We start from the raw sequence: 72,089 nt of genomic DNA, 5'->3' as shown, positions 1-72,089 counted from the left end.
TTGACCCTTTATAACATATACAATCTAAAGTCACTGTTTAATATGAATTTATAATCAATTTAAATTTTTAGAGACACTGGCCGTCATTTATCAAACGAGCGTAGAAACAAGTGCAGATCTGAGTGTATATTTTGTGTTACGACAGGGTCCACGTGTGATTTATCAAACGATCGTATCTCTCCAATCACAGCGCTAGAATGATCGGCTGTTGATAAATGTGGCGGCTCAAAACAAGCTTCATTTAAATACCACGCCCTAATATATATAATATATTTATAATATATACCTGATTCAGAAGGCTCGCCTCCAGAGTTTACGACACCGAAGGACGCAATACGGTCAAAAAGAGGATTTTCCCCCCTAAAGTCAACTTTATTATCAAAGTGCACCGTTACAAATAACAACAGGAGCGAAAATAGACATATTACAGAAATATGCAGCGACGGAGGTTGATGAAATAAAAGTACTGATAGTTATAAACTCAAACAAGTTCACTGAATATTCTACATTTGGAGCACAGACATTTCGTAATAATTCTGTCCTAGTCAGAGGAGTGTGTCGCTGATTGGAAATGTTTCTATTCGGGCAGCACCGCTGGTGAAGGAAACGCTGACGCTCCGGTGTCGGAGCTGGATAATAATAATAATTATAATAATGGTAAACAGCAGAAGACAACAATGTTTAATATCTTCGGCTGGTATTCTGGTTAAAGAATTTCACGATCACAGGGTGTATTTATTTTTGGATTATGTTTTAATGATAAATAATGTAGCCTAAACATGTTTTGCTTTGTCACCATTAAAATCAAAACACCACAGAGTTTTATCAGCTCCAGGCATCGATACTATAGTCTAAGATCAATTCTCAGACTCAGACGTGTGGACTTCACACTGACTCAAACCTGCGTACACGAGCTGAGAGCAGACTGAGATCTGATCGTACCCTCCGCTCACGTCCACATTGATAAATGCCGAGCCTTGAGTAGAAATGATCGTACGCCCACTTTATGCTCACTTTCTGACATACGCTAGTTTGATAAATGAGGGCCACTGTGAGCAAAATTCATTACCATAACACATTTTTCAATAATAAAAAACAACAAAAGGTTTTTTTTCTTTGGCAAGCACTTAAATATGCTCAAGGGTAGCTGGTATCACCAAAATGTTTTTTATTAAAAAATACACATATTTTAATGCAAACGACTCTATCATTACCGTAACATTTAACCATTTTTTATCATCAATTTTCATTCAGATTTTGTTCTTTATACACTGTTAAAAACCATTATGTTTGATTAAATTCTGTTAAATGATAAATTTTTAAACAAATGTATATTTATTTTTATAAAGTTTATTAAATATTTATTGTAAATAAGTGTGGGGGAAACCATGACATTTTTATCTGGACGCATTACGGTAATGAATTTGTGAACCAAAAATATAGAAAATATTTTAGCACAAAACAATGTGAAAAAACAGTGCTTCATTATGGCTGTATTGTTCATTAATATAAAAGTGAAATATATTTAGTTTAATAAAGTATGTCCTTATAATCTTCACAGACATAACTTAGACTGGCTTCATGACAATCACCCATTTACTCTCTTGCACACTTGCAACTTAACTTAATGTGTTAATCTTGGACAAATACAATTTTCACTTGACTTTGCATGTTTATTCAGATATGTTGTAAAAGAGTTTTACTCATATTGTAGCTAATACAAATATCATGCTTGGAACTTAAACATAATTGGAAATATAAATCTGTCTAATGACGTTTTCTTCAGATTGACATAACAACGAGCATAATAATAAACTACTATTACTGCTAATCAGTGGTGGAAGTGGAGTAAAATGTACAATATTTGCCTCAAAATGTAGCGATGCACTTGAGTTTATTAACTTAGTCACATTACACCACTGCTTCTATTAATAATAATCATCATAATTAACCCTTTGATGCGCAACATATAAACACCTTCTAATGCACAACATGGGTCAAAAATGACCCACATTCATTTCCCATGTTATTTCATGCTGGCTGTGTTTTTGAATATCTTTTTTTATTATTATAACAGATTATCAGATCATTATATCCATTTTTCCTTTCATACTTTATGAAGAAAAATAGTTTTTGTATTACACACACGGGTCAAAAATGACCTTGCGTGTGATTTAACTCTAAAATAGTTGTTAGAACCACCAGATTACATTGGAAAATCACATATTTTAACATTTGAGACTTATTAAATAATGATTTCCATTGGAAAAACACCATTTTAACAAAATAGGATAGTTAATATTTGTGTCTTCTTTGTCAGGTTTTAAATTGGTGACCCTTTGATGCACAACATATAAACACTTTCTAATGCAAACATGGGTCAAAAATGAGGATGTATGATGATCAAAAACAAGTTATTTGAGGAAAACCTGCAATATTAAATGATGAAATTAATTTATTGCAAAGATATAGAATATAAAAACTTAGTCGGGTCACTTTAGACCCATGTTGTGCATCAAAGGGTTAATAATTAGGTGCGCTTGAAAACCACTTCATAAGTGGAGGAGGCGCACGGCACGCGCTTTTACGCACGGCTCCTTCCACTTTTTTATTAATTTGGGTTCAGATTTCAGGCCTCGGAGCCTTAAGTAGAGAAAAATATCAGCAAGGAAGCAGTGGAGCAACCGGGAAAATGATCAAATCGGGAGAGAGAGATAGCCTCCAGCAGGAAAAAATCGGGAAAAAATGGTACGAAACCCATGAATCTATGGGTGTATTTTGAGTAATATCTAACAAGTGAATTTGACACAGGCCTAATACAGTTTAAAAGTAAAAGCAGCATCTGTTTCCACATGAATAAGTTCAAGCTTCAACACTGTAAACAAATGAAGTCAGGTGTTGATCCACACAGGAGGACACGACGTGTTTCAGTTCAGCTGCACCTTGACGTTCTGACGTCATCCTCATAATAATTCCATGGTCTCCATGGGAAACAGATATTCATATATAAACATATATGGAAATCCCATAAACTTGGTCTGGTCGCCCTTTTATCAAAATCAAATTAGTTTTGTTGTTAGTTTTGTTGCCCTCAAAGCAAAACAACAGTGTTTTCAAAACATATTGCTTATTAAATATGCATTCTATACCCCTGCCGGGAAATTTGAGACATTTTTTGCTTAAAATCATTAATATTCACAGAGAAATCGTCGAGTGAAAGTCTGGCACCCTTAAATTTGTGATTTTCCAAAAATCCTGACCTGTATTTAGCTATTATTAGGGGATGTATCAACCACTAAGACATCAGTAAAATAATAAAAAATAAAAAATATTTATATCTTACCATCAGGGTGGAAACGCAGGTCGAAGACCATGGTTGAGCTCTTGGATGTTGCACAGCAGTTCAGTGGTAAACGAGATTTGTTTTACAACAAATTAGATTCTCTCGAGCGCTTTAAAACGACAAAAGTTTGCCAAAGTTTGTTTTGCAAAAGGTCAATGTGTGTCAAAGTCCGGATGCAAAGGGGAGATCAGAGTGAGCTGCGGCCCTTTATACCCGACCTGGATCGGCCAACGTTCTGTCTCCATGGCACTAATCAGCGCAAACGCGTGTGATTGGACAAGGACGAAAGAGAGAAAATAATTTTAATTTTTAATTAATAATTTTTTAATTTTTAATTTTATTTGTACTTGAATATTTTTTAGCAGGGATTTCTTAGACCATTATTGTAATTTGACATTCTGGGCTATTACTTACATTGTTACCTTTATACAACCTGAATATGCTCATCAATATCAATCAGGTGATATAAAATAAAAATAAAAAATAAAAAATAAATAAAAATAAGAATAAAACGCACAGTTGTGATTCACTGAAGTACAATTGGGGAGATGGTGGGAAAAATGTTTACGTTTCACCACATTATCCACTGAGGTTGTTATTACGATTTTTTTTATTTTTTTAGTTAATTGGTTAATACATTATTTTTATTTTATGTATTGTAAGAGTTCTTTTTTTTAAAGATTTTTTTTGGGGTATTTTTCATTCTTTATTGAAAGTGACAGATAGAAAGGGGGTGACAGAGGGGAGGACATGCGGTAAAGGGAGCACAGGCCGGATTTGAACCTGGCTCCGCCGCAGCAAGGACTCAGCCTCAATGGTAAGCGCTCTACCAGAATGTTCAGTTTTTCCACATTAACCACTGACATTATGTTTTTTAATCTACTTTTATGTCAAGCATAAGGTATGATGCAAATATGTATATATTTTAAATATTTTTTAATAATGTTTAAATGTAACCAGGTTTTAATCAGCCTTCAAAATTACCTGCAAATACACCTCAAGGTCTGGGATCACTACTTTTATACTTTTGGTAATGTCCTGGTTCGAGGGATAAAGATAAGATAGATACCAAATGCACTGATATTTAATGACTAATTTGTCTTAGGCTGTGGATAATGAATGACTTCACACAGAGAATGAAAACACGTACACACAGTAACACTTTTCAAGAAAAAGATTATTATTCAAAATATCTAGCAATGCATATTACACTTCCATTTCTCACCCCAAAATACATATGAAAGGAATAAAAATATATATCTATTCTGGCCAGAAACTAAAATTGTAAAAGTTTTGCTGCAGCAATAGTCCAATAAAGTATTTTTAATTTAGTTGTGCACAATCCAGTACCTATTCGAGCTCATTCAAAATAAAATAAAAATGTATCCTCCAGATCCACAGAAGAGAAAGACCTTAATAAGCGATGGAAATTCAGAGCCAGGCCTGAAGTTCAGAGTCCCATCGCGCCGTCCACCCCACTCGGCCCCGCTGCTGGCAGAAGAAACAACAGCGCTGCCTGTCTCTCTCACTCTCAGTCGGCCACACAGTATGGCTATATCAATAGATACATGTGTTCAGATACCACATCCAAAATATATCACAGTTCAGGATATTTTTCTATTTTTCACGCAGAGCTAAATGCTCGCCTGAGTAGCTGCCACCTAGTGGACATTACCGCAAAATGTTTGCCACTGCTGAAAAGTGTTGAAAATTGAAATGACTCAATTAAAAACAAAGTAACATAACCTGAACTATTGTGTCTGATTAAAACGTTTAAAAAAATAGGAAACTCATACTTTGTGCTATATCTGAAGGTTCGGTTCAAATTGGCTTGGATAATGTGAAAAAATGTCTATTATAATGAAAAATATTGATCACTCAAATACAGTATCCTTGCTTTCAAAGATTTTAACGCCACCACCAAATTTAGGGTGGGTTACATAAACATTAAATTTAAATACCTTAATGGTTCCTAAAGCCATTTCTGTAATGTGTAATGTGTAACATGTCGCTACAGCCGTTAAATGAGAGAAATAGAGAAGGCATATGATGCATATTTGTTGATGTGATGTCAGGTTGTTATAATTGTTTTCTGGTAGCTGAGATACATATAAGGTGTTATATTGCCCTGTAGTTGCATAAATATTCAAGTTTGTTAAAAAAGAGTAATTTAGTGCTGTTCATTTCTGGATATAAAGAGTTAAATAGAGAAATGTGCTACAGTAAAAAAATAAATACATTTAGATTTAAAGATTTTAGATTTTAGATTAAAAGAGCTGTTCAAATGTAACAAGGCTAATTGTACAGAAGTATTGCAAATAGGAGAGTAAATATTTAGTTGTGATTTCTTGTATTATAATTACCCAAAATCTATATATATTGTTCTTACCTGACATGGTGTCCTCCTTAGTCTGTTTGTGGAATATTTTTCATTAAACTGCTGTAATCTACATAATTTTTGTGTGTCCTTCTGCTGTATATGGGTGGTTGACGTGAACTCAAATTCAAAGTGAAAAAAAGAATAATTCAAAAATATATGTCAAATGACATACAATTATATTCCCTTATATGTGAATAATTCAAAACTGAATGTGTCCATTTCTAATTCTTCATATATTTAGCATATTATTAACTTTTGGTGTGGTAGTCCTAAAATGTGTCCACCGGTGCAACAAAATAAAGAATTTCATTATTTAATTCAGAGAATGTTGGACAGATAAGATAGATAAGCCCAAGGCATATTAGTTATGAATATTTTTTTATCAATTTACATTATTTTCAATGATCAATCAATGTAAATTGATAAAAAATATTCAGATCAATGCTTAAACTGCGTTGTACCAAAGGACTACCTTAAGACGACCAGTTCCAACACTGCACGGAAATAGTAATATTATGAAAATATTTGAGACAGAACTGATCTTGTGTGCAGTCCACCTGCTCCAGAGATGTCTTCTGTCCTTCCTGATTCTGGAAGGACCCCTCTCAGTAATGGGGTGGTCAAATTAATGCCTGTTTTATATCTACATAATGGCGTTGCTCCAGGAGGACACCAGTTTTGCGGACAAAATGTAATGTGTCATAATAACTCTACATAGGGACCTTAACACTTATATCCTCTAGATTCATTAAGTAAACACTCTTATGACATGCATTCAAGTATTTTAATGTATTTAGATTCATTTTTCATTAATTATTGTTTTAAGATAAGTAATGCTACCTAAGACAGTTGCACCGGTGGACTATTTGCATAGTTGAAGAATGATACTCATTGTTTGCAGATGGATTAGATGTAGAAGAATGAACTGCATATTAAAACATTAATTTTAATGAAATATTATCAAATTTTAGTAATATTTGTCACTGGGAACACAAAAATTGAGCGTCACGTCAACCACCCATATATATTGGGCCGTCGTGCTGACCTCTCCCCTTTTGTCACCGTTAATGGGAGAGGTAAGCTGCATTTTTCCCTGTGTGTGTTCGTTAGGGATGGGTACCTTTCACATTTGAACCGATACGGTACCGATACCCGGTACCTGGTGTAGGGGTATCTGCTTCAGATACACATTGCCTCCAGCAGGGGTACCAAAATATTTAGAGGTAAAGCTAATTTAGGTCAATTTTGCTATCAGAAATTGACTAAATTAATATTTAATACTTTAAATGAATTAAAGTTGGTTTTGGGGCACCACCTATTCACTTAGGAATAGGAAAAGATAGCAAATCATAGTTAATCAGTCTCATAAAGTTAACAAATTATCAATTTGGAACATTGATTATTAATTATGAATATAATTATAATCGAATTACCTTATTAATATTTAGTAACGGTTGAAGGAATTTTGAGTTCTTCTCATAGCAGAGGTTTAGCAAATCACTCATTCATGTGCAACATTAAAGGGAGAAGCATATTAATCCAAAAACATATTTATTCTAAATAAAGCAAGACAAACAGAATACACAATAACTAATCTAAAAGACTATTTACAGTGGAAATGTAGGTGAGAAAGAATGTAACAAAATGGCTGCCGAAAGGCGGTCATTTAAATAAATCAAAATGGCGGAAGCCCTTTTGTTCTTGAAGAACAATAGACCATGCGGTCTTGAAGGTCTATGTGTTGTGAGAAGCCAAATTAAAGGTATATTTCATGTGGATTAGTGTGTGAGCAAATCAAATGAGTCATAGTTAAATTACATGTACAACTTGAGATATGTAGAGCAACATTAATCATACAACTTCAAGTGATCTAGCTACACAAAATATCCCAACAAATATACTTAAACACACAACAGATCACACCATTGATTAAAGCTTAATACACTTGTTCTTGCTTACTAACTGCCCAGTACTATACCACAGAGTCCAGAGTTGAAAGGGAAAGCAGAAATCCTTTTGAGGAAGAATCTGGTTCCTGGTTTGGTTTTAGTGGTTGTAGCGTTGTTTGCTGTTGGCTCCAGAAGCTTGGTGAGGGTCTCTGTGATTATGTCCAGTATAGATCACAGGCAGGAAACTTAGAAGCGTCGTGGTGGGCCCACTTGGTTTGGGCCTCACCGGCCTTCCCTTAGAGCTGGAGACAGAGGGGGATGGCCTGGTCTTCCTCCTGGAAGATCAGACCAGGACAGCAGGCATGCTGTTCCTCAGGAAGTCGAGAAGAGAAGAGAAGAAAGGGTGGCTGCAGGACACTTTTGTGTCTCAACCTGGAAGTTGTATTTCCTGTTGGTATCAGCCAATGAGACGCCTTTAGGTATCTCCAGATACCTGTGGGGGTGGGGGTCGTTTGTCTTTGTTTGGAGGGGGACAAAGAACGACCTCCATCTTGAAGCATGGAGAGAATTTGTTGACAATTCTCACTGCATTCAGTCTTTAATCCAAATGAAACTTGTGGAATAGCTGTGAGCCCTACACTGGGAATCGGTACCGGTACTCAACGGTACCAATTTTCGGTACTTTTGCGTTTGTTTATGTGGTAATAAATGTTAATTTGTTTAATAATAAAATCAAATTTTTTCAATTCAACATATTTATTTCTCAAAATATAAACTTTAAAAAATATATCAAAACAATATAAAATCCAGGATGAGCAGTAATTTATTGTTGAGTGAACGTGCATTTTGTAACATGAAGGTTGCAGTGTTATCAAAGAATGCAGAGGAGCGCTCTCAGGTTGCAAGTGCACGGAGGAGAAGAGAAAAAAAAAAGGTTGCAAGTGCACGTGTGATTTGTTGTGATGACGTCGTAGCTGTGCGGCGCAGCACCGGTCAGACAGTATTGTGGGCATGGCATGGTTGGAATAAACAAAGTTGAGTCGGGCTGCTCTGTGCACATATCGAGGCAGGAGTCCGAGGGATTTAATTTCAGCGAGGCAGTTTGGAGTAAATAGGCAGGTAATATTACTGAGTTGAAGAGCGGAGTATTAGCGGAGGACCAGAGATGTAGCAGCTAGCTGTTAATGACTGGTCTACAGAAGAATGGAGAGAGCAAACGGAGTAAGGAAGGTCCAATCTCGAGGCAGACGAAGGCCAAGCCCGGGTAGAGACATTGGAGAGATAGCAGCTGGCGGTTAGCAGGCCTAGAGCCAGGCTGTTCGTCTCTGCGCCGGGGTGGACGAGGGCAGCAGCTAGTGGCCGCGGTAAGCAGACAGGACCAGACGAGGAGGTAAATAAAAAAATAAAAAATAGTGCGATCGTCAGCACGCTTGTTAATCAAAGACGTCAAATGAAAACGGGTTGAAATCAATGATCAGTTTAAAGTTAACACCGTTTAGGTACCGAAACATAGTACCGTTTGATTTTACATGAATCGGTACTCGGTAGTACCGACGGAATTCGGTCGGTACCTACAAAAGTACCGAATTCGGTACCCATCCCTAGTGTTCGTTAATCTTAAATCGACCGTTATGCTTAAATGTTCTATAATATACTTTTGTACATTTGCGAAGGAGCTGAAGTTGAGGGCAGGACTGACTGAAGATTGTTTTTGTTTGCTGTATCTGTCAGAATAAACGGAGATCGCCTCCAAAAGGATATCTGGTCTGAGCGTCATCAAATCACACAATGCAGAGTAGCCTCCACCGGTTACACAAAAATATAAATCAGGGCATTTATGTTGAAATATTACTTCATGATAAATAATCGTAATGGTACAATTACTTAAACAGTACTGCAAATGTATACAGACTCATTGACAATGACTAAATTATTATTGTGCATTGTTGATTGATATTGTTTTTATTTTGTTAATACCATAACTTAGTAACCTTATGGCTAAAAGCTTGGGGGGCAAATGATCAAATATAAGTCAAACACTGATTCAGCCAATTATCGGCATCCAAGGAAGAAATGTCAGGTCTGCATTACATCAATGATCAATTTCTGTTGTTTTATTCCCTCTGAAATCCACAGGACTGCTAGTTATATAGATCAAAATAAAACTCCAAAGTTCAGTTTTGCAAAAGGGAAAAACTGACATGGCCATTTTAAGCTCCAGGTTCTCAGCTTCCATGTGATGTACATCTCTTCTATGTGTCTCCAGATACACATGCTTCACACACACAGGTAACTTTATGTGATTTTAGTTACACACACACACAAATGCGTGCATAAGCGCCCACACTCCTCCAGATACACGTTTCACACACACACACACACACACACACACACACACACACACACACACACACACTTTGAGGTTAAAGGGCATAGGTTGCTGTATAAATAAATACTTGACAATGAATGCTTGCTGTAGGTGTGCTCCTTGTATATTATATAGTATCATAACATTACTCGTATTATTTTTTAAATTTTTTATTTAACCAGGGAATATCCCATTGAACCTCTTTTTCAAGGGAGCCCTGGCCAATTGTTTGAAATCTCTGAAGAATCTCATCATAGTGTACACACACCGGCAGTAGCCCCCGTGGCCCTTTCAGAATTTCCCAAGAGGAAATTTTCTAGTATCAATTATTAGCGCTCACAGTAGTTTGTTATCCTACGCTATTAGCCAGCTAATGCTGCCTTCGATGCTAACGGGAGCGAATAAAAGGAGATATTATTAAATGTAAATATTAATTATTATTGTATTAATTATAATATATTAATTATATTGAAGTCCTAAGTAATAGAGAAGTGTTTTGATTTCTTGTGATAATACTTGTAATCAGAAGCTGTCTGTGTGTTTGTATTAAAAAAGCCTCACTGTTAGTTATCTTAAATTATGCAATGTCATGATGACTAAACTCACTATTAGGCCACGTTAACAAAAAACTCGGCCACGATTTAAAGTTGAACAGGGTGTCATTATAATGTATGTGTAATTAAAGATGATCACATTTCAGCATGGTTCATAAATAATGTAGTTGGTTATTGATGGTGTCAGACAGGCTCAGGGTCTGTCAGTGATCTCTGGGACCTGTTAGCTCATTATAGGAGGACTCCTCCAGCCACTAACCCTTTAAAACCAGGAATTATTATTTATAAAAGTTATCAGTATAATAATATAGTTCTCCAGGTTACTATAGCACCACTGTGAACATACATCTGTTATTATTCAGCCTACCGATAATGTAACTAGTCTTTTTGTATATAATGATCTAATTATCAATTTATTAACAACTACAAATATCACAATAAGTAGGATTGAATTGCTCATTAGTTTAACCAGTCTGCAGCTTTTATTGCCATGCCATCTCCCTGGCTCTGTCAATGTTTGTATTTATTATATTTTATGTCCTTTATATTATTTTATTATTCATTGTGTTTATTACATTTGACTTAATATTTCTTTCATATAATGTTTTTATTTTATTTATTTTGAGTTTAAAGATAGCAATGCCTTCAACGGGGATTTTTTAGAGGTGAAGTGTGCCCTCTGCTGGTTAAAATTTATATTGCATCTTCATTATTCCAGAGGCAGTTAGAAGTGATTTCCACCTTTAATGCTTCACAGAGAGAAACTGCAGAGTGATTTCTGCCCCCTTGTGATTAAGTTTGTATTATCAGAGTTCAGTCCCCTTGAGGTTTTAGTGGTTGATTGTGTGTTGTTCATTTATGTTAAAATGGTGGTTTTAAATAATTTCTTCAAGGTGAAAGCAGATTTTTTTTTAGCATTTTTTGTCAGCCTAGTTCAGACACATTTACCACATTTTATTCATGAATGTAATTTATTTATAAATGTATACTTACCTTTTACAGAAACATTATTTTACATTGTATTGTTGAATTGTATTCATACATTTTATACATCATTATAATTTATTTTTAGATTAATATATTTATTTGTACCTTTTTACAGAGACCTTATTTAACATTGTATTACTGAATCTGTTGTTGACACCATTAGCTGGTCAAGTAAACCTGAAGGAAGGATGGACTCAGTGTGTTTCTCTGTTACATGCACCGCAAAACCTGAGTCTTTTTTTTTTTTTTTTGTGATCAATTTTTTTTTATTGAAAAAAATTAAATATATAAACATTCACATCATATACACTTTTTCCCCTCACATAGCAATGTAAACAGAAACAAAGTCTCTTGTACATTCTAAGGAATACAACAATATTAGAAACCCTGTACTACTCTACCACCCCCCACCCCAAGGCGACTCCCGATGAAACATCCCTCCCTGGATCTCTCCCCAAATAAAAATATAATAGAAAGATCAAGGTCGGCCGTGCTGCACCCTTTCTTTAACTAGCTTGTGTGCTGCCTCCCAGGCCTGCAGAGTCCTATGGCTGGCCCCGTGCGTACGGGCAACAGACCACTCCATCAGAACAATTTCAAGGAATGAATTGGCCCACTGCTGCCAAGCCAAGGAATGTGGCGGTTGCCACCTAAGGGCTAGCATCTTCTTGGCTGCTGTGAGACCGGCCCATAGAATATGTTTATGCTGCAGGGACAGATTTAAAGAAGAGTCGTCATTAAGCAGAAATAAGGCTGGGGAGACTGGGATCGTAATTTTAAGAATGTCAGTTAAAGTGAGAGATATTTCCTTCCAGAATCTAACCACGCCCGGGCACTCCCAATAAACATGCAAGAAAGACCCCTGGGCATTCAGGGGGCAAAAATCACAGTTTGGGGACGTGGCGATCTTCATAGAATAACGCCTTCTGGGAGTGAGGTACATCCTATGTACATACTTGTAATGTATTAATTGATGGTTGGGGTTTTTGGATGTACCACTGAGATTTTTCCAGACAGTGTCCCAACAAATCTCACTGTCATTTACTTCATTTAGATCTCTCTTCCAAATACCCTCTACTGGTAACTGTTTGCAGGGTCCAGAAATGAATTTGTAAAGTTTTGAAACCATCCCCCGTGTAGGCCCTACTGAAGCAAGTAACTTATGTAGAGGATGTGTAGGGAGTGCTGTTCCCCATGGGACACCGTATGCCCGCATAGCTGATCTTAACTGCATATAGAAAAAAAAAGATGAACCTGGAAGATCAAATTCAGCTTGTAGATCGTTAAAAGCTCGTAAACCGTGGACACTATACAAATCTTTTAATATATTCACTCCCCTATTCTTCCAGTGTCGAAATGAAAAGGGCATATTACCGGTAAGTAGTGAGAAGTTATTAAAAATTGGTGTGTGATTATGCCATTTATAATCTGTGCCAACATGCTTCATTACGGTGCGGTAAGATGTGAGTAGAAATGAGATAACAGGGCCTAGACGTAATTTGGCTTTTTTCAATGGTATATTAGCATACACCAGGTCTTGCAACCTGTGAGGTAGTGCAATATTCTCCTCAATTGGTCTCCAAGAAACAGAGGGACTAGGATTGAACCATGTCGATAGACGGCGTAGCACAGAAGACCAGAAGTAGATTTTAAAATCAGGCAGAGCCAGCCCCCCTAGTGTCTTCTCTCGCTGGAGAGTTGTGAGTTTTAGGCGCGGTCTCTTTCCTTTCCATATGAATTTAGAAACTAATGACTGAAGTTTATCCCAATATCCCAAAGGGGGAGCAAGAGGGATCATAGAAGAGAAAAAGTTAACACGAGGCAGAATATCCATTTTAACTATTGCTATTCGGGTGAATTTGGAAGATTCGACCAGCGCTCAAAGTCCTTCTCTATCCGACTGTATATACCTTGAAAGTTTTTAATTGCAATGGATGATGTAGAGGGAAAGATTTCAACACCAAGATATCTGAAGCTTTTTACTACTGGTATATGGGAGGGCAGAGGGATTTGAAGTGCAGCTGAATTTAGATGCATCACTGCTGACTTTGTCCAGTTAATTTTGTGTCCGGAGAGTGAGCTGAAAGTATCAAAAGAGGAAAGCAAATGTGGGATCGATGAATCAGCACTGCCTACATAAAGAAGGATGTCATCAGCGTACAAGGATATACGATGCTCCGTATTACAAAAAGTGATGGGTTGTACTAAAGGATGTTGTCTTATTTTCAGCGCCAGTGGCTCGAGGGAAAGAGCAAAAAGTGAAGGTGAAAGGGGGCAGCCCTGGCGAGTGCCCCTTGATATTGGAAACTGGGCAGAGCAGATGTGGCCTGTGCAAACCATTGCGGAAGGATTTGCATATAGAACCCTAATCATATTAACAAAATGCATACCTAGGCCAAATTTGTCCAACGTTGTCCAGAGATATTCCCATTCTAATCTGTCAAACGCTTTTTCAGCGTCCAACGATAGAATTGAGCAAGGGGGATCAATACTACTAGCTTCATGAATGATGTGTAACAGGCGATGCACATTATCAGCTGCAAGGCGAGTTCTAATAAATCCAGTTTGGTCGTTGTGTATAAGTTTTGTAAGATGTATCTCCAACCGGGTTGCAAGTACTTTAGCAAATAATTTAACATCCCCATTCAGGAGGGAGAGAGGTCTGTAATTGCCACATTTAGTTAAATCTTTATTTTTTGGTTTGGGCAGGACTGTAATTATAGCTGTATTAGTGCTAGAATTAAATGCACCCTTATCAATAGCTGTGTTTATCATATCCAATAATGGTTTGCCCAGTATATCCCAGAAAGTAAGGTATAACTCAGGTGGAATTCCATCCAAACCAGGGGATTTGCCCTTTTTCATATTAACAAGAGACTTCCTCAGCTCTTCTAGAGAAATGGGGGTATTGAGTCGCTCTGATTAGTCTTTTTTTTTTTAACTCCTATTTTCTTCTTTTTCATTCCAGATGGGTGGATTGATTTCAATGTACTTCCCAGCATGCATTTCACTCCAAAAGGTAAGATTTGTTTTGGTTATTTTATCTTTCTTCTGTTTTCTTTATTCTTTTCTTTTTCCTTCCAAATGGGAGGATTGGGAGACACACACACACAGACAGACAGAGGGAGAGAGAGAAACACACACACACAATCACATTTTCAAATCATGAAATATTTTTTGTACCCACTTTTACATTTTGAAATGAATCATATCACATTTGTACCAATCAGCAAAGGTTCATTTTTAAACAAGTCATCACATCTGTTACACTTTTTAAACAATATTTGACTTCAACTTGCTGTGTTATTTCACTGAAAACATCTCTTTTCTTTGAACTTGCTGCAGCAATTTTGTGAAACTCACTCTCTCAACTGTCCTGTCAATTAAAGGCAAAAAAGCCCCAAAAATATACTTAAAACAAAAAAAAAAGCATGCCGACACCACCACCCCCGGCGGCTCCACTGACACTGCTTGCTCCCCTCCTATCTCCTCGGTCACCAGCACTGCCTCCAGCATTGCCCCCACCACCAGCAACCTTGACGTATGTGGTCAATGGGTTGCAGAAGATCAAAGAGAGCCTGAAGAAGCTCATGGAGGAGGTTGAGGTCCTGCAGGTGATCACAGAGGAAATGTCTGTCCAACCTCCTCATGCAGCCTCTGCCTCTGCAGCCAGCTGTCCCTGCTCTTCTCCTGCCAGATACAGGGAGGGTCCCGTGGCCAGTCCGTGCCATGCTCCTGCTGCCTGCGGGGAGGGTCCCGTGGCTGACACCAGAGGAGCTACAAACAGTAGGGCTCAGTCTCCTGTGGTCCTTGATGGACTCTGTCCAACTGCCCGGGACAGGACAAGGTGAGTCTTTTAGAGTGTGTAATGATGGCTCTTTAGCCAATGCATATTCTTGCATTCTTGTATCATGTACTTGGTTTTTTTGAGGATCAGTAAAAACCATAGGCTAACAGTTGGCTACCTATAGTTGTATATAGCGCTTTTATTTTCCGACCATTTCCTTAAAACCAATATATGTCTCTTATGTATACTCTTCTGAAGGGAGTGTTGGGTGCTACTAAAATCAGGACTGTGGGAGACATCTTGAATAATAAAAGTGAAAATAAAATATATTGTAGGCAAACATCTCTCTCTATGTATACATAAATAATAAAAAAAACACAAAAAAAAGAAACATGCATATTGCATATGACATAAGTCATTAGAGATTTAGTTAAAATTCATATGTATACGTGTGTGTGTGTGTGTGTGTGTATATATATATATATATATATATATATATATACATGCCTATATACACATCCATATCTGTACAATAAAATAATTCATGTTCATGCAGTAAAAGAAGTCTCCAGAATACCCACTATAAAAGAAATCCCTGAATGTAACACCCCAGAGAGAGAAACCAGACCAATGTCCACCGTGACTCGTAGAACCTGGTAATGCGAGCTGTTAATTTAAGAATGTTTTTTATTATTTTGGGGGTTTATTATTATTTTTTTTTTTTTTTAACAGTGTAAGTGCAAATCTGTGTTGTAATGTAAGTGCTAATAAGAAGGGAAAACAGCTGGCGAATTCATCAAGATGAAGGCTTAAAATGGCTCTAGAAGCAGAATATAAATAAATAAAAAGTGGTTCACCCGTACAAACGTGTGCCAAAACTTGTAATGAACTCTATAAATACATATAAAAAAAACTGTAAAAAGCTCACCCCTTGGGGAACACCAATGTAAAAGTCACTTCTAAAAAATCATGCAAGGTCACACAAGAAATAAATAAAATACACATAATAAATAAAATAAGTGAATAAATACATTAATTTGTGCTGGAGTTGGTGATTCAGGGGTTTTATTTAGGCATGCACTTTACAAAAGGAGAAGGGAATCAACCAAGGCTTCTCTTAAGTTGCCGTTGTGCTACTTCCCAAAGAGTGAGCTGGTGTGGTCCATATAAAAAAAGAATATAAAATATACCGGATTTGGAATTTAAGATATAGAATATATAATATAATAAAATAATAAAAAATACATAAGATATATCTAAGACCCTCAATTTAAAAAAAACAAAAAACCGGAGATCCAAAAGTATAAATAAAATAAAAAAATAAAATTATACATATATATATATATATATATATATATATATATATCGGGTGTCTGGTTCTTGCTCTCTCTCTTGTTTTGTATTTAAGGAGGAGTCAGGTTGAGGAGCAGTCCAATTGGGAGGAGCAGGTGTTAAGTCCTTTTTTAGGGCCTTCCGATCAGGCCCAGAGGATCTATTGTTTTTTAATTTAAAATCCACCATCTCTCCACTTTGCCTTTGCTGTCTGGTCCAGAGGGTTTTGCTCTCCAGGGGCCTCATGTATCAACGCTGCGTACGCACAAAAACATATACATATACAATATACGTATATAATATATGAATATAAAATATACCGGATTTAGAATTTAAGATATAGAATACAAAATATTAAAAAAGATAGAATAAAATACAAATAATAAAATAATAAAAAATGCACAAGATATATCTAAGACCCTAAATTTTTAAAGATAAAATCTAAAATAAAAACCGGAGATCTAAAAGTATAAATTATATATATATATATATATATATATACCTAATTTCTTAGGTAGAGAGACCTCAGAACACATGCACACAGGTAGCTGTCACAGAGGAGAGCAGAGGGAGACTGAAGGAGAGTGTGTGTGGGGGGAGTTAAGCTGGCTGAAGCCATGCCCAGCACACCTGTTTCAGGTTAGCCCATCACCATGAAATCACTGCACCCACACACTCACTGAGTAAAACCACACCCACACATGCACCACAAAATCCACCACCAGTGTCTCACAAAATGCACCAAATCAATTAGGCTGCGTTCAGACTGCAGGCGAATCTGATTCAAATCAGATTCCTACTCAAATCCGATTTTTAGGGCTGACTGTCCACACTGTTTTTAGCAAGTGTCCAAATCAGATATGGCTCTGTTCAGACTGGGCCACATTATTGACTGATCTGACAGGTTGCTGTAGTAACGGCGTCAGAACGTCTCACGCCATTACGACGTCAGTCATATAATTGCGACGGCGACAAGGACAACAACAACAAACATGATGGAGGCTGGTCACCTCAGTATATTGGCCTTATCACTGTCCAGTAGAGGTGCAGAACATCTCAGACACACCAGGGGAGAAACCGGGTGGATGGACGACCCCGTCGGGCCGCATGAGTCGGGCGCGGCTGCCGGTGGACACCTCGTCTCCACGCTGCCCTCGATACGCGTGCCTCGTAGAGTGACGTCACGGACAGTCAAAACCGATCTGAGTGTTTGAAGCGGTTCAGACTGAGACGCATCTGTCCAAATGCGATCTGAAACTACCTCCCGAAGGAGGTTTCGATCCAGTTTGCAAAAATCGGATTTCATGTGATTTGTGACTGTTCAGACTTCAAAAGAGCCATCCAGTTCCAATCTGGATGGGCTAAAAATCAGATTTTGGCTGGCAGTCTGAACGAGGCCTTACTGATAAAGGTCTACCCTGTTACAGCCTCTCGTCGCCCAGCTGTGCCAGTTTCACATTAAGAAAGGTTGCTGATGACAACAGGGCAGATTTCCCAACATATGTGACCGACACCATCTAGAACATTTTTTTTGTGGACGCAAGCTTGAAGTCCCTGCCTTCAGAGGCAGAAGCCATGGCATTGGTGAGAGACCTCACAGCCGTGTGTCAGTTGGGAGGATTTCAGCTGGTGAAATGGATTAGCAAGAGTAATAAGTCAGTGTTGGAATCTGTTGATGTGGAAAAAAGAGCCAACGCTCTATGACCCTCTAACCTTATCTGACACATTTTACCTGATTGCCAATTACAGCTGACTTCACCATACACATACAGGGTTTCTTGGGGTTTTTTCTGCGTAACTCTCAAAAATACACACACAAGATACGATACGAATTTAGTTGTCAGAGCAGCTCAATATACAGACACAGATATAAAAAACTGAATAAATATAAAAATAAGATAAAATAGACATACTCAAGACACAAGATGGCTGCTGGTTGGAAGCTCTGTGCTGATCAGCTCTAACAATCTACTGAATATCATGGAAATAATTTAACATCAGAGAGACGAGTTAAGTTTCTTAACTTCACAAAGAAGTCTTGAGCCAGTTTGCAGGGTTATTTTTTGCTATTTTTGAAATCCTTTGTATTTTTCATGACATGTGCTCTGCAGTAAAAATCACTGGATTACCTGGAACCTCAAAGTCTTTTGTTTCTACTGAACTGAACTTTTTCTAAGAACTTCTATTGATGAAAAGAAACATGGCAACTAATGCTGGGCATACACCAAACGATTTTCCCAGTCCCAGACTAAAAACTGAAAGTCTTTAGTAAATCTAGGAGTCTTACTGGAGTTACAGCGCTCCGTCATCCCGATCGTTAAGTGTAAGGTAGTAATGTGCTCTGTTTCATATCAGTCTTTTCCTAGTCTTTGGTTTGCGATCATCAAAGTGTTTGATATTATCGCAAGTCGCAGTGACGTAACACATTCAATAACCAATAGATGAGCGGTTCCAGACCGGCCAGTAAAACCATTTCGACAGGAAAAAGTTACATCACATGTTAGTAAGCTCAAGCCTAAATACAAATATAGAGATGCAATATCTTTACGGCCACAAGCGGGATTTTGGGGGCGCTGTTTCCTAGTAAAGAGAACAGTAAGGAGACCGAGTTAAAATGTATAAATAAATGTATACAGAAATAAGTAATAAATAATTGATGATTAATGTGTGATTAACGAAATGAAAGTTGATAGAGCTGATAAGTATGATTATTCTTATTAAACAAATTATAATTAAATAGGACATAAATGTATATCATGAATTATTTTCTAAATTTTCCTTTCCTTTATTCTTCCTTATCTATTCTTCTTGTCTATTTTTACTGTAAAATAGTCAACTTTTCATGTCAGAAAAACAGAAACCCTTTTTCAGCTTGATGGGGGGCATTTTGTGGCGTCTTCTCTTCTTTTCTTTTCTTTCCAACACAAACCACTGCACACACAAACATTGCATGGTAGGTAAAAAATGCTAAAAGAATCTAGTTGTAGTCTTGTAAATAGTGACCCTGCAAGATTCACAGTATTTGTAGAATCTCAGTCTGAGACTAGGCTGGGACTAAAAACTCTAAACACTTGTCTTTAGATGTGAGCAGGTGTGAGCTGATAGTCTTGCAGGAGTCTTTCCAAATCTTAATCCAATCTCAAAGTCTTCTTGTGTATAGGTAGCATAAGAAGTTATCAGAAGATATGTTATCAGAAGAGCTGAGCAAGGTAGTAAAACAACAGGTGGGCCTACTGGATTTAATATAAAGGGATAAAGGAAAAAGACAGGAAGATTGAAGATCTGGGAAGAAGAGTAGAAAACCTGGAACAGTATACAAGAATGGAAGATTTGGTGATATCTGGACTGGAGACAAACCACTACTCCTACGCACGGATCACAGCAGGAAACAAGGAGGGGGAGGACGCACCAAGAGGTGAAAAACTTCTACTTGAGCAGCAAGTCATTACATTTTTCAATGATAAAGACATTCCCTATGACAGTAAAAGCAACATGTCACACTATCCCACAAAAACAAGAGGCCAACTACCATAATAAAATTTGTGAACAGAAAACATAAAATGGAGGTGCTAAAGCTTGGAAAGAAACTGAAGGGAACAGGAGTATATGTAAACAAGCATCTCACAAAGAGAAATGCTAAAATTACACATCAGGCAAGACTCCTTAAAAAGGAAAAGCGCATTCAAGACACCTGGACAAGGACCTGCAAGATATTCATAAGACTCAATGGTACACCAGTGCTGTGTTCCGATATCCATACTTCCATGAGGACACTTAAACGCATAACACTATCCACACTTGCTAAGTACGCAGATTTCAGCAGGTGAGTGTTGTTCCAAATCCAATACTCCGTGGTGCACTTACCGGAAATAACCATCGCGACAGCCGCCACGGCTCGCCACCAGCCAAAAACATCCGGCTTTGAACGGTGAAAAAAATATCCTTTGTGTTGTTTAATCTTTGGTTTACTTCTACAATCCTGCAATATGGCTCCATTAACGCAGCAAATGTGGAGAATGTGCCAGCGTCGTCAGCGACGTTAACTACTTCTCCTGACGTTGACAGACAATGCTCCAATAGGTGTGATTTAAACCTATTCTATGTCATGCATGCTTTTTTTTGTCTACCAACCGAGCATGGAGGCCAACCAGGAAGTGCCTTAAGCCTGCAATCTACCGAAAATTCCAGCAAGGGGTGCTAAGTTTAGCTACAAAATAAATTTGAAAACTTCTCACCTGATTTATTACCTCAAAAATAATTTTCTGGACAACATTATGGTCTCAATCACTAGTAAAAAATAATCTTCAAGACAATTTGATGTCAATAGTTCTAATAATAATAACATTTAGAAGAAAATAGAAGATAAAGAATCATATGATTTGGGGCGTGGCTAGCTTTGATTGACAGGTCACTAACAAGGCGAGCCGTCATCAGGAGAGAAGCAGAGCAATGCGTATCCACGGCAACGTGTCAATAAAGTTATATATAACGTTATATAGATAGAAAAGAGGACGTTTACCGATTTGGTCTCATAACTTTGACACTTTGACACTGTATTTTCACTTAATGACAGTTTATTTGAACGTTTTGTTCAGTAAAAATGTCTTGTTCAGCGTTTGGTTGGACTAACAGACACTCCAAGGAGTGCTCAGTTTTCTGAGGTCAGTAACATACATTTTGTTTTTGTTTTTTTGCTAACCAAAACTAACATGCTCCAGTTAATGCTCACATGAATTAGCAGCGGCTTCTCTCAGTCGGGTTGCCGGTGTAGAGAGGCATGTAGTCAGTGTCATCAGATCCCTCTCCTCTTCCACAGTCCACATATGGTCTGCTCCCCGTATCGGAAACAAGATGGCAACGAGTGTAACGCTGAACTCGATGCTTCCAACGGGCAGTCCACAAACCAATGGGTGATGTCACGGTGACTACATCCATTATTTATATACAGTCTATGTTACCAACATAGCCCATACAATAGCAGCATTAGACCTGTCATTTAAGTTATAGTGGGGGATTACTTTTGTGATCAAGCTATTAAAGTCCTAGTTATGATATTATTATGATATCAATGCTCAAGTTTAGTGTACTAGTACTACTAATGCTGTCTCTACTTTCTTTAAAGTTTGTACCATTCATTCTTGAATTAAAAATGCAAATGTTTTACATACCCAGGTTACTGTGTGAAAATACATAACAGAGATCACCTCAAAGGGCCTTTGATTGTCATGCCTAGTACAATGTGCATAATTACCTATCTTTCTTGAGAAACATAATATCAATCTGAAAATATGTAATAGGCGACATATTAGCAGTATTTACTGTACACAATAGTTCCAATAGTAGCCTACTAGAAGTGCAATGCAAAAGACAACACATCAACTTAAAAATGACAGATTTTTATTAAATAATACAAATAATAAATAATGAAATAACAAACTTCAATAATAAACCATATAATAATTCATGAATTAATGTCCACTTTCTCTTACAGCCTCCCAACCCCAGGCGGTATGCTCAGCTGAATGATACAGTGCCGATCCTCAAGCAGTATTTCGATAGCCAGAGTGACCTGCAGGTGGACTTCCGCTTGTCAAGGGGATCCTTTCATGCACTTATGGAAGCCATGGAGGGTGACGCAGACCACGGCTGGGATCCGGAGATTGCCTGCCTGGTCTTCCTGTTTTGGTTGGCCAGTGGCACATCCTACCCTACGGTCTCACGGGTCTTTGATATGCTAAGAACATCGGTCCACTGTGCCACCCACACCACCAGCGCAAAAATTGCCTCCCTGTTTGCGCAAACAGTCTGTCATCCCACAGATGAGGAGTTGGCGACTGTGGGCGCAGGATTTGCGTGCATGGCAGGGTCGGCGGCCTTCAACCGGGTGGTGGGGAGCATTGACGGCTGCCATGTGAGGCTAAAGCCCCCTTCACAAGATACCGACTGCTACCTGAACCGTAAGCTGTCTTATTCGGTTCAGCTTCAGGCGGTGGTTGACCACACGGCTAAATTTATTGATATGTGTGTGGACTACCCTGGGTCAGTTCATGACTCAAGGGTACTTAAAAATAGCTCCCTGTACCTCGAGAAGCAGTACCCTCCACCAGGGTACTGCCTCATTGGTGATGGTGGGTACCCCTGCCTCACCTACCCCATGACCCTGATGACCCCCTACTGTCAGCCTCTCAGGAGCCCGCTGTAGGCAGCCTATAACAGCTGGCTGACAAAGGCCCGAGTGGTGGTCGAGCGGGCCTTCGGGATCTTGAAGCCAGATGTAGGGCCATTTTTTTTATATACTTTGAGAGATTGTTGAATTTAGCATTGCATTTTTCCATAATTTGCCCTATGGTTTTGCCTCATCACTCTGCATTACAACCATGTATATCTTTGCAAAAATTGCATATTTGTTCTAACAAAGATACTTTTGCTGTCTCAGCCATAGCCCTGCAACAAAATTTGGTTTAAGCATCAATTTGGCAAGGGGGGCTCTGTACCGTACCATTATATGGGTATTTTTTTCCAGGTAGAGACTTTGCAACATCTGTTGTGTGTTACATTATGACTATCATTGGTTGGACCGCATCAAGTCAAGTCAATCAAATAAGTGCTTCTATTCTGATAGCTATAAGCAAGAATGAAGACAGAATTACTACAATTATGTTGCAAGCTAGCATGTTGGCAAAATGCTAGTTAAAAGCACTGTGTTGGTTTTTATTCTAGTGGGACTCGATTTTATTTGTGTCTTGTGTGTTTAGCGTAACAATTTTGTATTTGTTTTTAGTCATTTTGTGTCTTTGTAAGCCATTTTGTGTCTTTTTTGGTCATTTTGTGTCTTTTTTTTTGTGGTCATTTTGTGTCTTCTGTGGGGTTTTTTTTGTGGTAATACTGTCTTCTTATTTTGTGTCTTTTTTAGTCATTTAGTTCAACATAAAATGCTAATTTTATTTAAATTTTTTTACTTTCAAAACACTATCGTGCTCAATAAAAAAATGTGTGGGTTACATCCAGTTCTATAATTTTATACTAAATATATTTGAGCTTGTCTCCAGTTTTACTTTGTATATCATCATAAAACTGAAACTGGCCTCATTGAGTTTACAGCCAGAACTTTAGAGGTAAATTTATTTGTTGAAGAAGTCATGCTTTGATGCTTTTGGTGACTCTCGAGCAGGGATGGGCAACTGGAGGCCCAGGGGACGCATACGGCCCGCCCCCTGATATGAAGTGGCCCTCAGTACAACTACATGCATTTGAGCATGAAATCTTAAAAGTGCTGTGTAAAAATACACAAAATTACTTCTTGCAATTAATGTTGGTTTGCTGTTCTTGCACTGAAAAAAAGAAAGAAATTGCAGTAAGTGGTTATTTTTTATTTGCTTCAAACCTTTTGTATTCATATTTATACTGTTATACGTGTATTTGAGCATGAAATATGTTAAGTTACTGCAATGTAAACATATTTAAAATTGCAGTTTCATCATATCTGGTTAAGTGCACGGTCCTATGTGTGGCCCTGTGGTAGTGTCTATGAAATAATGTGACCCCCTCCAGCATTTAAGTTGCCCATCCCTGCTCTAGATGGTTAACTCAGTAAATGGAGTTCACCATTTGACCAGTGGGGGCAGTGTTACGCATTTAATGCCTCTAGTCTGCCTCACTTTGAATCAGAAGAAGAAGTCTACTCGGAGCTCCAGAACGGAGAAGGCGCTGTCGTAGTAACTAGTATCTACTCGTTAAAAAATGTAAATCAGCGCTGTCGTGCAGCTACAACCGTAACAAAGATTTCTCAGCCTGGGTTCCCACGTCAGTGTTATTTTATTAAGAAAAGCCGTTTTTTTCTCTGACCGAGTTGTTCCCAGCTCGCTGTGACAATGTCGGCTGCCATTAACTTCCATTCTCAGATTGCCTCCATCATGGAGGTGCTGGCTAACGCGGCTGTCGCGGAAATTTGTAAAGTTGTGGACGACGGATACGCAGTGGTCCATTTGGAAATGTCCCGGAGCCAGAAGGAGAACGAGTTCCTGCGCAAGAGAATTAAACTTCTGGAGCTCCAGGTGGCCAGGTACAGGGGGAAAGGAGCCGAGGGCTCCATCGGCTGCCGCTTCGCCGGGATCCGACTCCTCAACCGGCAGAACAGGGACTCACTAGCGGGTATGTAGCCCCCACATCAACAACGGTGCCCTTAATATGACCCTATTATTAATAAAGCTAAGTCTGTCTTTAAAAACAAATAAAACAACTAGCTAAGACTGAACTTTAACCATCTGGAGTCTCCAAAAGCTCCAAATCATGACTTCTATATCACATCCAGACTAGGAAACAAAGCAGTGTGGAGCCCTGTAGAACCTAATGTAATAACCCCGATAATGTAATAACTCCTATAATGTAATAAAAATCTGCACTTGAGGCCATTGAAAATGTAATAAAACCTGATAATGTAATAACTTCTCGATAATGTAATAAAGTGCATTTCCCAATAATGTAATACTTTTTACCAATGTAATAAAGTATAACATTAATGGGAGGTTATTACATTATCAGGTTAGCCTTCATTTTGCAAGTACTGATACTGTAATAATTCCCCAATATTATCATAATTTAACAGCAGACCACCCATTACTTGAGTTCAAGTGGTCAAAAGTTAATAAACATTCAACTTTGACCTGTTGGTGGCGCTAGAGCTCTTGAGCTAGAGTTGCCTACACAGTATCACCACTTGAACCCAAGTTATGGATGGTCAGCTTTTAAATTATTACAATATTGGGGAATTATTAGATTATCAGGACTTGTAAAATGAAGGCTAACCTGATAATGTAATAACCTCCCATTCATGTTATACTTTATTACATTATTGGTAAAAAGTGTATTAAATTATTGGGAAATGCACTTAATTATCGGGAAGTTATTACATTATCAGGTTTTATTACATTTTCAATGGACTCAAGTGCAGATTTTTATTACATTATCGGGAATTTATTACATTATCATGTTTTACAAGCCCTATTGTAAATTTACCTCTAAAGTTCTGGCTGTAAACTCCATGAGGCCAGTTTCAGTTTGGTGATGATATACCAAGTAAAACTGGAGACAAGCTCAAATATATTTAGTATAAAATGATAGAACTTGATGTAACCCTCTTATATGTTATATTTGCAACCTTTCTTCACATTTGCAACATTTAGAATTCTTTGAGCATGATAGTGATTTGAAAGTAAAAAAAAAAGATTTAAAATCACTTTATGTTGGACTAAAGGACTAAAAAAGACATAAAATGACTTTAAAAAAAGACACAAAATGACAAAAAAAAGACACAAAATGACAAAAAAAAGACACAAAATGACAAAAAAAAGACATAAAATGACAAAAAAAAGACAAAAAAATACCCAAAAAAAAGACACAAAATTACAAAAAAATTAAAAAAAATACACAAATAACTAAAAAGACACAACAACAGACACAAAATTACAAAAAAGTAGTGATGGGATTATGATACCTCAAGGAGTGTATTATATGAAATAAATATGAAATAAAAGACAAAATGCATTTTTATTGAGGAACAAAAGTTTTTGAAGTGACTTTGCTTCAAGGCGATTTCTCCTCTTAGACACCAGTTCCCCTGCCTTGGAAACAACTCTTTCACAGACAATGCTGCACTGCCAAGACTGATGAACAGAGTTCATGGCTTTCTTTGTCCACATAGTGGCAAGTAGCAGCAAGATATGCCTCCATATTAACCCATTAAGGCCTAAAACGCCTGGAAAAATTGCCTGGAAAACCTATGGGCGATTTTGAAAGAACCCCCTAAAACCTGAAGTTTTTCTGGAAATTTTTCAGCCTCTGTAACAGATAGAAATGAAATTCAAGTTTTTAAAAAAATCAACAAACTCAGCAAATGTTACATTTGACTGAAAAAAAATCCTATGCATAATACTAATACATGCCCATTAGCAAGATGCAAACATGATATGACCATTGGAAGAAATAGACATAGTTCTCATTAGCCTACTGTAATAAAAAATTAAAATAATAATCATAATAATAATAAATAATAATAATACATTTTATCTATATTGCACTTTTCAGGGTACTCAATGACGTATAAAGTAATATAAGACATAAACAGTCATGATTTCTTATATCATCAACACAATCAATTAGTATTATTATTGTTATTATCTCCAGATGGCCACAAATCTGTCTGTTCTTCGGTGAAAATATGTTGTCTAAAAACATATTCCTCATCCATAAATCCCGGTCGATTGGTTCCGAGGGTTCAAAGTCCAGATCAGCAATAAAATCATCGGCGCTGTTTTCATCAAGATTGCTTCCTTCACTTACTTCTGAGCTCCTCCGCTATAGTCGTTTTCCACCATGATTTCAAAGTTCTGGAAAAGTCCCATGTTGCATTGTGACACTACATGTATTCTGATGCATTTCATTGGCCAAGAGACCGAAAATAGGTGGAAAAAAACTACAAATACTACAAAACGATGTATCCGCTTTCCCGGCTTTAATGGTAGAATAACGCAACAGCGCTCCCGGTTTTAATGGTAGAAATGCGGTAATGCTTTCCTGGCTTAAATGGGTTAATGGACGTCCACATTCCATGTCTTCTATGTCAATGTGTATAAACCACCCATAATTTAGGCCTTCTTCACTAGAGCAATAGCTATGTGTGTACATGCATGAATCAACTGAGAGGGTACCTCAATGTTGTTTTTTTAAAGCTAATATTCGCTGGGATCACTTTTCTGCTGGAAGCTTGCATCATCTCTTACTTTTCTTTCTAGATTCTGGATTTCCAAGTCCAATTTCCCAAGTGTTTATATTAATAAAAGGGAACATGCCAACTGCCTGCTGATAAAACAGCAACTCAAACTGTCTTTGTTATAGCAAGCAAGGCATATTTTTTAATTTGCACAGTCGCACACGTCTTAAAAATGAGCAGGGGGTGTTCATTTTACTTCGAAATTTACTATAAAGATGAATTCCAACCACTTATCCACATGTTAAAATGTATGTGGCTATATTTAATCTTCATGGCAAATTTTGTGAGTAAAATATTAACTTTCACTTCTCACTTTTAAGACAAAGTGTACAACTGTTGATTTGTGCAAATGACAAATAAGTACTTGCATGGTAGAATGATGGTTTCAGTTAAGGGCAGTGGTTAGTAAACATAATTTTAGACCACTTCTGCACTTGTGTTCCACTGTTTTCTGTCACGCTTTATGATAAAATCCAATATCGAGATACAAAATAATGTTATCCAAATTGAAAAAAAACAAGCACATACAAATCCAGTTTCTCGGAAAATGTGATGTCAAGATTTAATTCACACTATATATAAAAATAATTATTAAATATTGATATTTATTTATTTAATTACAACAAAAAATGCAATATTGTGATATATCGTTATCAAGATGTGAAAAACCTATATTGGCATTAGGGTTGTCACGATACTAAAATTTTGAACTTGATACCGATACTCAGGAAAATATTCGATACTCGATACCATTTTCGATACCACAAGGATAAAAACAAAGACCCCAAAATTTAACAGAAATATTTTTATTAACGGGAAAAATGCAACATGTAAAAATGAACAGAACCACAGGTTAAATATTTATAATAAAAAACAGTTGTGCAAAAAGAAATTGCAACTATGATAACAAGCTTCAGGTCTGAGGTAGTGCAAAAAACAAATAAATACAATAAACAATAACAACTAGAACATAGAACAATATTTTGAGGTTGCATGCTGTGCACAATATGAGGCAAGCTTGATAAAAAATAACTTAAGTGTTCCTTCCTTGGCTAAACCTGATCCATACATATGTACTCTGCCACAGCTTTGTTTATTTTCATAGCTTCTGGGGGCTTGGCATCATATTTTCGTTGTTGGTCAAACACAGACGGTAGAGTCGGCTGTGTGTGTTGCTGTTCGGTTGCAGGTCGACTTTTCTCTGCTTCATTCTGGGACTTCAAGAGAGAAAATAACACTTTTCAGTCACCAACATTTATGTAAACGTATTAACTCTATGCTTATGTACACTGACACTGTGTCAATAAACGTAATATGGGCATACTACGTGCCTTATTTATTTATTTACTTATTTACGTTGTTTATAATCATTAACGTGATGTCAGCCTTTAATTGCTAGCTGCAGCTAACGGTTCATAGATTAGATTAGATTCAACTTTATTGTCATTGAACAGAGTACTAGTACCAGGACAACGAAATGCAGTTTAGCGTCTAACCAGAAGTGCAGAGTAGTAAAGTGCAAGGTATTTACATATGAACAGAGTGTATAAATAAAGTGCAGGAATGAATTGAATATGCTATAGGATATACACAGTGAATGAATATGTTGTAGAAATGTATACAGTAAAGAATGTACAGTAAAGCAGCAGTGCAGGTAGATGAATGGATGGTAATAAATAGTCATTAATGTGGGCAGATTACAGAACAGGAGGGTGTTCAACAGGGTGACAACTGAGGGGAAAAACTGTTCCTGAACCTGCTGGTTCTGGAGCGCAGGGAGCTGTAGCGCCTCCTGGAGGGGTCACATAATAACACGGTCAACATTAATGCAGGCCACCGGCCACGATAACATCAGTTGATACTTTTGAAAATGAGTATCGTATCCGGATAAAACGTTTTAGTATCGATACTTTTTTGAGTATCGATACTTTTGACACCCCTAATTGGTATATAAGATTTTGGCCATATCACCTAGTCTTAACGTGTAATGTAAATGTTAGGGCCGGGACTCGATTAAAAAAAAATGATCTAATTAATTAGAGGCTTTGTAATTAATGAATCAAAATTAATGGCATTTTAATCGCATGTAAATATTTGACCTGAGAACAGTGAGAAGTAATTTTTTTCACATGGATTTTTAGTATACCATTGAATTATGACTGAATACATAAGCTAAAGCAACAAAAATATTGTTTATTTTCAAAATTTTTGTTAAGTCCAACAGACCAGTGCAATTTTTGCTATTAAGTGTAGCAATAGCATATTTAGAAATATAGTACATTTCAGAAATTCAGGTAGCCTATAGGTAGGTAGACCTTCTGTAAACTATAATACTTTGGTTTTAGCGTCATAGCTTGCACACAACCATGTATTGCACCCTGAAAATAATGCATGTATTATAGGTTGGACATAAAGTGGCTGTAGTTTTTCGTTTGTTTTGTTGTGGCACAGTTCCTTTTAATTGATTATCTTTGCAGAAAATGTTAGAGTGGACTGTTACACCTCAATAGATGATCTTTGAAAAAAATGTCTAAAGAAAACGCTAGAGTGCGCTCTCTTGTGAACCGTAGAAGATAGTAGTTTTTTTTGTAACAAAATGTCCCATCATCCACGGGGCCAACCAAAGCGCTCTCATCAGCTTCTTCCTTCATGTTCACTGTGGTTTGTTGTTGTCTGAACTCATGAACGCTAGTTGGTGCTCCAGTATAATCGGTCCGCCTGAAACTCATCCAGTGAGAAACGTTCCGTGGTGCAAAAATAAGTGCGATTAAAATGCGTAAATTTTTTAACGCGTTAATTTTTGTGTAATTAGTTAATATTAATTAACGCATTAAAGTCCCGGCCCTAGTAAATGTGTCACTTTTGGTGAATTAATTCTGCAGCTCATGTCCCCAATAACCTGTGCTAACTTTGTTGTTTTCAACACTGTGTAGATGAATACTGTTCACAGGGTCAGCGTAATAATGTTTAATGTTTTGTTTACAGTGGGTGTTATATTGACTGTGTAGTTGTAGTAAATTACAGACCAGTTGTTCTCCTTCTAATGTTCTACCAGGTCCCTCTTCGCAAGGCAAAACCAGGTTTCTGAACCGTGACCAAGGGACTCAGCACTCTGTGCAGAGGGTCGAGCCTGTCAACCGTGACCAGGATCCTGATCAGGAGGTCGTCAACACAACCAAAACTGAGGTAGCTATACCACAGTGCAACAGTAGTAACATTTTATCTTCATTTAAGCCTGTTTCTTTTCTTTTTTTAATGCAGTTTCTACTAAAATAGTAGAAAGAGGACAATCATGAAAGCAAGAGAGATTCTTAAGTGTATACAGATTTAACAGGACTACTATATATACAGTCAGGCTTTCATAGGGGGTCCTAATTCTTTCGCATGTTTGTTTTCTTTTAACATATTTGGACATATGGATATTTAATATCAATTTAATGTTTATATAATAAACAATTAATATTGGAGAAAATACTTTTGAAAACTTTCTGAAAAATGCAATTTCTGGTGAGGAATAAATTAGGGCACCCCCACATTTATGCTGCGTTCGATTGCACTCGGAACTCGGAAAGATCCGACCTCCGAGTCGGAAAAGTGCAACAGAACGGCCCTTGAAGTCGGGATTCCGACTCGGGAATTCGGATAGGATCCAAGCAGCCCGAGTAGGTCCCACACACCGTGGGAGGTAAACAGTCACTTTATCTTCAACATTTAGTCTGTTATGTGTCGTTTCATTTCGCATTTGTGTCACTAAAAGTGTAGGATTACTTTGTAGTGGTATTTACACTCCCACCCTAATAATTAAAGAGTTTGTGTGAGCGTAGTAGGGATGAAAAAGCACAGTAAAAGTGTCAAAAATATTATAGTTTTATCCATATTTAAACTACATTAGTCTATAAAGTGTAATACTGCACTTCTTTTTATTATATCCAGGAAATTGATAAGATTTAATTATATTTTTGTCTCTTAAGTATTTGCAGACCACAATTCCCCCCTATATTTAGACCCAGAGAGGACACAACCATTTAACTGTATGTTGTACCAGGCAGGCTCTTTCTCTCTCTCTTAGGTAGCTGATGTACTTCCCCACAATCATTTTTAAATGCTCGAAAGACATCCAAACAAAAATCAATTTGCTGTGGCCGGCCATGTTGAGCAATGTAACGCAGCCGGCCACAGGTTGAGCAATGAAACGCATTTACCCAACTCAGATCTTTTCGAGTTCCTAGTGCAATCGAATGCAGCATTATTCCCACATGAAATGGCTAAAATCACACACAGGTGTATCACATCAGGTGCACGTGATTAGAACACCGTTACTCTGAGGTTTAAAAAGGGAAAGCCTCCATCAAAATGCAGACATTTAGATCTGTGTGCTCTGACTGTTGAAGTGAGAGTGAACACCATGTTGAGATCAAAGAGCTGACTGAGGCCTTAAGAAAGGAGATTGTAACAGTTTATGAGTCTGGTAAGGGATTTAAAAAGATCTCATAAGAATTTGAAATCAGCCATTCCACTGTCCAGAGGACATCACAGGACCTACAGTCGGCTCTTGCCTCTGTTGATGCGTGCCTCTACAATCTAGACTGCACGGAGGGCACGGTGGCGCAGTTGGTAGCGCTCTCGCCTCACAGCTAGAAGGTCCTGGGTTCGCGGGGCTGGTCGGTGTCGGCAAAAGGGCCTTTCTGTGTGGAGTTTACATGTTCTCCCCTTGTCCCCCGAGGTTCGCCTTACAGGGGCCTCCCACAAAAACATGCAAAAGCTGGTCGCTATAGTACCTCCCTCTGGTTGGTCGAGGCGCCTGATGGGAGGAGAGGGACCGGTGGGAATAACGCGCTCCTCCTACGTCCTACCTGGGAAACTCCCCTTGTCAGGTGACAAGAAGCGGTCTGCTAACTGCATCGGAGGAAGCCAGTCCAGTTCAGGGCTCTCCCCAGACTGACGGGAGGTCATAAAAATGTCTGCATATGCAGGTGCAAATTTCTTGCCTTTAATCTGTAGGTAATATTGGTCATTTAATTCATAATAATTTCTGGTCAGATTGATTTCAAGTAATTGTAGTAATTATTTATCAGTCTCTTTTTGTCTCAGGATTTGGAGAAGGCCTCCCTGATAGCCTGATCCCTTGCTGAATGTCTATGTTTGTGTATAGACCGTCCACATCAATTGTAAAAAAAAAAATAGGGATGCTGTGGGAATATTCAAATTTTAGATTTTTTCAATAAAATCATATGTATCCTTGATGTAGCTTTGGTGTGTTTTGGCCAGGGGGCCAGGGGGTTGATAAAATAGTCATCTATAAGATTCACTGCTACAATCGGAGACAATAGGGCGTCCAGGGAATTTTGAAGGGTTTGCTCCAATCAGCCGGATTTTTGTGAATTTTGGGTAATAAATGGAACCGTCTTGGTCTGGGTTGGGAATCGCCAATTAAATAATTTCTTTGTTTTGCATTGATTTTTGTCGTCTTTTGAAAAATTTGGGTAATTTGGATAAATGTTTCGGAGTAAATTGTTTTTTGTAGTTTGGTGTAATATTTGGGGTTGTTAAATTGTCTCTGGCCCTCCCACAGGGACTGTTCGAGGTCAATAATGACAACAACACTGCCTTTGTCTGCTGGTTTAATGAGTATTTCTTTATTTTCAATTAATTGTTTTAATGCCAAATTTTCTTTACTAGTGAGATTGGGTTTTATTCTTATGATTTCAAAGAGATTATCAAAATAATTTAGATCCAATTTAATTCAATTTAAAACATGATTAGGTAAATTGTTTTCAGGGGTGTCCAATTAGTCAGGGGTGAAAGGTTGTTTAGGTGTAGGTTGTAGAGGTGTTGTCACCATAATAAGCCCATAATTTGAGCAGCCTGTGGTATTTTTGCAGATCCAGTCGAGATTGGGGCTTAATATTTTTGTTGCTGCCTGCAGTTCGGGACGAGGTAGCACCCAGGATCATGATATAGGTAACTGGGTCATTAATAAATGGGTTACAAAATCGTGGGATAAAAAAAGAAAGAGACTGCACAAATTTGCTCTCTCACAGAAACATGAAGGCCAGACTGAAGTTTGCCAGAGTAAATGTAAACTTTGGAGTCTAAAATTTTTTGGACACCAGAATTATTTGGACACCAGAACAGAGGACATGTTTGGCGCAAATCACATACAGCATTCCAGGGAAAGAAGCTCATACCAACTGTGGAGCATGGAGGGGGAAGTGTCATGGTTTGGGGATGCTTTGCTGCAGCAGGACCTGGCCAATTCATCATTATAGAAACCACCATGAATTCTACAGTGAATCAGAGGATGCATGAGGAGACCATCTGTAAAAAAAAAAATGAAAGCTGAAGTGGAACTGGGTCCTGTAACATGGCAATGACCCAAAACATACCAGTAAAGCCAACAAGGACTGGCTGAAAACTAAGAAATGGAGAGTCCTGAAATGGCTGAGTCAGATGCTGTGGAGTGACTTGAAATGGGCTGTACATGCAAGAACCCCTTCAAACATCCCCCAGCTAAAGAATTCTTCGTTGAGGAGTGGAGCAAACTTTCTTCAGACCAACGCCAGAGACTGTTAGATGGCTATAAGAAACATCTCAATGAAGTTATTTCAGCCAAAGGGGCTAACACTAACTATTAATGGGTAGGGTGTCCTAACTTTTTCCTCAGTTTCCTCACTTTTCCAGAGATAAATAAAAACAAGGTCATACATTGATATGTGATATGTGTACTGACCGGGATTCGAACCGGCGACTTGACCTCAGTCAAGGACTGAAGTGCCCTTGAGCAAGGCACCTAACCCCCTGCACAGCTCCCCGGGTGCAGTAATGTGCTGACCATGGCTCCTTGCATGGTGTGTTCACTTGTGTGTAAAAAAGGATGGGTTAAATGCAGAGGTTGAATTTCCCCATTGTGGGATTAATAAAGTAATTAATCTTAATCATTACCCAGTGTAGAGATGAAAATAGTATGAAGATTTTTATCACGGTTATTGTGACAAAAATTACTCTCCATTATTATTGCAGTTTTGTTAAAATGTGCTTAAATATGCAACAAAGAGAAAGATTGTTTTGTTTTTTTTAGCCTGAAGATAAATATGAAAAGGCACTGTGAAGTCTTGGCTTGGTGCATCTGTACAGTGCACTGACTCAAAGAGAGATCAATACACCAATTTTTATCCTGAAAACCACCAATATAATCTGCAGCACTGTGTATTTGTTTTTGCATAACCATTAAAATAATTACAAGCCACAACCTTATGTTAACATATAAAAACCATATCTTTCCTTATAAGCATAGGTTTTCCTTATCATCATTGCACTTAGGTGTAAGGCCTGTTTGCTTTTATCTGGGGTTTTTTATTTTCTTTTTTTAAACCTTTTTGAAATAAATCCATCCATCCATCCAACCAACCAACCAACCAACCAACCAACCATTTAATCACTATAGTGCAGAGTATGATTAAACATGTGTGTGTGTTCATAATTGAAATGCTTTTAAAATCCAAAGACAAATGACAACAGCAAAGGACTGAACAGTTAATGATAATATTTCATGCCAAGACAAAAATGTATAAAAAATACATTGGTCAGTTATAAAATGGAGCTTTGTGAACCAAGGGATGTGATGTGACAGTAAGTTTCTATTAATCAAACTACATGTAGTGCATGCTACTAGGGTTAGTGCATCAATTAATTACAAAGCATCTTGTTTTGTTAGACTGTCAATCAATTTGAAAATGAATTCATCATGCAACATATTGTCAATAATTGCAGTTGTTTGCTTTCTGTTTTTTTTTGTCTGAAGATAAGGTTGCAATAATGGATATTTGTCTGTAAATATCTTTTACTATAACTCTTTAAATAGTAGTTTCATATGAGACCATATATATCACTGTCTTTAAACTTAGCAAGCTATAGCCCAGGACCTTTATTTCATGTTAACTTTTACTTATACTTTTTATTACTTATTTAGCATGACAGCACAATGGAAAACTATAATTCCATTACTACATGTTCTTTAACCCTTAATAGGGCACTCGTTGAAATACTTGCAAATTCCAAATTTCAACCCTAGAGAATATTGGAGGATATTACATACAGCCAGAATGTATAAAAATAAATTTTTTAAAACAGACCCGGGGGAGGGGGGTAATATTTTGAGAAAAAAGTTGACAAGATTAAAGTGGCAAATCTGAGATAAAAAATGTGCAGATTTATGAGATTTAAAGTGGTGACTCTGCGGGAAAAAAAGTTGTTTTTTTCGCACAGATTTGTCACTTTTAATCTATTTAATCTGCAACTTTTTTCTTGTAGATTTGCCACTTTAAATTGGTAAATTTGCAACTTTTTTCTCGAAATATTACCCCCCCTCCTCCCCCGGTTTTGTATCTTTATTTTTATTCATACTTAATATGCCCTAATACGCCGTCATAGTCAAGTTCTCCTCGTACAAGTCGTTGAAGAATAACTCTGTTTGTACGACTGTTTCTTGCAGATTTTTTTTCTAAATTTTTCATCTTTACATTGGAGGTCCAGGTCAATAAAGTTAACATTATTATATTATCATCATACTGATTGGTCAGATGTCATGGTGTCACCGTCTGTGACGTAGCCTGATCTTTGCTGATTAGCTGGAAGAAATCCATGTGGTTCTACGACCAAACGGAGAGACATGGGGACCCATTTAGATATCCACTGAAGTTACCAAATATAGTTCTTCACCTGATAGAGGGTTAATGGAGAGATATGAATCTCTGTCAGGAGACATTGGTTTCCCTCCCTTGATTATGTGCCTATATCTTGTTTTGTCCTAACCTCGGTTATTCTTTATCTGCTTGATATTTATTATTGTTTGATGATGGGATTTTTGTTGACAAGAATGATTTGTTCTCATTAGGGCCGGGACTCGATTAAAAAAAAAATCGAATTAATTAGAGGCTTTGTAATTAATTAATCGAAATTAATCGCATTTTAATCGCATATAAATATTTGACCTGAGGACAGTGAGAAGTATTTTTTTCATATGGATTTTTAGTATAAAGTTGAATACCAGATTAGCGTCCATGCTAGCTGCTATATGTTTAGCATTGAGGTGATACTTGAGGCTGGATGTGCTGCTGTGATATGTGAATTCCTTGTTGCATAGCAACACAACCATGCTCTTATCGACGCTTCCATCCGTTAGTTTTTAGTAACAAAATGTCCCATCATCCACGGGGCCAACCAAAGCGCTCTCATCAGCTTCTTCCTTCATGTTCACTGTGGTTTGTTGTTGTCTGAACTCATGAACACTAGTTGGTGCTCCAGTATAATTGGTCCACCTGAAACAAAAATAAGTGCAATTAAAATGCATCAATTTTTTTAACGCATTAATTTTTGTGTAATTAATTCATCTTAATTAACGCGTTAAAGTCCCGGCCCTAGTTCTCATATGAGTTAGCTGTTTTTAATCTGTTTTTTCCTCTCAGCCAGCAGAGCCTGAGGAGCTGCTTATCGTCAAGGTGGAGGGAAGGGTGGAGACGGAGCCCATGAACCAGGAGCCGGCAGCAGACGCCTCCACCAACAGAAGAGGAGAGGACTATAGCAACACGTCTGTCCCCACTGCCCTTACGGACGTCAGACCCTGCAGCGAAATGGAGGTCAGTGGAACTGACACCCTCACCTTTGTTGTCGGCAAGACAGCTGAAATTGACAGCAGCAGTAGTGACACTACGCATAGATCCCAGCTGGAGCTAACAGGAAGTGATGTCAGAACAGGGGACAGTGAGCAGCTGAACTCAGACACTGGCATTACGCCAAGTGGGGACGCTGTGCCCGCTTCTTGTGATGAAGTAATGGACAGCAGGAAAGATAATGAGGCTGAGGTGATAGTCATTGATGGAGAGACGTCAGACAAAGAGGGAGAGGAGTGTGGGTGGTCAGATGTAGACCAGATAAAGAGAGAAGTGGACAGAGGGAGAGACGGACATGAAGAAAGCACATCACCCATGATCCAGTGTGCTGGGCTGGGACAAGCAGGACACGGGCCAGCGCAGGTGAAGTCATGGACCGTTGTCCCACATGATGAAACTCCAAGAACACCGAGTGGTGGAGCTACCACCACTGTTAACTCCTCTGTGGCTCTGCGCTACCCTGCAAGCCAACACAACCACAGCCACCACAAGCCCTTCAGCAGCTTCCACCTGGATTTCTACCACGCCTTCACCACGGAGCGGCCGTACGGCTGCACCAGCTGCACAAAGCGCTTCTTCCATGAGTCCGACCTGCAGAAGCACATGGCCAGACACACCAGGGAGAAGCCCTTCACCTGCGAGCTCTGCGGAAAAAGCTTTGTGTGCCAGAGCCAGTTGGACATACATCGCAATGTCCACACTGGAGAAAGGCCGTTCAGTTGCTCCATCTGCAACCGACGCTTCTCCCACCCCAGCAACCTCAAGCGGCACCAGAAGATCCAGCATTGAAAACCAGGACCGCACTTCTCTCAGCACTGTTGCCCCAAAGTTTTACAGTTAGGGTTAAAGTTTCTTAGCAAAAGACCTTTTACATAATGCCAACGGTTTTACATACAGTATTTTCTTGTCACTTATTTTTGAATGTTAATGAGTTCTGTAACAAGGGGTGTGTCTCCTTGTTCATATTCAGATTTCAATTTTCCATCCAAATAATAAAGATTTGAATGAAAATCATTTCATCACGTTTTGCTTTCTAATAAGAATTCATATTAACCAAGAATGATCGCTGCTGTGATGATACTTTCTACTACAAAATTATTATTTTTTTAAATTTTGAATCCACTGTGTCAGGGGTCGGCAACCTGAGGCTCTGGCGCCACACTCCCGGTTCTTCTGGCCGTCTGCAGTGGCTCCACGTGGCTGCAATTTATCTTCTTCAATTATAAAAATGTTAAGCTTATATACGGCAATAAAGCATTTCTTTTTAACATACAGTCATGGAAAACCTGATTAGACCACCCTTGTTTTCTTTAGTTTCTTGTTCATTTTAATGCCTGGTACAACTAAAGGTACATTTGTTTGGACAAATATAATGATAACAACAAAGATATATGATAGGAGTTTAATTCAAGAGCAGATATCTAGACATTTTACATGTTCTTTTAATAATAACCAAAATCATTATCAAGAAAAACCATGGAAAATGGCTAGATATCAGCTCTTCATTATTCAATGGTCTAATCATTTTTTCCATGCTTACGAAAATCTTAAAAAGCCTTAACCTATACATTTTGCCAACTTCAAGTCTACTTTTGAGTTTCCCTAGCTTGACTAGCTTTCGATTACAAACACCAACATCTTATTAATAAATGCTAATTTTGACCAATTAGTCATGTTAGTAGACTAATTTAGACTTAGTAGGCTATTTTATTTTCATTCAAAATAAGGTTTGCGGCTCAATTCCGACAATTTTTCTCCTACTTGGCCAACAATGGCCGACCCCTGACCTATGTGGCATGCTCTCACCGTGTTCTGCAGTGAACTGGTTTAAATAGTGGAAGTGAAGTTTCCACAGAAGTAGAAAATCATTGAGCGGTGTGATTTTACACTTTAGATCTTCTGCCACTGAGATTTATCAGATCATCAGATATATAATCAGAGCCATGACATCACCAAAGAACAGGTTATTTACACATACATTTTATTCCATGTACGGTGTAAAAACATAAACCAGCTTACTTTCTTAAACAAACTGCTAAACCAAAAGTTTTATGGGTGCAAAGCATAATGAGAAATGTAGTTTTTCTTAATTTAAACAAACCCAATGGCTCTTATTTGAAATAATGATGATTTAACGTGGCGGGCCTTGTGGGTTATTAATGTTGGCTAAATGCCTGCCTCCTCTTTCCAGGACCAGAGATGTCTGAAAGACACAGGCGCTCAGCACAAGGAGGACGACATACATGAAGTGGAAGGTATCTGTCTGTTTTTCTGACATATCGTTTACTTTTGGTTGAAATGCATTCAATCATTTCAACCTACACAAAGCAACTTCAAACACTAGCTCTCCAAACCGTAATAAACCATATTTACCTCCTCAGCTCTTATTTGATGCTTTATACTTTTTTCTTTATTGACCACCTTGATTTTTATGACTTCCCGTCTGTATACATAGTGTATGATTAATCCAGGTTTTTAGTCTATTTTTATTGCTACATGGCAAACAAGGTACCAGTAGGTGCAGTAGATTCTCAGAAAACCAACAAGACCCAGCATTCGTGATATGCAGCTCTTAAGGCTGTGCAATTGGGCAATTAGTTGAAAGGGGTGAAATATACTAAAAACCTGGATTAAACTGGTTAGTCACATTGGACTGCTATTATTTTGAACACTACTGTACTAAAAACAACTCCTCACAGATATATAGCTTCTGTTAAAAAAAAAAAGCATCAGTCATTTCCTAAAACGGCTTGTCTTTGTAGTTTCTGTCAAACATACAGGAGGAAATAGTGTATTTGTAGGAGACTTGCCAGCGAGGGATTAATCCACATGTAGTGCTCTAGTGAGTATTTAGGGCGGCAGGATGGTGTATTTGGGATTGAGTCAAAATAAATTCTAGTGTGTGTACTCAAAGTATGTACATTCACTTAATTACAATTTGACATACTTGTACTTTAAGTAATTCCATTTTATGTTGGTTTATACTTTTACTCGACTATATGTTTGAGGCAAATACTTTTTACTTCACTACATTTTTCTTCTGGCACCAGTTACTTCGCCAAACAACAACTGGTCAACTGATACAAAGTAGCCTAACATTAACTAATTAACTAGCTAAAATCTACTAAAAAATGGAAACATTTAAAGTTTCTTTAAACCTTCTGGGTGGTCTACTGATGGAGGAGTGGATTGAGTGGTGCTTCCCTAGAGCAGGGGTAGGCAACCTGCGGCTCTGGGGCCACATGTGGCTCTTCAGGCTGTCTGCAGTGGCTCCCTGTGGCTGTGACAAAAAATGCATACAAAATGAAACGTTCATTTCTTTACATTTTCATTTTTCATTGGTCCAAAGCAATCTGTATTCTTTATCGTAAAAATGTGTAGCTTATATATGGTATTTACATTTTTTTTAAACGTATGTGTCAGCTGTGGATCATAGCTTGCAAAAGTCTACGGTCCAGTGTAACCTTTTCATTTTGCCAACTTCAAGTCTAGTTTTCAATTTCCCTAGCTAGGATAGCTTTCTATTCAAATCTCAAGTCAAGTCAAGTATAGTTTATTTGTCCTAACTTGGGCAATTTGGTTGCAGTCTAGGTGTATAAAAGACATAAAAAAACAATACATTCCGACACACATACATACAACAGATCACGGCCTCAATATATATATATCTAAAAATAAATCAAAACAAAAAATAGTGCAACAGAAGGCAATTTCAGGTGAAGTGTCAACCACATTGGTCCCCAACATCAACAACAACATCATCATCTCCTGAGGTATTTCTCCGGTGTCCAGCCTCATTTGCATTTGGGTCTTTCTCAATCTGAGAAAAACATAATAATAAATGCTCATTATGATCTATTAGTAATGTTGGTAGGCTAATTTAGACTCAGTTTTACTCTGTTTTATCTTTCCTGTAAGGCTGAAAATAAGGTTTGCGGCTACATTCTGAATTTTTTTGGAAATTTGGCCAACAATGACTCTTTTGTTAGTAAAGGTTGCCGACCTCTGCTCTAGAGCTATTGGCAACCAAAACTCAGGGACTGGAGAAAGTGGAGCAACATCCTTGCCACGCTGAGCAACACCAGAATGCAAGCACAATAAAGGCAGTTTTCATAGTCATCCAACTGACTTCAGGCGTGATAGCACCATACAAATTAATTAATTCATATCATTCACCGCTTATCTGAGTTCAGGTCATGGGGGGTTGGAGCCAATCCAACATTCCCACATCACATTGGGCGAGAGGCGGGTACACCCTGGATAGGTTACCATACTATCAGGGAATAGAGACAGACAACCATTCATGCTCTCATTCACCCCTATGCGCAATTAAGAGTCTCCAATTAAACCTAAGCTGCATGTTTTTGAACTGAAGGAGGAAGCCGGAGGACCCAGAGAGAGCCCACTTGGGGAGAACATGCAAACTCCACTGGATTCAAACCTGCAACACTTTTTTTTTTTTAAATCACTTCTTATTTTTATTTTTTATTTTATTTTTATTTCCCACATAAAGCACTCACATGACTACGGAGCCCCCCAGGGGACACGGGGGGGGGGGGGGGGGTGAAAAAAGATGGGTGAAAAAAAAAAAAATGATGGGTGAAAAAAAAAAAGGACGGACTTTTGCGAGATCCTGAGATACTTTTGCGAGATCCCGAGATAGTTTTGCGAGATCCCGAGATACTTTTGCGAGATCCTGAGATACTTTTGCGAGATCCCGAGATACTGACGAAAGAAGAGGAGCAATGGAGGAGCGATATTCGCCTATTTTCCGGCGTTCTAACTGGAATAGCATCACGAAAACCGCACCAATTTCCCCCAGGATGGTTTTATTTTGTACAGAAAACTAAGACTGACATTTCACAGGCTTGATCAACTCCCCAAAATCAGCGAGTCTGGCGAAAGATTAAAGTAACCGGGCCGAATATACGTCCTAGTGCCCAACGGCAGCCAGAGTGCTTAGGGACCGTCGCAAAAGTGCAACGTCTTTCTTTTCTATTTTTAATAACTCACTGGAAATTCATCTAATAAACACCAAACGACTTCTGATGTGTTCATGAACTCACTGTGGACTTCCCACACCCTTTATTTTCAATACACACCTTTTCAATTCCTTTTATTCAGTGTGTACAATATTTAAGCCTTTTATTTTGTAATAGCTCTCTTGTTTTTATCGATATCAACACCAAACCATTTCTGATGTGTTCATGAATTCATTGTGGATTTCCCACAACCTTTATTGGTGTGTGTCACCAATCATAAGACATCTGTAAGACAATGAATAAAAATGTAATTTACGTATTTAATTACTGTGCAGCCCAATTTATATATGACTATGTTCAACAAAAGACAAAGACTGCTCTTAGTATTTTAACTCCTCACTATTGCTTGCTATAATTGTTCTCGATTTTCTGTTCATCATCGCATCACGAGCTGATGGTCAAGTACAGATGCATACTTGTGGCTGTAGTAATCATATTTTTGTTTATTCACTTTGCTTTAACAGCTTGCAATTAATGCTAAACTACCTGAAAGGTTGTATGTGTCATGCTTGAATGACAATTTGCATGCTTGACCTGAATTAACAGCAGAAATTTTGAAGAAAAAGAACAGTGAAGTCAAAATAAAAAATGAGAAGTGTAAAGAAATGAATGATGTCTAAGAATCTTGTAAGGGTTTTAAAGGAAAGCAAGAAGCTGTGGAAACGTCATAATGAGTTCATGAACACATCAGAAGTGTTTTGAAGTCGATATGTAGAAAAACAAGTGAGTTATTAAAAAATAAAAGCCTTAAGTATGAATAGAATATACACGCTTATTGCTCCTTATATCTAAACAACTTGTAAAGGTTTTGCTTGAAACTAAAGGGTTGTGACTGATTCAAACAGCTATCAAATAAGAAAGGCCTTATATATGAAAGAACTATACACACATATTACTTGTGCCTTTAAAAAAAAGGGGGTTTATTGAAAATAAAGGGTTGTGGGAAATCCACAATGAGTTCATGAACACATCAGAAGTGGTTTAGTGTTGATATCTATAAAATCAAGTGAGCTATTACAAAATAAAAGCCTAAGATATGAAATAATTATATATACTGATTACTTATGCCTTTTTAAAAAATTAAAAAGAGTTTTTAATGACAAAGGGTTGTGGGAAATCCACAATGAATTCATGAACACATCAGAAGTGGTTTGGTGTTGATATCTATAAAAACAAGAGAGCTATTACAAAATAAAAGGCTTAAATATTGTACACACTGAATAAAAGGAATTGAAAAGGTGTGTATTCAAAATAAAGGGTGTGGGAAGTCCACAGTGAGTTCATGAACACATCCGAAGTCGTTTGGTGTTTATTAGATGAATTTCCAGTGAGTTATTAAAAATAGAAAAGAAAGACGTTGCACTTTTGCGACGGTCCCTAAGCACTCTGGCTGCCGTTGGGCACTAGGACGTATATTCGGCCCGGTTACTTTAATCTTTCGCCAGACTCGCTGATTTTGGGGAGTTGATCAAGCCTGTGAAATGTCAGTCTTAGTTTTCTGTACAAAATAAAACCATCCTGGGGGAAATTGGTGCGGTTTTCGTGACGCTATTCCAGTTAGAACGCCGGAAAATAGGCGAATATCGCTCCTCCATTGCTCCTCTTCTTTCGTCAGTATCTCGGGATCTCGCAAAAGTATCTCAGGATCTCGCAAAAGTATCTCGGGATCTCGCAAAAGTATCTCGGGATCTCGCAAAACTATCTCGGGATCTCGCAAAACTATCTCGGGATCTCGCAAAACTATCTCGGGATCTCGCAAAACTATCTCGGGATCTCGCAAAACTATCTCGGGATCTCGCAAAAGTCCGTCCTTTTTTTTTTCACCCATTTTTTTTTTTCACCCATCATTTTTTTTTTTCACCCATCATTTTTTTTTTTTTTTTCACCCATCTTTTTTTCCCCCCCGTGTCCCCTTGGGGGCTCCGTACATGACAAACCATAGAAAAGGGGAAAAAATAAACAAATAGCACAGCACGCAGACAAGGAATACACCAAAAAATAAATAAATAAATACAATTTAATTAAAATGTAATTAAAAATAGTAAGTTACCACTGTATTACCTATACATCTTTCATTTACTGTCAATCATTCAGTCATTTGTACAGATATATAAGGCCATACAGTTTACATGTTGAAAAAGAAATAGGGAAAAAAGAAGAAAAAAGACCAGGGGAGTGAAGACTAACCAGCCACTAACTCTAAAGGGTCGCCAAGTTTTGTGGAAACTCTCTTCCGAGCTGAAAAAATCTGCAAACTCTTAGGCGAAAATGCTAAACACTACAGTACTGTGTAGCCCAACAAACTAATTGATATAACTGAATAGCTCATTAATGAAATCAATCTGTAATTACAAAAACAATTAGGGTAAGTTACGTTGCATAATCGTCTTGTTAACGCAGCCAGGAGGGACTTTTTCTTTTTTAGAAATAATACTTACTTGAATATTTTGATAAAAATGGTTAAAATGGGGATGTGTCTGTAACTGTTGTATAGCCATATTTGGTAATTGGTTTTATGAAAGCAATAGCTCCCTTCGGGCTCATAAGTGTAGAAGGAAATGGTTTCAGTTTTAGTTTTTATCTAACATATTATCCATTTATCCTACTTTAATTACCTGCTTTTATAATTTTGCCTTGAGTTAAACATTAACTAATTATATAGTATGTTGCCTGATTTAACTAAGTATCTGCCATCTACCTGTATGTCAAAAGAAACTAATTCACATTAACCTGACAGATCTCAGTGAATAAACCTGTGTTGTATTGTGAATTGAGGCCAGGCCAGGATAAAAGAGGACTGATTTCTTACTGTACCTTCAGCCGTTAGTTCCACTTGGATGAAAATCAGCCCGCAAAGAGACAGCCGATATCTAAAACCTTATGTGGCGCACTGCTCGTATAAAAAAAGAAAAAAATACTGCCACTTTTTTTCTAATTCTGTTTTCTTTGCTGTGGCCTCATCAGGTGTTACACCAGAGAAACACAGTCCCTCCCAAACCCTGTTAGGGTGGCAGGAGATCGGTGAAACTGAAGATGAGGAGCGGCCATCTTGCTCCACATACACATCAGAAACTGTAGCAGGAAACTCATCATTTAGCCAAATAAGGACAAATCTCGCCTCTAGTTTCCCCATTGTTTCAAAAAGGCCTCAGTGCAACATGGACAAGGCAAGTCCTCCAACTAAAGAAGGCGTCATTGTGATCGGCTCATTTCCCAGTGCAGCGGAGGACAGCTGTGGCGGGCCGCTGTCGTCTGGGCGAGGTGGAGATGACGGAGATGAGGGAGTGAAACCTCTCATAGGTCAGGACGACACCAGTGTGAGGTCACAGTATCAGCCACTGCTGTGTATTGAGATCGATGAGCCTTCCAGTGAAGCGATGTTTAAAGGTGATGCAGCCCACAATCTTTATAACTTTAATACTCCAGTTGCCGGGGCGGCAGAGGACTCCCAGCAACAGGAAACCCAGCATCCTTGGTCTGGAATGCAGCCGACAGTAAATGACCACTTCTCCAGTCAGAACCACCTTCATCAAGCATCCACCATTCAAAACCAGGAGTCTGAGTCAGCACATTGCCAGCAGCCATGCCTCCCCTATGCCTGTGCCTTCTGTTCGCGGCGCTATGCCCACCAGTGCCAGCTGCGCATCCATGAGCGCGTCCACACGGGGGAGAAGCCATACCAGTGCACCCAGTGCGGGAAGAGCTTCGGCCAGGTCTGCAGCCTCAAGCGCCACCAGATGGTCCACACGGGGGAAAGACCGTTCCCCTGCCCCCACTGTGGGAAGCAGTTCTCCACCTCCACCAACCTGAAGGTCCACCAGACTGTCCACACTGGGGAGAAGAGATTCCACTGCTCCAAGTGTGGCAAGAACTTCTCTTTCCTCAGTAACCTCATAAGGCACCAGGCTCTGCACACTGCTAAGTAGAGCAAATAACACTTGAATGAGTCTGATTTTTTTTTTTTTTTTTTTGTCATTTACTTTTTATTGGTTTTTGATTTTACATGTAAATGAACAAACAAACAATCAACATGAAGACCTATAGACAAATACAGAAAATATCAAGGGAAAAGTAAAAGCATACAAAAGGGGATTGGAAAACACCTGCAGTCGTGAAAGTGGGGGAAAAAAACAAAGAGAAAGGTACAAAGAAATGAAAGTTTTCTGATAGTCCAATCTGAGATTACCTGAAATTCGGATTTATGGTAGAGACATATGTAATCCGTTTTTGACAATTTTCAATAAATACCTCTTTTTATGTTCTTAGATTGAAAGTAATTATTTCCATTACAAATACTCACACTTATCAATCTACTACACAATAACAATCCATTCATCTGCACTAGGTGCCTCCCTCTTCAGCCATTTCTACGTTATTAATTTTCTTACAGGCCACCAGTAATATTCTCAGTAAATATTTATCTTTATTCCTCCACTCCAGTTCCTCTAGATCCACCAAATATAACAAATTGAAACAAAACGTTTTTTTTGTCTCTAGAATTTGATGTACGCTTAACCAAAATGGGGTCCGAAAAAAGGGCAACACCAGAACATATGATAGTGATTCTCCTCTTTGCTTCCACAACATCTACAACATTCTGTCTGATTGAAATATGATCTCTTTTGATATAGCGAATGAGATTTTTCCTTGAATATTCTCTCCAAAGTGGAGAATTTGTTGTTTTCCATTGTTGTTTGAAAATTGCCTTCCAGTTCTCCTGTGAGATTATGATGTTGCCTTCAGTTTCCCATCTTGATTTTACATTAGATACGTTTTCTTTGTTAAGAGATTGAAGACTTGTGCATAATTTTTTTTAAATTATCTTCTTAAAAAGTTCATCTTTATAAGCTTTTACAAATACCTGTAGAACATTGTTTTCAGGTTCATAATTTTTTATAATTCTGTGCCTGATATAGTCTCTTATTTGTAGATATCTGAAGAGGTCCTGGCTGATGAGTGTGCTTTTTAAACCCACTGTATGTACGTGAGGGATGGAGCAGCTGTGGCTCAGGTGGTAGAACAATCATCCAGGTTGAAGGTGGTTCAATCCCTGGCCATGGTACTCTACGAAGTATCCTTGGGCAAGATACTAAACCCAAATTGCTCAGGAAGTGTGCAGGTGCATGTTTAGTTATTGATGAGCAGCCTTGTAACCTTGGCCTTAGCCATGGTGTCTGTACCAATGGATGAATGATAATCTGTAGTGTAAAACAGTGATTCACAACCTTTTTCTTGAGGGACCCACAATTTTACCATTGTAAACTTTGGCAACCTCCTTTTTTTGGGCTAGCTCACTGAGTTTTCACTGCACAGTGATGTGACACATATCTTTGTAATCTGCATAGTTTCTGTTTTCATGGGACACCAAGTTTGTATGGACTTTCTGCTTTAAGAGGTTAAATTTACACTTATATCAGGGATGGGCAACTGGAGACCCAGGGGCCGCATTCGGCCCGCACCCTCACTTGAAGTGGCCCTCAGTACAACTACAAGCATTTGAGCATGAAATCTTAAAAGTGCAGTAAGTGGTTATTTTTGATTTGCTTCAAACCTTTTGTATTCCTATTTATACTGTTATACATGCATTTGAGCATTAAATATGTTAAGTTACTGCACTGCAAACATTTAAAATTGCAGTTTCATCTTATCTGGTTAAGTGCATGGTCCTATATGTGGCCCTGTGGTAGTGTCCATGAAAAATTGTGACCCCCTCCAGCATTTAAGTTGCCCATCCCTGACTTATATGCTAAATTACTTACTTTTGAAAATTGCAGATATTCAAGAGCATTAAGCATTGCCATGAGTTTGTAGATTGGCTTTTTTTTTCTTCAAATTTATAGGTATAAATTTAACCCATTAGAAGATTTATTACACCCCTTAAAATCAAGAGGGCTTCGCGACCCCCCGTGGACCTTTGGCGCCCCCCTGGGGGGGTCGGGCCCCCCCGGTTGGGAATCACTGGTGTGAAAGCACTTTGAGTGGTCGCTATGACTAGAAAAGTGCTATACAAGTGCATTCCATTTACCATTTACAAATGAACATGTATGCTCATCCAGTTGCTTCCAGTCAAAAATGCCCCAGTTGAAACCCATTAAAATCAAGTTTTTTGATCCCACGACCATTACAGCATACAGTAGTGTTTTCTTTTACATCGGGCTTTTGATCTGGCTTCAAAATTGTAGTGTTTACTATTATACACTAGATTTATCAACTTCCTCCAGTTTTCTCATCGGGCAAATCCATGTTATTTTCCTGGTTTCTACTAGGGTTACTGCTGCTGTATGATGGAGAACTGCAGTGTCTGATGCATCAAAGATACTGAATCCTCCGTCTCCTAAGTGGCTGTGATCGCCTGTCCCACTAGCATTAAGTATACAAAAAGTTATTTATTATTCTGTTTGTTACATTAAGAAAAGCTCTCAAAAACCCATGGCATTATACAGTGGTCTTCATTATAATAGCAGCCCAATGTGACTAACCAGATGAATCCACGTTTTTAGTATATTTGTATTGCTACATGGCAAACAAGGTTTTGCTCTCCATTTTAAAGCATTGGAGATCATTTTAGCTGAAAAGCCTATAATTGTTTGCACCTCTTTATACATTTTCCCCTCTCCAATCAACTTTTTAATCAAAGTACGCTGTTCTTCTGAACAATGTCTTGAATGACCCATTTTCCTCAGGCTTTCAAAGAGAAATGCATGTTCAACAAGTGCTGCTTCATCCTTAAATAGAGGCCACCTGATTCACACCTGTTTTTTCACTAAATTGATGACCTCACTGATTGAATGCCACACTGCTATATTTTTGAACACACCCCTTTCAACTAATTGCCCAATTACACAGCCTTGAGAGCGTGCATATCACCAATGCTGGGTCTTGTTAATCTACTGCACCTACTGGTACCTTGTTTGCCATGTAGCAATAAAAAATATACTAAAAACCTGGATTAATCTGGTTAGTCACATTGGACTGATATTATATATTGAACACTACTGTATTAACACACTGGCATTAAAAGAGTTAAAATTCTGAAAATGAATGAATATTTGGTGGTTATGATCAGGACTTGTCATGTCATATCAGGCACGTCTTTTTATCCTTTGTCTGACAGTTACTGACCCATAAAAATAGTAGCTCACCCCATTGGTTTCTTTTCATTTAGACAAAAAATAATGAAATGTTTTTGATGACTTTATTTATTTTTTAATAAAAAATAATTTAAAAGGTAACCATTCAGGACATTTTATATGAAGGTTTTTAATATTCCTCCCTCTGGAGGAACAACCTTGCAATACACCCGTAAGTAAATAGAAATAACATTTTCATTCATAAGAACCGTTTTTTGATATAACGCCTGTCATTATGAAATTTTGAGAAACCTACCGTTAGTGCTGGTATTATGTCCCAACTGGTTTTACACTAACTGGTTCCCATACTGTGGCAGCTAGGTTCTGCCTCTGAGAGCAGATTTCTCACATATTCATTCAAACTGATTATTCCAGAATACAGCTGCACACACGAGTACGGCAACCAGTTAGTGTGAAAACCAGTTGGGACATAATCATACCTGTCAAGTATCTCGTTTTGGCCGGGAAAGTCCCGTATTTTACCTTTCTTTCCCGTCGTCGTCCTGTATTAGTATTTTCCCGTAAATCTCTGGAGTAAAAAAAAACCCAAAACATTCCCAGAGCTCTGTCACTAGCCTATCGATAACTGCCCCCTGCAGTAGCTACTACAGGTACTGTAAGTGGCAACTGTTGCAAGGTTCGTGTGTGACAGCAGATGAGTGACAAGCATACACTTTAGAAATAATGGAGGTGGTGCGTCTCCGGTTTCACACCTGATAGAGCGCATACCATAGAGCAGGGATGGGCAACTGGAGGCCCGGGGGGCGCATACGGCCCTCACCATCACTTGAAGTGGCCCTCAGTACAACTACATGCATTTGAGCATGAAATCTTAAAAGTTCAGTGTAAAAATGCACAAAATTACTTCTTGCAATTAATGTTTGTCTGCTGTTTTTGCACTGAAAAAATAAATAAATCACAGTATGTGGTTATTTTTTATTTGCTTCAAACCTTTTGTATTCATATTCATTCTGTTATACATGCATTGGAGCATGAAATATGTTAAGTTACTGCACTGTAAACATATTTAAAATTGCAGTTTCATCATATCTGGTTAAGTGCACGGTCCTATATGTGGCCCTGTGGTAGTGTCCATGAAAAATTGTGGCCCCCTCCAGCATTTTAGTTGCCCATCCCTGCCATAGAGGCTCAGTCCTCGTGAGCGGCCCAGGTTCGAATCCGGCTCGGAGCACTTACACTCTGAACATCTCTCTATCAATAAAGCTTTAAAATGCCCAAAAATATCTTTTAAATAAATAAAGGCCGAAGTCACCATGACGTCACCCATAGGGTTCTGACTAACTGATTAATCCAGGTGTGTCTGATTATTGTTGTCGTGACAACTGAGGTCAGACACACCTGGATGAATCAGTTTGTCAAATAATGGCAGACAGGAAACAAAGGAGGTGGCTGAAGTTCAGGAAGTAGTGCAGCTGTGCATAAAGCCAATTGTAGTTTGTACGTGGTTGACAAGTGGTGATTTTAGTTTTCTTCTACACCTGTCTTAAAATGTAAGGGGTACTGGAGCTTGGTTGGGGTGGTGGGACTGCTTTCCCTTATTTTCAAATCCAAAACTTGACAGGTATGGACATAATAGCGAGTTCCGAACTGTGTGAACTTCCACATTCAGCTGCCATCCCTCATGGAGGTGTTAGCTAACACAGCGGTGGCTGAGATCTGTCAGCTAGTGAAAGACGGCTTTGTCACCCTGAGGCTAGAAATCTCCTGAAGCCAGAGGGAGAAGCTGGCCCTGAAGAGCAAACTGCAGCAGTTAGAGATCCATTCAGGAGAGCAGTCCAACAGAGAGCCCACCCCCATGCCACTGGTGGTGACGTGTAGCAGGAAAGGTCATCCTGAATCCCAAACCAACCCACACTGTAAAAAATGTCTGTAGATTTTACGGTGAAAAACTGCTAAACCATGACAGTAAAAGACGTAAAATGATAAATGGGTTAATTCAGTTTCAGTAACAATGAAACACCCTAAATTTATATATCAGCCGAAAGAGTGTTTTTTACAGGTTTTAAAAAAAAAAAAATGTAAATACATTACTCCACTGTAAAATACACTGGCATCGTGTTTGTAGCAAAAATATACTGTAATATATATATACAAGCCATAATTTTTTTTGTAAAAATACTTTTTTTCACTGTTAAATGTACTAAACACCAAATCTCTAACAAAAATATACTGTAATATTTAATGGTAAAATCTTTAATTTATGCAGCATTTATAAAGTATTTTCTTGTCAATTATATGGCAGAACAGCGTTTCTTTTGATGGAAAAACTTTTGATTTTTTACAGTAAAAAATGGAATAAAATGGCAATCTTAAGCGTGAAATCAACAGTGCTAATATAATTTTACCGTAATATTAGAAAAACTTGCACCGTATTTATTACGGTAAAGTTCTGGCAACCACAGCTGCCGTTTTTTCCCTGTAAAAACAACAGGGTTTTTTTTATAATGCAGCTCTGTGTCCTATATGGTAAATACTAAACACTAGGTTCTCCTTATAAGAACATATGTTGATGTTAAGAGAATGTTTTGCTGTTATTGGCATATCTATGTTAAAACAAGAAAGCTTTCATGTTAAACCAGTGTTGTGTACGAACTGGTTCTCAGACTAACTGTTTGTGTATCAACAGCAGCAGCTGTGTTCTGCCTCTGCTCACGTATTCATAAACATATTCCTGGCAATTTCCAAGTCACGTCTCCTATCTACTGTGGAGAATATTGTCGTATAAGTGAACACTACATCACAAACATCACTGTTTATGCTTTTGCACCTCTGTTTTATTGGGGCATGCTACACATGTGACCTCTGTATTGAAGTTTGGCTGATAGACATTGATTGATTGGTATTATGAATGGTAACCAGTATTCTGCCCTACAAAGCCTAACTGCAGTAACTACATTTTTAACTACATATATATACAGTACAGGCCAAAAGTTTGGACACACCCATCTCATTCAATGCGTTTTTCTTTATTTTCATGACTATTTACATTGTAGATTCTCACTGAAGGCATCAAAACTATGAATAAACACATATGGAATTATGTACTTAACAAAAAAAGTGTGAAATAACTGAAAACGTGTCTTGTATTTTAGATTCCTCAAAGTAGCCACCCTTTGCTTACTAGAATATAAGACATGTTTTCAGTTATTTCACACTTTTTTGTTAAGTATAATTCCACATGTGTTCATTAATAGTTTTGATGAATTTACAATGTCAATAGTCATGAAAATAAAGGAAAAACATTGAATGAGAAGGTGTGTCCAAACTTTTGGCCTGTACTGTACTAATTTAAACATAAAAAATAATAGAAATTCTAGATAGCGATTAAGTAAAAAAGTGATATAAAATTATATTAAGACTCAAATAAAACATTATGATATTAAGTCTAAATTACACAAATCTCTGAATAGAGTTGTTAAACACTTTTAAATACAAAATCAATTTGAAAATGTTTATTCACTGAAAACTAAATATAAAAGCTGAAAGAAGACAATAATAGTTACTGCATTCTTTTTCTGCATTACTATTACAACCTTTTACAGCAAAACCAGAGTGCAGTAACTGCATTTTTGGGGTCAAAGGTCAAATAAATCGTCATGATTTTTTAGCATAAGTATTACATCATCAATACGTGTAGACATAAGTGTCATATCACCTGTAACTAGTTTGGCTGGCCAGTTAAAAAAAACATTAAAAAAACTTTAAAGCAGTTTTTCTCAGTTTTACCCTAAAGTTACTGCAGTTACTTTGTAGGGCAATATAGTCATGAGTTATGTTTATTCCTGGATATGATTTGTTCATCTGCAAAGCTGTTAAAGTGCAGTGAATTTTCACATGCATGCTATGGCAAAGGTACAGTTTCAAAAAAGAAGTTCTATATGCAGTTGGAACCGCAATATCTGCCACTTATTTATTAGGATGCCTGCTTTAATAGAGAACTTCTGAAGGAAATACAAGTATTGTAATTATTTATGTTCATGTGGTTTTCCATTTGCTTCCATCTGGGATGCCTGTTGTTTGTAAAGACTGTACACTGTAAAAAATGTCTGTAGATTTTACGTTGAAAAACTGCTAAACCACGACAGTAAAAGACCGTAAAATGATAAATGGGTTAATTCAGTTTCAGTAACAATGAAACACCGTAAATGTATATATCAGCCAAAACAGTATTTTTTCAGTTTAGTTTTTTTTAAAAATACATTACTCCACTGTAAAATACACTGTAATATGTATTTAATGCAATATATATATATACAAGCCACCACTGGCTTAAATGTACTAAACATATCTCTAACAAATATACTGTAAAATCTTTAATTTATGCGTTTTCATTCATAAGTATTCAAGTATTTTCTTGTGAATTATATGGCAAAACAGCGTTTCTTTTGATGGAAAAAACTTTTTTTTTAAATGGAAAAATGGAATAAAATGCCAATCTTGAACGTGAAATCAACAGTTCCAATGTCTTTTTACCGTAATATTAAAAAAACTTCTACCTAAAGTTCTGGCAACCACAGCTGCCGGTTTTTTACCATAAAAACAACACACTTTTTTTTTACAGTGTATTGTGTGTATTAGCGAAGTGAATGTTTATTGGGGGTGTTTAACTGTTTTGTCCCTCATCAGCATTTTCTGTCCACTTTGGTGGACTGTAACAATGCATAAACAGATGTTTGATATGAAAGGACAATACTATGAAGCAAGTGAAACATAGTTATTGTAAATGGTATAGTTTATTAATTATTAAACATACACAATACACAGGGCCAAGGCAGCGGGCTCTATTGGTTTCACAATGTGTGTAAAAGGATACATTATCATTAAGAAAAGGCAAACTATTAGCAAGAGACATGTAAACCAATGTGGATACACAAAGAAATGATCTTGATCATAAATGTATCCATTCTTTTATTTGTAATGCAATGGATTCCATGGTTCACAGTCGTAGGAAGTAACACTGGCATGTTTTTTAGTGAACTTGTGTCAATCTTCTGTACATTTGATCAAGGCAGCTGCAGTCCATGTGTGTGAGTTTAGGAGGGACTATTGCTGGGTGGAAGTGATGGTTTTCTAATAGTTTTTGACTGGATGATTTAGGTTTCTTTGGCAAAACTTCATATCTCCGATAATGCACTGCAAAAACCACCTGACACAAAACAAGAAATAAATAACTAGAATTGAGCAAATAAATGCTAGAAACAAGTAAAATTATCTGCCAGTGCAGTAAGTACATTTTTCTTTGTAAGAATTTTTTAAATAAGTAAAAATATCTCAGCACTGGAAAAAACAATAATATGTTGAAATAAATACAAATATACTTATTTTGAACAATTGTGGCTTGAATAGCCCGACTGTAATAACATTAAAATAAGCCAGAAATACTTGAAACGAGCATGTTTTAGTGGATAGAAAATGCTTTTGAAATAACATTAAAACTACACGTAACTAAAACTCTCAACTGGAGCCAATATTTTAGGGAAAAACTCACCATATTCAACAGTTGAATAGCTTGAAAAGCATGAAAAAGCTCACAATGTCAGTCCTAAAAAGAAGTCTTTAAACAATAAGATAATTAAATAAGCACATAAAGCTCTGCTCAGCAGGTAAATTATAGTCAAAACAATATAATTAAGATACTATTGCTAGATATAAGAAGAAAATACTTGGTAAGCTTCATGTTTTTGCAGTGTATGTGAATTTGAATTTGAACATTTGAATTATCCTGGATGAAGTTCGTCAAGGTTTCTAAGAAACCTGTGGATCAGTACACCTTGGTTGCGATCAGGGCATTAGAGGAAATGGAAGTTAATTGGAATTTGTCTTCTGGAGCTTGTCTTAACAAGACAAATTCTGGAGGAAAGTATGTTGCAATGCCTTTTCCGCAGCCTGTACCATTGATGTGTTGTTTGTTGTATACACAGTAAAAAATGTCTGTCGATTTTACGGTGAAAAACTGCTAAACCATAACAGTAAAAGACCGTAAAATGATAAATTAGTTAATTCAGTTTCAGTAACAATGAAACACTGTAAATGTATATATCAGCCAAAACAGTATTTTTTTTAAAATACATTACTCCACTGTAAAATACACTGTAATATGTTTTTAATCTAATATATACAAGCCACCACTGTAATTTTTGCATTTATCTTTTGTAAAGAATACTTTTTCTCACTGTTAAATGTACTAAACACCATATCTCATACAAAAATATACTGTAATATTTAATGGTAAAATCTTTAATTTATGCATTTTCATTTATAAAGTATTTTCTTGTCAGTTAAATGGCAGAACAGCGTTTCTTTTGATGGAAAAACGTTTTATTTATACAGTAAAAAATGGATATAATGGCAATCTTAAACGTGAAATCAACAGTGCCAATATCTTTTTACCGTAATATTACATAAAGTTGCACCGTATTTATTACGGTGAAGTTCTGGCAACCACAGCTGCCGTTTTTTACCGCAAAAACAACAGGTTTATTTTTTTTATTTTTTTTACAGTGTATATGTATAGAGCTCTGTCTGATTCACAGTGTTTGGGACCCATGTTTCCTGTAACAGAATGAGTTGTACAGACATGAGTTCATACACTGTAAAAAAAGATAAACAATAGCTACCCAATAAAATTGAGGCAACAGATTGCACGCAATATTATTAATTAAATCTAACTACGTTATAAGTTGAGTTAATAATAACTTAACAGGAAGTGCCTGTCATTTAAAAACGGACTAATTTTATTGTGTTGGATTCATTCAAAATTCTCTTGATTTAGAATCACATACACATAAAGATTATATTTAATGTGATCAAAATAAGTAAATTCCATCTCAAACATTTTTATATTTAAGTTACTTAAACAACTGCCTCAAAATCAAGGACACATTTATATTTAATAAATTTTATCAAATATGTTAAGTAAAATGAAATGACTACAGAATAATTTATTAAAGTGTAATGAGCTTTTGTTTTTATGGTCAGTGTGGGCTGACAGTGAGTGGATGTTCATTCCTGAGTGTTGATGGTGAAGTGTGTTGTGATTTGCTGATATCAATTTCTTACAGTCTAGCCAGTTCAGTAATTGTATCTGGCCGTGGTGTAATTGTGTGTGTTGGAAGAGTCTCTAGTATGAAAAGTTGTGATAAGAATTGTAAGTGTAAGAGCGTAACAGAAATCATTGCAAGCTGAAGCCAACAGTCTATGTCCAGGACCAGTTGATTTGCCTTTTTAACTGTGTGATTTTTGTGAGCAGTTGGAGCTCATGCAAGTGCTTGTGGAAAATGTTTTGCCGTGGCAGTTGTGGCACTTTCTTTTCTCAATTTAAATTAAAAGTCTAGTTAATAGGGTTGTCACAATACTAAAATGTTCAACTCGATACCGATACCATTTTCGATACCACAAGGATAAAAACAAAGACCCTAAAATGATTAACAAGAAAAATGCAACATGTAAAAATGAACAGAACCACAGGTTAAATATTTATAATAAAAAACAGTTGTGCAAAAATAAACTGCAGCTATGATAATAAGCTTCAGGTCTGAGGTAATGCAACAAATAAATAAATACAATAAACAATAACAATTAGAACAATATTTTGAGGTTGTATGCTGTGCACAATTTTAGGCAAGCTTGATAAGTCGACTTTTCTCTGCTTCATTCTGGGACTTCAAGAGAGAAAATAACACTTTTCAGTCACCAACATTTATGTAAACTTATTAACTCTATGCTTATGTAACCGACACTGTGTCAATAAACGTAATATGGGCATACTACGTGCCTAATTTATTTTTGTATTTACGTTGTTTATAATCATTAACGTGACGTCACTACGTTTTAGTATCGATACTTTTGACAACCCTACTAGTTAACCAATTGCTGTGGCCTTCATTTCTGGATATTGTATGTCAATGTTGTGACTTTTTCCTTCATCTTTGCCATTATTAAAACAGACTATAACATATTTAACTTTTTTGAAACTTGAAATGCCAATTTTGAGTTGTAATGGTGTCTTTACCTTTTCTGAAGCATCTTGCTTGGGAATAAACTTGGTTTGTTTTGTGTGCTCGTTACTGTGGCATGTAATTCTATCAATTCACCTGGAAGTTAGTTTAATTTAGCACTATTGACTGTACGGACTATTTTATTGGTTCGGATTCTCTTTTTTAAATCAGCATATTGTTGATCCTCACCCTGCCTGTGTTTTGTTTTTAAATATATATTTTTTTCTAGAGTGGATCAATTGCATGTGCCGATTTGGATTTCTCATTTCTGAACACAATACATGGAACACCTCCAGTGGTTAGATTGTTTTGGTATTGGTAAATGGACCTGCACTTATATAGACTATTTATGACTGCGCCCATTCACACACACATTCATTCATACTTCATACGGAGCCACCTGCCACCATTGGGAATTCATTCACACATCGATGAACGCATCAGGAGCAATTTGGGGTTCAGTATCTTGCCCAATGATACTTCGCCATCTAGGCTTCCATGGTCGGGGATCGAACCACCAACCTTCCGATCAGTGGGCAACCCCTCTACCAACTGAGCCACAGCCACCCATTTTGAAAGATGTCTTTGCAAAGTCTAAAATGGAGCTGGTAAAACATGTCTGATTTTGTCAATATTGATAGGTTGTAAGTATTGTAGTTGTTTCTTTCTTGTATTTCTAATATCAGAAATATGAAGTTGGCGTAGATATGATCAGCAACAAATCGAGACAATTTATTCGACAGATGTTTAAAAAAAACATGCAAAAGCCAAACTTTCTCCTAAGAAATATCTTCACCAAAAGTAGATGAATATGATCAGGCAGTTGGGTCCTATGATGTCTCATTGAACAAGTTGACAGATTGCCTTATTTTACTTGGTCTGCCATGAAAACCAAGTTTTCCCAACAGTTGTTGAAGTGTGTTTAGAACCGTACACTTACTAGTCATAACCTTACTTTTTACGTAACATTTATAGGAGCAATAATTGGCCTAATAACTTTTCTGTGTATAATTTCAATAAATATAGTTATTTATTGCAGATGTCTCCTGGTATCCCTTTATTCTGAAAAAACGAATTATTTGATATTTTATTTGATATCTTTAAGTTCTTTAAATATGCTATATATTTGAAAATTGCTTGAATTTGACCACTGAAAAAATGTATGAACCTTGTTGGAACAAGTAGGCATACGGCATCTGGAGGTAGAGGAGATCAGGAGCGTGATTTATTTCACACAGCATTGGCGTGCTAACATGGTGTTCCACTAAGGATCTCAAATATGAGTCACCAGCGACGAAGACAATCTGAAATAGAAGATAACATAGTGTTTAACCATGCCTAATTAAATGGATGAACATATGAAATGTTTGGCCAAATTTGTGCCAATATTGGGCCTGAATATTACAGCCACTTGGCCACAGCAAAACTATAAAGCCTATGAACTGAGCGAGCCACTTATGCTCGAGTTCAGATAATCGGTTAAGGTTAATGAATGAAAGAATTTATTTTCACCTCATCAAAGTTTACTTTAACATTTTGGTAGCTTAAAAACACTCTCAGGAGTCAGCTCTTCATTTAGAAGAAAGATTGTGCCTTGGCTACCAAGCTAGCAAGCGCTAATGTTCCATTGCACTGGTTTAAAAAAAACAAAACAAGATGGCAACGGCCATCAGCCAAGATGGCGACATCCAAAATACTGAATTCAAGGATCCAAAACCAGAGTCCACTGCCAGGTGACATTGCGGTGACATGCATGTGACATATATTATACATCATAAAACAAATAAATATGCAAGTCCTTTTAAAGTAAAGCTCTGTAGGACTTTAAAGAAAATGTAAGATGTGTACTACCAAAAAGTCTATATTAGAACAGTGCACCCCCTTTCCTCTAAGAGTAACCCAAATAATTAATAATTCATATCTTTATTAATTTATCTTTATCCAAATAGTCTTTATTTGTTAAATTGTGCATCTATATTTTTTCTTCACCTAAAGGCTGATTCAACAGCCTCTCCACACTGTCAGGAATATTTTCTGAACTCTCAAATTATATTTGAATGAATTCATGTATTTTATTTTTCTAAATAAGACAATTTCAATATAATATAGATAATATAATAAACAGATTTTTTTTAAAGACTCTGCTTTTTTTTCTGCTGGTTGTAAACACCTTTGAGATTTCCTGTAATGTAAAGTGCATTACAAATAAAATGTATTATTATTATTATTATTTACATACATGTAGTGGGCTGAAGCTGTGGATAACAGATGTTAGCTGAATGAACTGATGCTGTACATCACAAGGTGATGTAATATAACTTTTTCTCTCTCTCTGTCCATTCTTTAGTTGGATCTCAGACTCTCTCTCTTGCTGCTAAGGATTACTACCCTCTGAATGCTGACACAGAAATCCACAGAATCAGTGTGTCAGGTCGATATGAAACACTGGACTTTGTCAGACTGGAAGTTTGGCAGCAGGAAGAGGCCAGTACTCACTATCAGTACTCTCATCCAGCAGATCAGAGCCACAAAGATGGAGATCCAAACAGAGCCAGGCCAATGATAGACTTGACCAAAGAAGCGGACAAATACGTTGTGGGTCCTAGTTACTCTCTGCCTGAAGGGTCCAGTATTAGTATTACTCCTGATGTAGACACTGCACTGATAAAGACACTGGATCCAGAGCTGTTACCTAAAAACACTGGAGTGAAGGGTTTGTGTGGTGCTGCAGCAGAGTTGGAGGAGGCAGTGTTACCGGCCGTCAAACTAGAGGCTGAACCTTCCCTATCTGAAGTTTGTAGGACACACAAGCCATTAGGTTCAGTCACTATGAATGAGTGTCTAAGTAACAGCAGATCAGCTAACACTAGCCTTCATCACACAGAGAAAGAACCAGCAGAGCTTGATACCAGCAGCTTGGACTCCTCCTCATTTGATGACCTGTTCTCCTCCCCAGAGGTGGCCAGGTCTCTGACAGCTCACAAACACTCCACAAATGGAGTCGCAGGCAGTAACGTCTCCTCTGAGGTCAGGAGCAGAAGTTTTGTCAGAAGCTCACAGCGTGCATTCAGTTGCCAGTCGTGTGGCTGCATCTGCTCCACCTCCAGAGACTTGATGGTGCACCAGCGCTCCCACGCTGGGGAGAAGATCTACCACTGCCACCTCTGTAAGAAGCCCTTTGTCCACCTGCACCAGCTGAAAACACACAAGCGAGTGCACACTGGAGAGAAACCGTTCAGCTGCACTCAGTGTGGGAAGCGGTTCTCTCAGTCCAGCCACATCAAGAGACACATGAGCGTCCACACAGGAGAGAAGCGCTACAGCTGTGGATTGTGTGGAAAGCGCTTCTCACAGGCCTGCAGCCTCAAGGCGCACCAGACTGTTCACACCGGAGAGAGACCTTACAGCTGCACCAATTGTGGCAAGAGCTTCTCTGTGCATGGAAACCTGATTCGCCATCAGAACATCCACATCGGCAAATGAACACACAAAACCTGAAGAGAATGAGAAATTAACTGTGTCTAAGTGTAATGTTCATATGTCTGCCAGAATGTATTGTTTAAATATTGACAATTAAACAGAAAAAACTGCCTTCAGAATTTTTCCAACTATCGGAACATATGTTACACAGAAAAGAGATAACATGCTTCATGCTGAATAGCAATCAAACAAAGCCATAACACTGAAAAGAAAAAGAGAAATATATACATTTAACATGCATAAATGAAACAAAAGTAAAAGGTAGTCTTACACAGATCTCTTCAAATAACTCCTGAAGCGAATTAATCACATGTTTACATTTACATTATTATAACGGCTGTCTATATTCAGCCAGATGCTAACATTTGCATGGTCCTGGTTCATCTAAATAAACAGCAGCAAGACCATCCTGAAGGTGTTCACATCATAGCTGGAGACTTCAATCGATTTATAATATGCAATATAATATATTTAATACCCCCCAAAAATCTGATAATTAAAGTATTGTATTATTTAGCCCTCTGGAGTCTCCAAAAGCATCAAATCATGACTTCTTGATGACATGCAGACTAGAAAACAAAGCAGCGTGGAGTCCTACTGTAGATTTACCTCTAAAGTTCTGGCTGTAAACTCCATGAGGCCAGTTTCAGTTTGATGATGATATACCAAGTTAAACTGGAGACAAGCTCAAATATATTTAGTATAAAATGATAGAACTGGATGGAACCCTCTTATATGTTACATTTGCAACCTTTGTTCACATTTGCAACATGCAGCATGATAGTGTTTTGGAAGTTTAAAAAAAAAAACTGATTCAAAATCACATTTTATGTTTGTTTTTCTTTGTTTCTTTTTGGTTCAAAATGTTGATCCAGTAAGTCAGGATGAAAAAATAATTATCAGGTCGTATAGGTGAGGTTGTACTGAAAAAAAAATAGACCAACATGGCATTTAAACATTTTTAAGTGGTGTATACAGGCAGGATAAAAGGGTCTTCAAAGGGGATTCAAAAATGGACAAAATAGCCCAAGACTTAGTTTAGTTTAGTTTGGGGATAGAATTTTAAATGTGTCGGCTATTACTGTATTTTATTTAAGATAGGGAGAAACAATATTTTGTTTCTTCTGTGTGTAAAATACTAAGTAAAGTTAATCTTGAATCTTGAGTACACAGAAACACTGGAAGTGACACAATGCAAGTTTATCATCTACAGATGCACTTCATAGTAAAAGTATAAAACATTAACCCACCAGCACTAAACTTGCATTCTGTCGATTGCGATAACATTTTTTCTTCTTCTTGTTCACATTTACTCAGACTGGCACAACAATGGTATACAGTCAGACCACTTAGACCCATAATACTATCAAGAAAAAAACACATGACAGGAAAACAGAAAGAGAAGAGAAATGTGTACAGCAAATGAACACTGTATGCTAGGCAGATCAGCAAATAACTGGTTATAATAATGTATGGTAGACAAGCTTTTCTTGTTGTTTACATGTCCAGAGACTGCATTAATGTGATACAATCAAATAGAAAAACTTTAAACAAGGGGATGATTTAGCAGATCACAGCTGCTTGTGAACATGGATGTGCCTTTTTTTTCTTGCAAAGAACTTTTAATATTTCTTGAAACAGTTTCTTCTTCTCAACATTTAACAAAACAGTAGAGAAAGATTACACACAGCCCAGTGCAGAACAGTGACGGTACAATCATGCACACCCTATAATATAAAACACACAGTGCAGTGACCTTTAGAGAGGCAGACCTTAGTAATCACATCAGTGACATTTTAATTGGAGACTCAATGCAAAACCACAAAGAGCAGATGAGCAGTGAGCAGTGAGCTGGATAGAATTATTTTACTTTATTGTGTCTGGTCCTAGCAGCTCCACAACCTGAAAGGCTTTATCTTATTTGTTTCCAGCATAAGCATTATGATTTCTTCTTTTCTTTCCCTCTGACCTTTTTCATTTAATGTTTAAACCTTCTCAGTCCTTATTAACTATTTAATTGTGTTTTCATTCAATTCCACTACTTATTTTTTTTTTTTTTTTTTTTCTTCTTTTCTTTCCCTCTGACCTTTTTCACTCAATGTTTAAACATTTTCAGTCCTTATTAACTATTTAATTGTGTTTTCATTCAATTCCACTACTTCTGTATTTATTTATTTCAAAATTTTATTGAGAAGTTCCAATTACAGTCAGAACATTCATCTTGGGTAGAATGAAACAAAGTCTGGCATCACAAATTGAGAAAATAAATAAATATGAGACAAAGTGAATGAAGTGCATAAGTCAGTACAGGTGTAAATTAAACAGAATAATTAAATAGTTAAAAAGGAAGGAGGAAAAAAAGAAAAAGGCACGACATATTACATTTCTCCAAATATTTCTTGAATTATGTTAACAGTATGTATACATTTGTTATTATCAATTCTTTTGATACATTCAAGGTAGTTAAAACCGGAAAGAAATGTCGACCTTTGGAAAATTTGGCTTTATGTATGTGGAATTTCACCATTAGAATAATCAAATTAATTAAGTGTTGAATTTTCCTATCTTTATTGCTATACTTTAAAAGTATGTCTATGGCTTTCAAATTAATTTGCAGGTTGGAATGTGAGTTTTTTTTCCAAAGAATTTGGGGAAAATGACATTCAACAAAAAGGTGCCTGATTGTTTCCACTTCAGCATTACAAAATACACAATTAACATCAATATTGACACATTTTGACAGACATTCATTAGTGTGGTAAATGTTATGTATCATTTTATATTAAACTTCTTTAATTTTATTGGAGATAGCAAATTTGTGTGGAAGGATCCGTGTTGCTTTCCAGTTAATGTCAGAATAAGAGGAGGACCATACAAATTTTTCCTCTAAGCGTAATTTTCCTTTTCCTGAAAAAGTGATTCCTTATATGTTTGTTATTACAGTGGTGACTTATAATATTTACACCACTAACAAAGAGGGTAAAGTCAGCTTTCTCTGTTACCTTTTTTTTTTTGTCTTTAATGACAATTAAAGAACATTACAATCATGAGGTTAGACAATAAGGGATTACAAGAAACAAATAAATGCCATGAAACAAAGAACTGATCAGGAGAAATAGCAGTAAAAAACAAATAGGATAAAAAATAATTTAAAAAAAAGAAAAAGAGGTACATACATTGGTAAGGCAGAGAGTACGAAGTACATAAAGCCTGTGCATTCACTGATAATGATTTAAAAAAATCATATAGTTATTAGAAATTACGGGCTATCATAATTTTGAAGAAATAGTTCATTTTTTTGTCTTTTACAATTCTGAGAGACTTAAGAAGATAGTTGAATTCAAGTAGAAACACCTTAAACTTTGGCTTAGCTTTGAGAGATCTGTGTTTGTGTATAAAGAACTTACAAGAGAGAATTAAGAAATTGGTTACAAATTCAACAGATTTGTTATAAAGAGTAAAATAACAAAGAACATCTTTTTTGGTGAATAAGTATGAGACACTAAGAAAGTTAGATAAATTATTTCCCAAATCCATCCAAAAATCCTGCACAACATTACATTCACAAAATGCATGAGCAATAGATTCCTCCACATCACAGAAGACACATTTACTATCCATATCCATAAACTTAGATAGCATTGCATTGCAAGGGTAGATTTTGTATAAAATGTTAAAGTGTATTTCTTTAATCTTATTAGAGATGCAAAATGTATAAGGCAGTAACCAACATCATCAATTAACTCATCCCAGTAGAATTTCCCTCTTGGAGAACATTTCTTTTCAGCATGGATAGTATTCCTTATGAATTTATTATTACATTTTTTTTTTATCCAGGAGAGGACGACCATCAATAATTAGTTTGGATTCAATTCTTGCACTTGTGCTGTGTGAAAGATGATATTTCATCAACTGTATGGTACCAAAAGGAAATACCTGACATATGAGACTAAATTCTTTAAATCTAATAGGAAATTCAAAAGTACTAATAAAGTCATTATAAGAGAGAAGGTTGCCATGTTTATTAAATAAGTCAATAATGAAAGATATGTCTTTTGCATGCCAGGAAGGAAGAAAGAAAGATTTGTTTTTATTATAATGTCTTTGTTATTCCATAGCAGGGTTTTATGAGGGGGAAAACTTATGAACATAAAAAATATTCCATGCTAAGAGAGCTTGTCTGTGAAAGTTAGATATTTTAAGAGGAAGTCTAGAAGGAGAATACTTACAACAAACCACCACATTTTTAAAGATGTTGCAGGGAATGAAATACAATAAAAACGGAATCTTCACCATTAAGCAAGTATCTTCTCAAACAATTAATTTTGAAGGTGTTATTGATGTCAAGGATGTTAATGACTTCAAGAGCCCCTTCAGACCTATTATTTGAAAGAACAGATTCATTATAAATTATAAAGAACTAACAAGAGAGGATTAAGAAATTGGTAACAAATTCAACAGATTTGTTACAATGAGTAAAATAACAAAGAACATATTTTTTGGTGAATAGGTATGAGACATGATGGATGTGGCTTTTTTATTTTTATTTTTTATATTTTTTTTACATGCAACAGCTCAGTTGTTCATTTCTCTTAACAGATGAACTAAATCATACATGTTCAAAAGGGAGTAGGAAGAAGTGTACACTTATAAATTCCTACCCCTTCTCCTCTGTCTATTATATTATTATTAATACTATTACTGATATGATTATAATTTATCGACTATTTTTATATATATCTTTTATATTTAAATATCTTTACATATACATCATTTCTCATTTCTTCATATTCATGTACACATACATACATGCATACATTTTTTAAAATTAATTCACAATAACAATTTACAATATATACAGTATTTGCCAGGGGGTTAAGAAAGAATAACACAAACAAAAAAGATAAACAGCAATTCCAAAATAAACACAGGGTAAGAAAAAGACAAAATGAATAAATAGATAAATAAATAAATAAAAAACCATTATGCATGATTCCTCAATCAGTAAAGTCCAAAACAAAGCCTTCTTGCTCTTAAGTCCTTTAATAGAAGTGTGATGGATGTGGCTTTTTTTTATTTTTATTTTTTTTATTTCACATTAATTTATTGAACATATACAGCAGTAGTGCAGTAACAGAAGTAGCAGGGTAAACATTACATTAATAATATTTTAGAAACATCTAAATAATACAAAATAAATATATAAATAGAAAATGAAAATAATAACAATAGTAGTAAAATAATAATAATAAAAAAATATATATATAAAAAATAAAGATTGTCAGGGGTCACAAGCAAAGAAAAATTTAATTGAATCAAAAATACTGAAGTGGGAGCATAATCTCACAGTTTTGATAGCTTTCTTGTTTTTAGCATTATATATTGACTTGAAGTACATCTCCAGTTCTTTCATAAAAACACAAAATAAAGGTTTCACTTTGGCAAATTTACATTTATGGATGTAAAACTTTGCAAGGATTATAATTAGATTCATTAAATAATATTGTTTTTCAACTGAAATGTTACTCATTTTAAAACCAAAAAGTACATCTTGCAAGAGGAGCTTGAAGTCACACAGGTGATATTATCTTAAATAAATCTGCAAATATCTTCCACAGTTTACGGGTATGTTTACATTTCCAAAACAGATGGATAATAGTCTCAGCATGGGTGTCACAAAAGGGACAATTTAGATCTAGATCAACATATTTGAATTTGATAAAAAAAAAGATCTCACCGGGTAACAACGATGAATAATTTTAAATGACACTTCTTTCACCTTATTAACCACAAAGAATTTTTGAGGTAGGGACCAGATTGTTTCCCAACATAAGTTATCAACCTGACTATTCCAGTAGGATATTTCAGGTGAAACGGAAACAATATTACAATGAAAAAGAGCACGGATCTTACGGTTATTCTTACAGCTAGATGGGTTGAAGCAGACTTTACCAACTGGTGAGTCAGTTACATCAGTAGAAGGAACATCAAGCACAGAAACAGACATGTTACTTAGACTATGGCATACTGTTTAGGAGTAATAGGTATCATATACTGTTGAAGAAACTCTTGATACGAAAATAAAACACCATTGCTGTTGAAAAGTTGTTTAACTCAAATAATACTATTGTTGAACCATTCCCCAACGAAAATAAATCTGTCCTTATAGAGTATATCTTTGTTATTCCATATAGAGTAACGGTGTGGTGAAAAAATGTGTTTGTATATCATAGACCATGCAAGCAATGCTTGTCTGTGAAAGTTGGAAAGGTAAACAGAAATGTTTTCTATGTTATAGTTACACACTAAAAGGAATTTTAAACCACCAACATAATTGGGGATAAAATTCCATATTGAGTCTGTTTTTTCAGGAATTGCTTAATCCAGTTGACTTTAAAGGTGTTGTTCAAAGAATCAAAATCCAAAAAATGTAGTCCCCCGTTCTCATATGTGTTTATGACAACAGATTTTTTTATGTAATGTGTTTTATTCTTCCATAAAAATTTGAACAACATCTGATCTATGCATTTGATGGTTTTCTTGTCAATATGTAATGAGAGGGCAGCATAAGTAAGTCTAGATATTCCTTCTGCTTTTGTTATTAATGTTCTACCTCTTAATGATAGATCTCTTAGGAGCCATAGATTAAATCTTTTTGGGGGGTTTTTCTATAACAGGGGCAAAATTTAAGGCATTTCTAGCTGTCTGATCTATGGATGTGGCTTTGAAGTGATGCTGAACAACAAACTGACGTCATCAGGAGGCGACTCTCGCACCTCAAAGAGCCACAACATAAGGCAGACTAGTAAGTGAAACACCACTCAGTTATCCGTGTGTTAACGCCTGCACCGCAGCAGCAGCAGCAGCTGCCGCCGCCGCCGCCTGCTACGCGCATCTGTCCGTGTGCAGCAGACACAGCAGCAGACCTGGCGATGATGGCGGACTGTGTTGGCTTTCAAGCGCAAATCGCCTCGATTATAGAGATTTTGGCCAATTCGGCAGTGGCGGAGATCTGCAAACTGGTAGACGACGGGTACGCGGCGCTGCGCTCCCAGATGGACCAGGAGCGGGAGAAGAGCGAGAAGGAGAACGATGCCCTGCGACAGAAACTGCGAGAAATAGACGTGAAGATGCGGAGCTACGAGAGGAAGATGAGGAGACGGAGTCAGCGGGAGGAGATGCACGCCGTTCATTTTAGGCCACCTGAAGGTAAATAGAGGAGGAAGTGAAGAGGAAGGCAGGGCTACAGCTGGCCTGCTGCCTTCAACCGTCTGAGGGAGGAATGACAGACATGTCCTCATACAGTAATATGTCCTCATACAGTAATATGATGCATTCAGTCTTTGATCAATATGACACCACGCAGTAAGTTGCAGTGGCTGTCAGTCTGTTTCTAACTTCTTCTTCTCTGCTGGCATGACTGATCACACACAATGCCAGCTGCACTACTGTGGACCTCAGCAACATGCAGCCATACATTATATCACATGTCAATGCGTCATATGGCATGCTGGACACACTGACATTTATAGGCTACTGCAGTTCTATGCACATGGGTTCTGTGTAATTTGTTTAAATCTGGAGATATCCACATGAGAAACACACTGGTGGGCTCCTCCCCTTCTTCTTCCACCTGATCAATGGCTGTATCCCAAAGTCGAGGATCCTTCCTTGGTGGGATCCTTCCTTCAGAGTCGGGTCCTCCACAGACGAGGCCAGAGTCCTTCCTATCTCTTGTATAACGCACAAATAGAACAGCCTTCAGAGTGTGCAGGAGTGTGTCATTGTGTAATTGGACGTCCTGCTTAAATTCAGCACTGCAGTTTAAAACCAGTAAAGAAATGTATAACTTTCTGAATGGCATAGCTAAATATACTTTGCACATAGTACAACATCATCTGACACATAGAAATTAATTAACAATAACTTTAGCGACTGAGACGGCATTAATTAACTTAACCGGCAATGTATCAAGATGACGTTTATTATCTTTAGCTAAATATTCTGGCTTTTGTTTATGGATATGTTTTGCTTGACTTTGAACACACGTTTTGTAAGTTATGTGATAACATTCAGTGAAAACTGAAAATACTTATATATTTAAATTCATATTGCGCCGCCGGCGTCGCTGTTTCTACGCTCGCCATTTTTAAATCTCCCTTTAGACTGGTGTGCGCAAGGCATTATGGGTAGTCGCATGCATGGAGGATACACACATGCATCCTTGGAATTTTGGCAGAAGAAGGACTCTGTCCTCTGGAGGATCCTGGACATTGGGACAGTCCTTTTGGCAGATGTCGATCACGTAGTATCCTTCAGATTCAGCCGTTTGAGGATCCTTCCTTGACTTTGGGATACAGTTAGTGTGTAGTTTGTTTCTGCTAACCTGTACCTGGCCTCAATGTGTCGTTTGATATTGTGACTGAACACATTCATTTGGGATTATGTAGTAAGCACAAAACAAAAATAATGAATTAAATAAAACTAGATTTTGATAAAATTACTCTTTAAAGACAAGATCAAAATATTAACATCAGCCAACCTCCACTCTTGTCTGCAAGGCAAGTGTATGAACTGGAGTGTTAGGATTCATTTGTCTGCTTGTAACCAACAAAGGTAGTTTTTTAAAACCTGTGCAAATCGGTGCCCATAATTTTATTGGCACCCTCCGACATGCACCGACCATTGTTTAACCATTGCTTTTATTGAAAATCTTATAGATAACACCACACTACTCTTTATGTACGCCAAACCAACAAACTTTTTTGGGCACTTCTCTCTACTCTCTGTTGCATTTCCACAGTTCTCACCTGGGAACAAGTCACAAGAATGAGACTTTGTTGTTCCATAATTGTGTCAGACAATTATAATAACAATCTGAGTCAGTGGCCAAACAAGCACTTCTAGTGGGCGTACATTGAGGGTGCATAGTTACCCTGTGCGATTACATTATAGCTCATTTCACTGCTGCTGGCTGCAGGTCTCTCACTCAATGCTGGACCAGTTTCAAAAATTGTTAATTTCTTTGTGGCAAAAATATGGTGAAATACTGATGTAAAGAGATCCCTTCTTCAAGTAAATTTAGTGTAATAAATGGAGAAAATCCACAGCTCTCATTCTATGTACTAATTACTTGAAAAACGTAATAAAATGAAGCTATTATGAGGCTTCTTCAATTTAAGTGGCCAAATCCCTTCTTTGTGTTAATCCCTCTGCTACAGCTCAGCAAGGAAACACTGTCTGTGGAAAAACACAATATATATTAAGCAGGAAGTGTAGTTTTGATTCAGTCTTATGGCTCTCATTGACTTGGTTTACAGCAGCAGCAGACAGCCTTTTTTATTGACTAAGTACCTTTTCAAAACAGACAAAGATATAGTTGCCCCTGTCCCAAATTCAACAAAATGAAATGTATTGTCTTTGCACAATTTTCAATTGAATATAACTTGCGGGGAAAAAAAGGATTAGCAAATGATTGCATTCTGTGTTATTTTTTGCAGTGTCCCAACTTTTTTGGTCAGGCTGGCATGCATTACCATGTTGCTAAAGCTAGTGGTGGTCTGGCCTAGCTGTGCCCGTTGCTATTTTGTAGACAAGGCTTTGAATTTGATGCTGGCTGTGACCGTGCGCCAGTGCAGAGAGATGAGTAGCGGGATGACATGTGCTCTCCTGTGCTGGTTGAAGACCAGACATTTGCAGAGGCTTGGTGGTGCACGCAGCAAGACCCGCCAGTAGCGATTTACAGTAGTCTAAATGTGATAACACAAGGGCCTGAAACAGGAGTTGTGTCGGGCAGAGTCTGATTTTCCTGATGTTTTACAGGGAGAATCGACAAGATCGGGCAATTGAGGACACATGAACCTTGAAGGTCAGTTGGTGATCAATCACGACAGTTTCGTGCAGAGCTTGTGGGCACAAGTTGCATGAATCCAAGCTAAAGATTGATAGGCTTATGTAAGGTGGGACGGGGTTGGATGATGAGGAGCTCTGTCTTTGAGAGGTTAAGCTGAAGGTGATGTTCTGTCATCCATGTGGAGATGTCCACAAGGCAAGCAGAGACACGAGCCAAGATTGTGGGGTCGTTTGGTGGGAAGGAAAGGAACAGCTGGGTATCATCGGCATAACAATGGTATGAGAAGCCATGATTACGGATGATTGTGCATTGTGAGGTGGTGTAAGTTGAGAAGAGAAGGGGGGCCTTGCACTGATCTTTCGGGCACCCAAGTGGAAAGGTTTTGTAGTTTGGACACTCCTCCCTTCCAAGATCTACCTGCTAGGTAAGACTCAAACCATCGGTTGGCAGAACCTGAAATTCCAAGTTCTGTGAGTGAAAAGAGGAGGATATGGTGTCTAAGGCTGCAGAGAGGTCCAGCAGCAAAAGAGCTGATGATTGGCCAGCTGCTCGAGCCAGACGCAGTGATTCTGTTAGTAGATTTTATTCTGTCTCAGTAGAGTAATCCTGATTGAAGCCAGACTGATTTGGATCATACATGTTGTTATAGGAAAGGAACCTGGAGACTTGGTTCAAGACTGTGCGCTCCAGAATTTTTGGAATGGAATGGTAGGAGTGAGACAGGTCTGTAGTTTCCCACCTGGTTCGGGTCCAGTGATTTTTTTTGGAGCAGTGGAGTCACCTGCACCTGTTTGAAGGGGGTGGGAAACACAGCAGCTGTAAGTGAGGAGTTGATGATGTGTGTGCTTGCTGAGGAAATGGTTTGAAGGAGATTGGATGGTATCGGATCCAGTGGACAGGTGATTGGTCAAGAATCCAGCAGAATTTTCAAGACCTCCTCCTCGGTCTGAGGGTGTAGAGAGGTGAGAGAAGCCAGATTAGATGGTGGCAGCAGCTGTCGCTTGTCAGGCTTAGAGAACTGGTTACTGATGGCAGCAACTTTTTCCGTGAAAGGGCAGAGAGTAGCAAAGTCAAGTTCTACAACGAAGTGCTCAAGTTGGCACCCTGGCAGTAGGTATATGATGACAACAATTAATTTAGCTGGAGATGTAACCCTCATTCCTCAGTGCCGCCTCCGTGTCCAACAGATCTTGGCGTGTTTTCTGGGCGGATCCAGGTTTCAGTCAGAGCAAGCACTTGTAAGTTTGATAGATTAACCTGCGCTTGGATGAATTCTGATTGGCAGTTCCATAAGCCTAAGGTGAAAGAAGAGTGAGTGAGTGAGGCTTTCCTGAGAGTGGAAAGATTCTCAGGGTTGCGTTGTCTGTGACAGATTCTGTGTTTCCGGTAGCCATGAATGACGAGGAGTAGGAAAGGAGTTGAAAGTGATCTACAGTCCGTGTCCTTGCTCGGTTCACACAATGAGGGCTGACGCTACAGTGAAGCAGTTT

At 37.4% G+C, this 72,089-nt stretch overlaps 3 protein-coding genes across 6 annotated transcripts in view; 2 read left to right on the top strand and 1 right to left on the bottom strand.

Moving 5' to 3' along the window:
* LOC131968590 (histone H3.v1-like) overlaps positions 1 to 3,646 on the bottom strand; it is a 4,479-nt gene extending 833 nt beyond the window's left edge. The window contains exon 1 of the mRNA XM_059329579.1: positions 3,344 to 3,646. Coding sequence (XP_059185562.1) covers positions 3,344 to 3,374 — 31 coding nt within the window. The 5' untranslated portion in view covers positions 3,375 to 3,646. The remainder of the gene's footprint in view (positions 1 to 3,343) is intronic.
* Positions 3,647 to 24,315: 20,669 nt separating this feature from the next.
* Positions 24,316 to 60,839, top strand: LOC131973283 (zinc finger protein 397-like). 4 transcript variants are annotated; one of them, XM_059335248.1, is made up of 5 exons: positions 24,316 to 24,791; positions 30,464 to 30,594; positions 36,873 to 37,043; positions 39,268 to 39,331; positions 59,614 to 60,839. In XM_059335248.1, the coding sequence occupies exons 1-5, from the start codon at positions 24,512 to 24,514 to the stop codon at positions 60,747 to 60,749; spliced, it is 1,782 nt and encodes a 593-aa protein (XP_059191231.1). In that variant the 5' UTR covers positions 24,316 to 24,511; the 3' UTR covers positions 60,750 to 60,839. The 4 variants fall into 4 exon arrangements, with proteins under 4 accessions (XP_059191231.1, XP_059191247.1, XP_059191239.1 ...); XM_059335264.1 differs by lacking the exon at positions 59,614 to 60,839 and adding an exon at positions 45,083 to 49,260; XM_059335272.1 differs by lacking the exons at positions 24,316 to 24,791; positions 30,464 to 30,594 and adding exons at positions 30,628 to 32,381; positions 33,291 to 33,369.
* Positions 60,840 to 67,584: 6,745 nt separating this feature from the next.
* Positions 67,585 to 72,089, top strand: part of LOC131973274 (PR domain zinc finger protein 1-like) — a 17,266-nt gene continuing 12,761 nt past the window's right edge. The window contains exon 1 of the mRNA XM_059335236.1: positions 67,585 to 67,955. Coding sequence (XP_059191219.1) covers positions 67,679 to 67,955 — 277 coding nt within the window. The 5' untranslated portion in view covers positions 67,585 to 67,678. The remainder of the gene's footprint in view (positions 67,956 to 72,089) is intronic.

This window comes from Centropristis striata, chromosome 1 (genome assembly GCF_030273125.1).
Source record: "Centropristis striata isolate RG_2023a ecotype Rhode Island chromosome 1, C.striata_1.0, whole genome shotgun sequence".
Taxonomy (NCBI): domain Eukaryota; kingdom Metazoa; phylum Chordata; class Actinopteri; order Perciformes; family Serranidae; genus Centropristis; species Centropristis striata.
Note: the sequence above shows the minus strand (reverse complement) of the source record. Positions and strands in the feature narration are given on the sequence as shown.

Bases quoted from the DNA above. Each gene is read 5' to 3' on its own strand.
- LOC131973283 (XM_059335248.1), top strand. From the start codon at position 24,512: ATGTCGGCTGCCATTAACTTCCATTCTCAGATTGCCTCCATCATGGAG. The intron at 30,595-36,872 runs GTAGCTATACCA...TTTTCCTCTCAG, and splicing joins TCAACACAACCAAAACTGAG to CCAGCAGAGCCTGAGGAGCT. The intron at 39,332-59,613 runs GTATCTGTCTGT...TCCATTCTTTAG, and splicing joins CGACATACATGAAGTGGAAG to TTGGATCTCAGACTCTCTCT.